At 45.7% G+C, this 72,089-nt stretch overlaps 1 protein-coding gene across 1 annotated transcript; it reads right to left on the bottom strand.

Moving 5' to 3' along the window:
• Nucleotides 1–17,895: 17,895 nt before the first annotated feature.
• Nucleotides 17,896–65,532, bottom strand: LOC122921800 (vomeronasal type-2 receptor 26-like). The gene is made up of 4 exons (XM_044272085.1): nucleotides 65,496–65,532; nucleotides 65,399–65,438; nucleotides 64,975–65,098; nucleotides 17,896–18,621 (listed from the first exon to the last, which is right to left on the bottom strand). The coding sequence occupies exons 1-4, from the start codon at nucleotides 65,530–65,532 to the stop codon at nucleotides 17,896–17,898; spliced, it is 927 nt and encodes a 308-aa protein (XP_044128020.1).
• Between the last annotated feature and the right edge of the window lie 6,557 nt (nucleotides 65,533–72,089).

Genomic DNA, 72,089 nt, shown 5'->3' with positions numbered 1-72,089 from the left:
TGTCTGATGTCTGAGGTCTGATGGAGTTTTGCCTGACGGAGGACGGAGTTTTGTCTGATGTCTGAGGTCTGATGGAGTTTTGGGTGATGGAGGATGGAGTTTTGTCTGATGTCTGAGGTCTGATGGAGTTTTGTGTGACGGAGGACGGAGTTTTGTCTGATGTCTGAGGTCTGATGGAGTTTTGGGTGACGGAGGACGGAGTTTTGTCTGATGTCTGAGGTCTGATGGAGTTTTGGGTGACGGAGGACGGAGTTTTGTCTGATGTCTGAGGTCTGATGGAGTTTTGCCTGACGGAGGACGGAGTTTTGTCTGATGTCTGAGGTCTGATGGAGTTTTGCCTGATGGAGGACGGAGTTTTGTGTGATGTCTGAGGTCTGATGGAGTTTTGCCTGACGGAGGACGGAGTTTTGTCTGATGTCTGATGGAGTTTTGCCTGACGGAGGACGGAGTTTTGTCTGATGTCTGAGGTCTGATGGAGTTTTGGGTGACGGAGGACGTAGTTTTGTCTGATGTCTGAGGTCTGATGGAGTTTTGGGTGACGGAGGACGGAGTTTTGTGTGATGTCTGAGGTCTGATGGAGTTTTGGGTGACGGAGGACGGAGTTTTGTCTGATGTCTGATGGAGTTTTGCCTGACGGAGGACGGAGTTTTGTCTGATGTCTGAGGGCTGATTGAGTTTTGCCTGACGGAGGATGGAGTTGTGGATGATGTCTGACGATGTCCTAATATGTATGCCGTAAATATAAGACATAATAATCTTGAGCCAAGAGGCGGAGGTCTGAGCGGAGGAGGAGGCATATGTGATGGTGTAAGCGAAAGAGTTGGAGGAGGCAGATGAGGTAGTCAACATTTTTCTATTTTCATTTTGCTTTTTATTACTTTTATTTGTCTTTTGTTTTGTGGAGGCCACTTGGGAAATGGCAAAGAGAATGCACAAACTGCACTGGAGTATGGCTGGGTCTGGGCGGTATACCTCTCTACTCTGCCCACAATTAACAGACTGATTACCAATTGAATTTCCATGTCAGACATGCAGATGAAGTGTATCTCCCTGCCAAAAAATGGCTTTATGTCACCGTGTCATAACATCTAATTGACTGTCTTATAACAGTAAGGCCTCTTTCACACGGGCGAGAATTTCACGCGGGTGCAATGCGTGAGATGAACGCATTGCACCCGCACTGATCCGGACCCATTTCTTTCTATGGTGCTATGCATATGAGCGGTGATTTTCACGCATCACTTGTGCATTGCGTGAAAATCGCAGCATGCTCTATTTTGTGCGTTTTTCACGCAACGCAGGCCCCATAGAAGTGAATGGGGCTGCGTGAAAATCGCAAGCATCCGCAAGCAAGTGCGGATGCGGTGCGATTTTCATGCACGGTTGCTAGGAGACGATCGGGATGGGGACCCGATCATTATTATTTTCCCTTATAACATGGTTATAAGGGAAAATAATTGCATTCTTAACACAGAATGCTTAATAAAATAGGGCTGGAGGGGTTAAAAAAATTATAATAATAATTTAACTCATCTTAATCCACTTGTTCGTGCAGCCCGCCTTCTCTTCTTTCTTCTTCTTTGAGAAAAAGGACCTGTGGTGACGTCACTGTGCTCATCACATGGTCCGTCACATGATCCATCACCTTGGTGATGGACCATGTGATGGACCATGTGATGAGTGCAGTGATGTCATCAAAGGTCTTTTACCCGGGTCCTGAAGAAAGAAGAAAGAACAGATGCGGGAACAAGTGGATTAAGGTGAGTTAAATTTTATTTATTTTTTTATAACCCCTCCAGCCTTATTTTACTAAGCTTTCTGTATTAATAATGCTATTATTTTCCCTTATAACCATGTTATAAGGGAAAATAATTACATCTACACAAAACCTAACCCAAACCCGAACTTCAGTAAAGAAGTTCGGGATTGGGTACCACATTCAGTTTTTTTTCACGCTCGTGCAAAACACATTGCACCCGCGCGATAAAAACTGAACAACGTAACGCAATCGCAGTCAAAACTATCTGAAATTGCGTACCTACTCGAGCGGGTTTGCCGCAAGGCACCCGGAACGACTGTGACGACTGTGTGAAAGAGGCCTAAGACAGATGACAATGCTGTGTTCTGAACCTCCAAAATGGCTTTATGTTAGGCCTCTTTCACACTTGCGTTGTCCGGATCCGGCGTGTACTCCACTTGCCGGAATTACACGCCGGATCCGGAAAAACGCAAGTGTACTGAAAGCATTTGAAGACGGATCCGACTTCAAAATGCTTTCAGTGTTACTATGGCACCCAGGACGCTATTAAAGTCCCGGTTGCCATAGTAGTAGTGGGGAGCGGGGGAGCGGTATACTTACCATCCGTGCGGCTCCCGGGGCGCTCCAGAGTGACGTCAGAGCGCCCCAGGTGCATGGATGACGTGCCATGCGATCACGTCATCCATGCGCCTGGGGTGCCCTGACGTCACTCTGGAGCGCCCCGGGAGCCGCACGGATGGTAATTTGAGGAAGGATCGTGTTCTCCCAGCCTTACTGTAGAGAAGAAAACTATTATACAGAATTGAATCAAATATACAGACACCTTCTTATACCAGCGTCTGGTGCGTCGGGAAACTAAATACGGAGACAACATCTGGTCATTGAAGTCCACCCGTCCCATGAGCAAATTATAGTCGTGGACACAGAGGGGCTTTTCAATGACACGGGTTGCTCGCTTTATTTGTATTGTCGTGTCTGCGTGAATGGAGGAGAGCATGTAAACGTCACGCTTGTCTCTCCATTTCACCACGAGCAGTTCTTCGTTACACAAGGCAGCCCTCTCCCCCCTTGCAAGACGGGTGGCAACGAGCCGTTGGGGGAAGCCCGCGCGACTAGTTCGCGCGGTGCCACAGGCGCCAATCTGTTTTAGAAACAAATGCCTGAAGAGGGCCACACTTGTGTAGAAATTGTCCACATAAAGATGGTACCCCTTGCCGAATAAGGGTGACACCAAGTCCCAGACTGTCTTCCCACTGCTCCCCAGGTAGTCAGGGCAACCGACCAGCTCCAGGGTCTGATCTTTTCCCTCATAGACACAAAATTTGTGGGTATAGCCTGTGGCCCTTTCACAGAGCTTATACAATTTGACCCCATACCGGGAGCGCTTGCTCTGGGACGAGAGGTGCTATTGTCACTAAAGTGCAGGAAACGCAGGATGGTCTCAAATCGTGTCCTGGACATAGCAGCAGAAAACATGGGCATGTGATGAATTGGGTTCGTGGACCAATATGACCGCAATTCATGCTTTTTGGTTAGACTCATGTTGAGGAGAAGGCCCAGAAAAATTTTAATTTCGGAAACTTGGACTGGTTTCCACCGGAAAGGCTGGGCATAATAGCTTCCCGGGTTGGCGGATATAAATTGAGTGGCATACCGGTTTGTTTCTGCCACAACTAAGTCCAAGAGCTCCGCAGTCAAGAACAACTAAAATAATCCCAGGGCCGAACAGATCTGAGCTGTCTCAACCCGAACTTTAGACTGAGAGGTGAAAGGGGGAACTACAGGTGTGGCTGAAGTTGGGGACTGCCAATCAGGGTTTGCCAGCACCTCTGGGATTCTAGGGGCTCTACGGGCCCGTCTGTGTGCTGGCTGCGACGGGGTAACTAATGCACGTTCCACCGTACCAGCTTCAACTGCCCTTCTGGTGCTCGCCACTTCACCATGTTGTACGGCAGTGCTGGTACTAGGTCCAGGGAGGGCTGCGCTGCTGGTGTATGCCTCACCACGTAATCCGACAGCGCCAGCCCCACTCTGCTGCCCTTGAAGCGGATCCTGCACAACCTGTGGTCTAGCGACACGGGGCCGGGTACGCCTGGTGCTATCAGGGACCTCAACCTCCTCGTCCGAACTTTGGGTCAGAGTGCCACTGCTTTCTACAGGTTCATATTCCGACCCGCTAGATTTGTCAGATGAGGGTTCCCATTCCTCATCCGACTGGGTCAGAAGCCTATAGGCCTCTTCAGAAGAATACCCCCTGTTTGACATTTGGACAACTAAATTTAGGGGTATTCCCTGAGACTACCAAGAAAGAAAGCAAGCCTGTCTTACAAATGGGAGGCTAGCGAAGTACCGGAGGCCGCTGCGGTTAATAAAAAAATATCAAAACAGATTTTTTTATCGCCGCAGCGCGTGTAAAGTGATTGTGCAGTGATCAAAAAAAAAAAATTTTGTCAGGCCTGATCGGGCAAACACTGCGTTTTGGGTGGAGGGGCGAACTAAAGTGACACTAGTACTATTATAGATCTGACTGTGATCAGTTTTGATCACTTACAGATACTATAAAAGTACAAATGCTGATTAGCGATACGCTTTTTTCACTTTCACTAGTGATTGACAGGGGCAAGAAGGGGTGATCAAGGGGTTAATTGGGGTGCAGGGGGTGATCTGGGGCTAAAGTGTGGTGTTTGGTGTTACTCACTGTGAAGCTTGCTTCTCTGCTGGATCCAACCGACCAAAAGGACCAGCAGAGGAGCAGGCAGCCATATAACAGATCATATTTACAAATATGATGTGTTATCTGGCTTCTCATTGGATTTTTAAAAAATCAGCAACCTGCCAGCGACGATCATTGGCTGGCAGGTTGCTAACGTGACCCCCCCTCTAACTTTTGCCCGCCCGCGATGCGCATGCGCGGGCCGGCATAGCGCGTCATCTCGCGCCTCGCAAGATTACGCGTATATGCGTGACTCTGCGCAGCGCTGCCACCTCCGGAAAGTGAATCTGCGTTAGGCGGACCGCAAGTGGTTAATGGTCAATTTCACAGTGACAACCCTTTTAACAGTGACTTTCAAAGTGATTGCCCCTTTAGTAGTGACTTCTTCTTTAACAGTGACTTTCACAGTGGCCACCCCTATAACAGTGACAGCCCCTTTAACATTGACTTTCACAGTGACCGCCCCTTTAACAGCAACTTTAACAATGACCGCCCCTTTAACTGTGACTTTGACAGTGACCGCCCCTTTAACAGTGACTTCCACAGTGCTCTCCCCTTTAACAGTGACTTTTACAGTGCCCGCCCCTTTAAAAGTGACTTTCACAGTGAGCTCCCCTTTAACAGTGACTTTTACAGTGACCGCCCCTTTAACATTGACTTTCACAGTGACTACCCCTTTAACAGTGACTGCCCCTTTAACAGTGACTTTCACAGTGATCGCCTTTTTAACAGTGAATTTCACACTGACCGTCCCTTTAACAGTCAATTTCACAGTGACCGCCCCTTTAACAGAGACTTTCAAAGTGACCGCCTCTTTAACAGTGACTTTCACAGTGTCCTCCTCTTTAACAGTGACTTTCACAGTGACTACCCCTTTTACAGTGACTTTTTTAGTGACCGACTTTTTAACAGTGACTTTCACAGTGACCGCCTCTTTAACATTGACTTTCACAGTGACTATCCCTTTAACAGTGACTGCCCCTTTTACAGTGACTTTTTTAGTGACCGGCTTTTAAAGAGTGACTTTCACAGTAACCGCCTCTTTAACAGTAACTTTCACAGTGAACATCCCGTTAACAGTGACTTTCACAGTGTCCTCCTCTTTAACAGTGACATTCACAGTGACCGCCTCTTTAACAGTGACATTCACAGTGCCCGGCTCTTTAACAGTGACTTTCACAGTGACCGCCCCTTTAGTAGTGACTTTCACATTGACCTCCCCTTTAACAGTGACTTTCACAGTGACCACCCCTTTAACAGTGACTTTCAAAGTGGCTGCCTCATTTAACATTGACTTTCACAGTGACCGCCCTTTTAACAGCAACTTTAACAATGACCGCCCCTTTAACTGTGACTTTGACAGAGACCGCCCCTTTAACAGTGACTTCCACAGTGCTCTCTCCTTTAACAGTGACTTTTACAGTGCCCGCCCCTTTAAAAGTGACTTTCACAGTGAGCTCCCCTTTAACAGTGACTTTTACAGTGACCGCCCCTTTTACATTGACTTTTACAGTGACTACCCCTTTAACAGTGACCGCCCCTTTAACAGTGACTTTCACAGTGATCGCCTTTTTAACAGTGACTTTCCACTGACCGCCCCTTTAACAGTCAATTTCACAGTGACCACACCTTTAACAGAGACTTTCAAAGTGACAGCCTCTTTAACAGTGACTTTCACAGTGTCCTCCTCTTTAACAGTGACTTTCACAGTGCCCGCCCCTTTAACAGTGACCACCCCTTTTACAGTGACTTTTTTAGTAACCGACTTTTTAAGAGTGACTTTCACAGTAACCGCCTCTTTAACAGTCACTTTCACAGTGACCGGCTCTTTAACAGTGACTTTCACAATGACCGCCCCTTTAGTAGTGACTTTTACAGTGACCGCCCTTTAACAGTGACTTTCAGTGACCACCCCTTTAACAGTGACTTTCACAGTGACCGCCCCTTTAACAGTGACTTTCACAGTGACCGTCCCTTCAACAGAAACTTTCACAATGACCGCCGCTTGAAATAAATCAGTTGAAATATACCCGTGCAAAGCCGGGTCCTTCTACTAGTCTCATGTATATATATAAAATGAGTTTCTGTCTGTCTGTCTAGACGTCTGTCTGTATGGACGTTCCTTATGCGTGACCAAACAACTGGACCGATCTTCACCAAATTTGGCAAGTACATCAGGTGTCCGGGTCTCCGCTCTCTAAGACGTATAGTTTCTGAGATATTCCCCCAAAATGACACACATTAGCCAATATAAGCCTTCAAGTCTTTCTCTTCAAATTCCAACTGCCATAAACACAGTTTTACTCCAGGTTTCCATAACAACTTAGCCATTTTTCTTTACTGATTAAAGGGGCCTAATAACAGTGACCTCCTCAGTTCCCGCCCTTTTAATAACAGTGACCTCCACTGTGCCCACATCTTTAAAAACAGTGACCTCCACAGTGCCCGCCTCTTTAAGCAGTAAAGAAAAATGGCTAAGTAGTTATGGAAACCTGGAGTAAAACTGTGTTTATGGCAGTTGGAATTTGAAGAGAAAGACTTGAAGGCTAATATTGGCTAATGTGGGTCATTTTGGGGGAATATCTCAGAAACGGTGCGTCCTAGAGAACTGAGGCCCGGTCTAAAACCTTTCCTGACACCTGATGTACCTGTGTGCCAAATTTGGTGAAGATTGGTCCAGTCGTTTGGTCGCGCATAAAGAACGTCCAGAAAATGACTGCCCCTTTAATAGTGACTTTCACAGTAACTGCCCCTTTAACAGTAACCACCACTTTAACAGTGACTTTTACACAGACCGCCCCTTTAACAGTGACTTTCACAGTAATCGCCCCTTTAACAGTGACTTCCACAGTGCCCGCCCCTTTAACAGGGACCTTCATAGCGCCCGTCCCTTTAATAACAGTGACCTCCACAGTGCCCGCCCATTTAATAACAATTACCTTTTCAGTGCTTGCCCCTTTAATAACAGTGACCTCCACTGTGCCCGCCCTTTTAAAAACAGTGACCGCCCCTTTAAGCAGTAAAGAGAAATGGCAAAGTTGTTATGGAAACATGGAGTAAAACTGTGTGTATGGCAGTTGGAGTTTGAAGATAAATACTTGAAGGCTTATATTTTCTAATATGGGTAATTTTGGGGGAATATCTCAGAAACAATACATCCTAGAGAGCTGAGACCAGGTATAAAACCTTTCTGGACACCTGATGTACCTGTGTGCCAAATTTGGTCAAGCATAGTCCAGTCGTTTGGTCGCGCATAAAGAACGTCCAGAAAATGACTGCCCCTTTAATAGTGACTTTCACAGTAACTGCCCCTTTAACAGTAACCACCACTTTAACAGTGACTTTCACAGAGACCGCCCCTTTAACAGTGAATTCCACAGTGCCCGCCCCTTTAACAGGTACCTTCATAGCGCCCGTCCCTTTAATAACAGTGACCTCCACAGTGCCCGCCCACTTAATAACAGTTACCTTTTCAGTGCTTGCCCCTTTAATAACAGTGACCTCCACTGTGCCCGCCCTTTTAAAAACAGTGACCGCCCCTTTAAGCAGTAAAGAAAAATGGCTAAGTTGTTATGGAAACATGGAGTAAAACAGTTGGAGTTTGAAGAGAAATACTTGAAGGCTTATATTTTCTAATATGGGTAATTTTGGGGGAATATCTCAGAAACAATACATCCTAGAGAGCTGAGACCCGGTATAAAACCTGTGTGCCAAATTTGGTGAAGCATAGTCCAGTCGTTTGGTCGCGCATAAAGAACGTCTAGACAGACAGACAAAAACGAGTTTTTATATATATGAGATTAGTATATTTCATATATTTCATTTTATGTTTCCGTGTCGTAAAAAGACATCAACAGTTTCCCCCATAACAGTGACCTCAACTGCACCTCGCCCCACTGACTGCTGAGCTGTGTATCTAATCCTATCCTGTGTGATACTGTTTGCTGAGCTGTGTATCTAATCCTATCCTGTGTGATACTGTCTGCTGAGCTGTGTATCTAATCCTATCCTGTGTGATACTGTCTGCTGAGCTGTGTATCTAATCCTATCCTGTGTGATACTGTTTGCTGAGCTGTAAATCTAATCCTATCCCATGTGATACTGTCTGCTAAGCTGTGTATCTAATCCTATCCTGTGTGATACAGTCTGCTGAGCTGTGTATCTAATTCTATCCTGTGTGATACTGTCTGCTGAGCTGTGTATCTAATCCTATCCTGTGTGATACTGTCTGCTGATCTGTGTATCTAATCAAATCCTTTGTTATATTGCCTGCTGAGCTGTGTATCGAATCCTATGTGATACTGTCTGCTGAGCTGTGTATCTAATCCTATGTGATACTGTCTGCTGAGCTGTGTATCTAATCCTATGTGATACTGTCTGCTGAGCTGTGTATCTAATCCTATGTGATACTGTCTGCTGAGCTGTGTATCTAATCCAGTCCTGTGTGATACTGTCTGCTGAGCTGTGTATCTAATCCTATCCTGTGTGATACTGTCTGCTGAGCCGTGTATCTAATCCTATCCTGTATGATACTGTCTGCTGAGCTGTGTATCTAATTCTATCCTGTGTGATACTGTCTGCTGAGATGTGTATCTAATCTTATCCTGTGTGATACTGCCTGCTGAGCTGTGTATCTAATCCTATCCTGTGTGATACTGTCTGCTGAGCTGTGTATCTAATCCAGTCCTGTGTGATACTGTCTGCTGAGCTGTGTATCTAATCCTATCCTGTGTGATACTGTCTGCTGAGCCGTGTATCTAATCCTATCCTGTGTGATACTGTCTGCTGAGCTGTGTATCTAATCCTATCCTGTGTGATACTGTCTGCTGAGCTGTGTATCTAATCCTATCCTGTGTGATACTGTCTGCTGAGCTGTGTATCTAATCCTATCCTGTGTGATACTGTCTGCTGAGCTGTGTATCTAATCCTATCCTGTGTGATACTGTCTGCTGAGCTGTGTATCTAATCCATCCTGTGTGATACTGTCTGCTGAGCTGTGTATCTAATCCTATCCTGTGTGATACTGTCTGCTGAGCTGTGTATCTAATCCTATCCTGTATGATACTGTCTGCTGAGCTGTGTATCTAATCCTATCCTGTGTGATACTGTCTGCTGAGCTGTGTATCTAATCCTATCCTGTGTGATACTGTCTGCTGAGCTGTGTATCTAATCCTATCCTGTGTGATACTGTCTGCTGAGCTGTGTATCTAATCCTATCCTGTGTGATACTGTCTGCTGAGCTGTGTATCTAATCCTATCCTGTGTGATACTGTCTGCTGAGCTGTGTATCTAATCCTATCCTGTATGATACTGTCTGCTGAGCTGTGTATCTAATCCTATCCTGTGTGATACTGTCTGCTGAGCTGTGTATCTAATCCTATCCTGTGTGATACTGTCTGCTGAGCTGTGTATCTAATCCTATCCTGTGTGATACTGTCTGCTGAGCTGTGTATCTAATCCTATCCTGTGTGATACTGTCTGCTGAGCTGTGTATCTAATCCTATCCTGTGTGATACTGTCTGCTGAGCTGTGTATCTAATCCTATCCTGTGTGATACTGTCTGCTGAGCTGTGTATCTAATCTATCCTGTGTGATACTGTCTGCTGAGCTGTGTATCTAATCCTATCCTGTGTGATACTGTCTGCTGAGCTGTGTATCTAATCCTATCCTGTGTGATACTGTCTGCTGAGCTGTGTATCTAATCCTATCCTGTGTGATACTGTCTGCTGAGCTGTGTATCTAATCCTATCCTGTGTGATACTGTCTGCTGAGCTGTGTATCTAATCCTATCCTGTGTGATACTGTCTGCTGAGCTGTGTATCTAATCCTATCCTGTGTGATACTGTCTGCTGAGCTGTGTATCTAATCCTATCCTGTGTGATACTGTCTGCTGAGCTGTGTATCTAATCCTATCCTGTGTGATACTGTCTGCTGAGCTGTGTATCTAATCCTATCCTGTGTGATACTGTCTGCTGAGCTGTGTATCTAATCCTATCCTGTGTGATACTGTCTGCTGAGCTGTGTATCTAATCCTATCCTGTGTGATACTGTCTGCTGAGCTGTGTATCTAATCCTATCCTGTGTGATACTGTCTGCTGAGCTGTGTATCTAATCCTATCCTGTGTGATACTGTCTGCTGAGCTGTGTATCTAATCCTATCCTGTGTGATACTGTCTGCTGAGCTGTGTATCTAATCCTATCCTGTGTGATACTGTCTGCTGAGCTGTGTATCTAATCCTATCCTGTGTGATACTGTCTGCTGAGCTGTGTATCTAATCCTATCCTGTGTGATACTGTCTGCTGAGCTGTGTATCTAATCCTATCCTGTGTGATACTGTCTGCTGAGCTGTGTATCTAATCCTATCCTGTGTGATACTGTCTGCTGAGCTGTGTATCTAATCCTATCCTGTGTGATACTGTCTGCTGAGCTGTGTATCTAATCCTATCCTGTGTGATACTGTCTGCTGAGCTGTGTATCTAATCCTATCCTGTGGTGATACTGTCTGCTGAGCTGTGTATCTAATCCTATCCTGTGTGATACTGTCTGCTGAGCTGTGTATCTAATCCTATCCTGTGTGATACTGTCTGCTGAGCTGTGTATCTAATCCTATCCTGTGTGATACTGTCTGCTGAGCTGTGTATCTAATCCTATCCTGTGTGATACTGTCTGCTGAGCTGTGTATCTAATCCTATCCTGTGTGATACTGTCTGCTGAGCTGTGTATCTAATCCTATCCTGTGTATACTGTCTGCTGAGATGTGTATCTAATCCTATCCTGTGTGATACTGTCTGCTGAGCTGTGTATCTAATCCTATCCTGTGTGATACTGTCTGCTGAGCTGTGTATCTAATCCTATCCTGTGTGATACTGTCCTGCTGAGCTGTGTATCTAATCCTATCCTGTGTGATACTGTCTGCTGAGCTGTGTATCTAATCCTATCCTGTGTGATACTGTCTGCTGAGCTGTGTATCTAATCCTAGCCTGTGTGATACTGTCTGCTGAGCTGTGTATCTAATCTATCCTGTGTGATACTGTCTGCTGAGCTGTGTATCTAATCCTATCCTGTGTGATACTGTCTGCTGAGCTGTGTATCTAATCCTATCCTGTGTGATACTGTCTGCTGAGCTGTGTATCTAATCCTATCCTGTGTGATACTGTCTGCTGAGCTGTGTATCTAATCCTATCCTGTGTGATACTGTCTGCTGAGCTGTGTATCTAATCCTATCCTGTGTGATACTGTCTGCTGAGCTGTGTATCTAATCCTATCCTGTGTGATACTGTCTGCTGAGCTGTGTATCTAATCCTATCCTGTGTGATACTGTCTGCTGAGCTGTGTATCTAATCTATCCTGTGTGATACTGTCTGCTGAGCTGTGTATCTAATCTTATCCTGTGTGATACTGTCTGCTGAGCTGTGTATCTAATCCTATCCTGTGTGATACTGTCTGCTGAGCTGTGTATCTAATCCTATCCTGTGTGATACTGTCTGCTGAGCTGTGTATCTAATCCTATCCTGTGTGATACTGTCTGCTGAGCTGTGTATCTAATCCTATCCTGTGTGATACTGTCTGCTGAGCTGTGTATCTAATCCTATCCTGTGTGATACTGTCTGCTGAGCTGTGTATCTAATCCTATCCTGTGTGATACTGTCTGCTGAGCTGTGTATCTAATCCTATCTGTGTGATACTCTCTGCTGAGCTGTGTATCTAATCTATCCTGTGTGATAATGTCTGCTGAGTGTGTATCTAATCCTATCCTGTGTGATACTGTCTGCTGAGCTGTGTATCTAATCTATCCTGTGTGATACTGTCTGCTGAGCTGTGTATCTAATCCTATCCTGTGTGATACTGTCTGCTGAGCTGTGTATCTAATCCTATCCTGTGTGATACTGTCTGCTGAGCTGTGTATCTAATCCTATCCTGTGTGATACTGTCTGCTGAGCTGTGTATCTAATCCTATCCTGTGTGATACTGTCTGCTGAGCTGTGTATCTAATCCTATCCTGTGTGATACTGTCTGCTGAGCTGTGTATCTAATCCTAGCCTGTGTGATACTGTCTGCTGAGCTGTGTATCTAATCCTATCCTGTGTGATACTGTCTGCTGAGCTGTGTATCTAATCCTATCCTGTGTGATACTGTCTGCTGAGCTGTGTATCTAATCCTATCCTGTGTGATACTGTCTGCTGAGCTGTGTATCTAATCCTCTCCTGTATGATACTGTCTGCTGAGCTGTGTATCTAATCCTATCCTGTGTGATACTGTCTGCTGAGCTGTGTATCTAATCCTATCCTGTGTGATACTGTCTGCTGAGCTGTGTATCTAATCCTATCCTGTGTGATACTGCCTGCTGAGCTGTGTATCTAATCCTATCCTACGTGACACTGTCTGCTGAGCTGTGTATCTAATCCTATGTTGTGTTATTGTTCAATTTTTGGTTTCCCTTGCGTTTCTGTTCTTGTTCCGTTTTTTCCATATGGCATATACAGTAAACAGTAATTACATAGAAAAAATTGGTCTGGGCATAAAATATTCAATAGATGGTTCCACAAAAATTGAACGGATCTGGAAGACATACGGATGCATTTCCGTATGTGTTCAGTTTTTTTTGCGGACCCATTGACTTGAAAGGCAATAATAGGACATGTTCTATCTTTCAACAGAACGGAAAAACGGAAATACGGAAACGGAATGCACACGGAGACACTTCAGTTTTTTTGCTGACCCATTGAAATGAATGGTTCAGTATAAGTAACTCATACAGAACTAAAAAACGGCCAGTATACTGAACGCAGAAAACGTTTGTGTGCATGAGCCCTAAGTGCTATAGAGCTGTGTATGTGTAGTCTGTTTGCTGTAGAGTTGGGTGTATATGTACCATTCATGCAGCGCAGCTTTGTGTGTGTGGTTGTGTTCTGTGTGCCTTGTAGGGGTTAATACGTCTTTCTGTTCATGTGCACCTGTCTGACGAATGTGCTACTCTCAGTCTGCTATATTAGTCCCTGAGGTCAGCGTTAGGGCTCAGGCACACGACCACTGGCTGTTATGTGGTCCGCAAAATGCAGATCCGCAAAACACAGATACCGGCTGCGTGCAATCTGTATTTTGCGGAACGCCTGGCACCTAATAGGACCGTCCTATAATTATCCGTTAAATGGACAAGAATAGGATATGTTCTATATTTTTGCTGAGCCACGGAACGGACATGCGGATGTGGACAGCATCTTTTTCAGCCCCATTGAAGTGAATGGGTCTGTATCCGACCCGCAAAAATTGTGGATCAGATGGCTACCAAAAATATGTTTGTGTGCATGAGCCCTTAATATGTCTCTTGAGTTCTATGACCTGCTTAGGTTTGGTGTTCATGTCATGGTTTTCTTGTCTGTTGTACCATGTTCTGCCTTGATCTGTTTGGAATCTGTCTGTCATGGTAATCGCCCTGGTCTGTATGAAGCTTCAGTCTGTCTGAGTGTCCGAATGTTCTGTCATGTTTGCTGTGTCTGTACAGTGTCCAGGTCCTGAAGTCTGTCTTGCCTAGTCTGTTACATCTGAACTGTGCTCCAGTTCCTGACATCCATGTTGCCAAATCTGCTATGTCTGTATTGAGTCCTAGTTCCAGTGGTGCGTTCCTGTAGTCCGTGTTTCCAAGTCCAATAAGTCCATGTGTCTGGGATTCGGATCTGTTTGTCTGCCATGGCTCTATGTCTTGTCTGTTGTTTGCCTTACATTTCCCTGAGCTCTGGTTCTGTATCATGCCATCCCTGTGTTCCTGGTGCTTTGCAGGGTCAGCTGTCAAGTACACTGGGACCATCCCGGAAAGTAGCGGTCTGGTAGCTAACCAGTAGTGAAATCCACATCCCTTTGTAAGGGTTAAAGGGTTAATATTAGGAACGTGCCAGAATAACGTCCTTAGGGTTTGGCCCAACGTCAGACTGGTTACTTGGTACAATGGTTCCACATTACCGCTGATCCATCTTGATCCGTATCACTGGTTCCATAATAACATTTATTTTTATCCAATACAATACAATGTGTTACAACCCCAGGGTGGATCCCGACTTCAGACCACGTGCTGCACCTTTACACAGGTTGCTGTACTCACAATATGCGTTTCTGGAAATGCCCTCTGTGGGATGTGGGTATTTTTCCTTAGGGTACTTTCACACTGGCGTTATTATTTTCCGGTATTGAAATCCGGTAAAGGGTCTCAATACCGGAAAAAACGCATCCTTTTTGTCCCAATGCATTCTGAATGGAAAGGAATCCGTTCAGTTTGCATCAGGATGTCTTCCGTTCTGTCCCTTGTATGGTATCTGACCGGACAAAATACTGCATCGTGCTGCAGTTTTTTTTGCGCCCAAAATCCCGGAACACTACCGCACTTGCTGGATTAATTTCCAATGAAATGTATTAATGCCGGATCCGGTACCAAGTGTTCCAGAAATTACGTCATCGCCGGATCCGGTTTTCTGGTCTGCGCATGCGCAGTGCTTTCTAGCTGTGAAAAAAATAAATACTGGATCCGTTTTTCCGGATGATACGGAAATACAGATCAGGAAAAAAAATATATTTGTTTGCATACGGATTTCCGAATCCAGCAGGCAGTTCCGGCAATAGAACTGGGTGCCGGATTCTTCTAACGCTAGTGTGAAAGTGCCCTTACCCAGATGGCCAATCTGCTCTTCAGGTGTGTCCAGGTGTGTAAGCTCTCGAACAATACAGATTGTGTCAGGATCTGTTCAGGAAAAAACGGATTTTGCACACAAATTCGCTCAGTCTTGTCTGGGATTGTATTCAGTGTTTCCGTTTTTTCTGGGTAGGTGCAATCAGTTTTGGATACGTTTTACGAATTACAAGCTACATCTCCTAGCAACCATCGGTGAATACACATTACCTGCTGAATGCATCCGGGTGCAATCCTTTTTTCATGCGAGTCCCATTCTCTTCTATGGAACCAGCGCTGCTTGAAAATCACAGAATATAGAACAATCTGCGAATTTTCCTGAGCGCAGAAATGATGTGTGAAAACTGTGTACAGAGACTCATTAAAAGGAATCGTTTTGTGATGGGACTTCTCCGCCCTCCTCTTCCTCCTTGCCTCTAGCCTGCTCTTAGATATATCTTTGGATCTTTTCATCCACTTTTTTAATCAGTTTTAGCCTTTTTTCTGTAGCATTCATCCAGAAATGTATTTCAAAAACCCCCTTTGCCGGTGAACCACTGCTGCTACTGTAATCTAGTAAATCTCTCCACCCTAGATTCCTAATGTCAGAGGCATTGACCCCTCACCTTCATTAAAGGGATTCTGTCACCAGGTTTCACCCCTTTAAGATAAAAATATGCTTATGTTCAGGGTGCCTTCACGATTCCTAATGTGGTCTTATAAATGTAATCTGTAGACTCATTTTGCTAAAAAAAATGCTATTACTAACCTGTCAGTCAAAAAAATAAGGTGCCCAAGGGGATGTAAATGGATCCAAGCTGCCGTCCGCACCCGCCGCCGTTCGTGCCCAGCGTTGCCTTTCCCGACCTCAGCGCTGCCTCATAATCTCCTGTGACGCCTCACGCTCTCCCTCCCTCCCCCCTCCTCCTGCTGTAACATCGCTGTGACGCCTCCCCTCTCCTCCTGCTGTAACATCGCTGTGATGCCTCCCCCCTCCTCCTCCTGCTGTAACATCGCTGTGACGCCTCCCCTCTCCTCCTAGTGTAACATCGATGTGACGCCTCCCCCTCCTCCTCCTGCTGTAACGTCGCTGTGACGCCTCCCCTCTCCTCCTGCTGTAACATCGATGTGACGCCTCCCCCCTCCTCCTCCTGCTGTAACATCGCTGTGACGCCTCCCCCCCCCTCCTCCTGCTGTAACATCGCTGTGATGCCTCCCCCCTCCTCCTCCTGCTGTAACATCGCTGTGACGCCTCCCCCTCTCCTCCTGCTGTAACATCGATGTGACGCCTCCCCCCTCCTCCTCCTGCTGTAACATCGCTGTGACGCTTCCCCTCCTCCTGCTGTAACATCGCTGTGATGCCTCCCCTCTCCTCCTGTTGTAACATTGCTGTGACGCCTCCCCCCTCCTCCTCCTGCTGTAACATCGCTGTGACGCCTCCCCCCTCCTCCTCCTGCTGTAACATTGCTGTGACGCCTCCCCTCTCCTCCTGCTGTAACATCGCTGTGACGCCTCCCCCCTCCTCCTGCTGTAACATCGCTGTGACGCCTCCCCCCTCCTCCTCCTGCTGTAACATCGCTGTGATGCCTCCCCCCTCCTCCTCCTGCTGTAACATCGCTGTGACGCCTCCCCCCTCCTCCTCCTGCTGTAACATCGCTGTGTTGCCTCCCCCCTCCTCCTCCTGCTGTAACATCGCTGTGATGCCTCCCCCCTCCTCCTCCTGCTGTAACATTGCTGTGACGCCTCCCCCCTCCTCCTGCTGTAACATCGCTGTGATGCCTCCAACTCTCCCTCCCTCCCCCTCCTCTTGCTGTAGCATTACGATGTTACAGCAGGAGGAGGGGGGGAGGGAGAGAGAGCGGGAGGCGTCACAGCGATGTTACAGCAGGAGGAGGGGGGAGGGAGAGCGGGAGGCGTCACAGCGATGTTACAGCAGGAGGAGGGGGGAGGCGTCACAGCGATGTTACAGCAGGAGGAGGGGGGAGGGAGGGAGAGGGGGAGGTGTCACAGCGATGTTACAGCAGGAGGAGAGGGGAGGGAGGGAGAGCGGGAGGCGTCACAGCGATTTTACAGCAGGAGGAGGAGGGGGGAGGCATCACAGCGATGTTACAGCAGGAGGAGGGGGGAGGGAGGGAGAGGGGGAGGCGTCACAGCGATGTTACAGCAGGAGGAGAGGGGAGGGAGGGAGAGCGGGAGGCGTCACAGCGATGTTACAGCAGGAGGAGGAGGGGGGAGGCGTCACAGCAATGTTACAGCAGGAGGAGGGGAGGGCGAGAGAGCGAGAGACGTCACAGAAGATTATGAGGTGGTGCTGAGGTCGGGAAAGGCGGCGCTGGGCACGAACGGCGGCGGGTGCGGCTGGCAGCTTGGATCCATTTACATCCCCTTGGGCATCTTATTTTTTTGACTGACAGGTTAGTAATAGCATTTTTTTAGCAAACTGAGCCTACAGATTGCATTTATAAGACCACATTAGGAATCGTGAAGGCACCCTGAACATAAGCATATTTCTATCTTAAAGGGGTGAAACCTGGTGACAGAATCCCTTTAAACTATCAGAGGAGTTTGTAATACAGTAAGTAGAAAATATTTAATTTCTATTTCTTTTTGTCTAAACCCGAGGTGTTTTATAGTCTGAAAAATATGGTACATTTATCAAAAGAATGAATAAGATACAATGCATTCTTGTGTTTAATGGTCATGCAATTCTGTATTTTAATTAACCATTCATCTAATATAAACTGTTATTTTATTTATTTATTCATTTATTTGTATTGAGGACATTTCTCAAAAAATTGTCCTTTATTGCTTACTTTGGGCTTTACCAGAATATTATAACATTTAGGTAAAAACATGCAGCTCAATATTCCACCTCCTGAGGACAATATGGCAAAGATCTCTACGATAACCATGTTCTTCCCTGTACTGCTCAGATAGGCTGGGATGGCGCAGATCCAGACACTGCAGAACACCAGCATGCTGAAGGTGATGAACTTGGCTTCATTATAGATGTCAGGTAATGTCCTCACCATAAAAGCCAGAACAAAACTCAAAGCCGCCAGAAACCCCATATAACCCAACATGAGGTACAAAGCCAAGATGGAACCTTCATTACACTGGAGGATGATCTTCCCAGGATAATTCAAGTTTAGTTCTTGATATGGAGGAGAAAGTGACAACCAGATAACTGCATTCAGAACCTGAATAGATGAACAGACCAACACTACAGAATAAGGAAGCTTAACTCCCATACACTTTCTCCAGGAGCTGTCAGGTCTGGTGGCCTTGAATGCTATGCAGACTATGATGGTCTTGGCCAGGACAGAAGACACAGCTACTGTGAAGAAGATCCCAAAGCAGATTTGTCGTAGCATGCAGGTTATATCCACTGGACGACCGATGAATAGAAACACACAGAGTAAGCTGAACATGAGAGAGGTCAGTAGAATGAAGCTGAGGTTCTGGTTATTGGCTCTGACAATGGGAGATTTCTGGAATAAAGTGAATAATCCAATTATAAATGAAGTTATAAGAGCAAGTAATATGGAGATGATGGAAAAGACAATAGCAAGAACATCAGTCTCATAGGAGAAAAACTCATCATCTCTGACGACACATTTGTTTTTAGACCCATTTGGCCATTCGTGATCAGGACATCTCTGGCAATTTTCAGTGTCTATGAAAAAGTAAAGCACAAATGAAAAAGAAGCATCTCTTCATCCATCCATAATTGGAGATTTTTTCAAAATTTTTATATAAATTTGTTTTACTGCAAAACTTTGTCAAGGTGTTCTCTCACTGATTATATACTATCTATTAAACATGAGCGAACCAGTCTGTAATGAACCGGGTTCATTTTGAACTTTCCAAAATTTTGTTTGGCAGCCAAAACCAAAGCTTTTCTGGCTCATTTTGGAGCATCACCATTTTACTGCACATATCAGCGGGAAAATGCATTAGGGAGGAAGAAGAATGATTTTCACATAACCCTAAGAGAAAGTGTGCAGGGGGGGTTCCCCTAATTGGCTCACAGATTGACAGACAATCAGTACTGCAGCAGACAAGGGGGTGCCCTTGCAGAACGAGCAGAACGTCATTCTGTGTTGGGCTGAGAATGAGGTTGGATCGGTATGTGCATTGTCTGCAAGAAAACCATCTTAGGGGCAGTGGACAGTGGACAGTCACAATCAAGCTTATATTCTAGTGTCAGGGACTGTGAAGGTAAAGTCTAGAAAAAGCAATTGTGTACAATAGGAAAAGACTAGTGTGTAATGCGAATATTCGAATAGCCAATTTTTAATGGCAAATATTGCAACTTTGAGAATTTGCGAATATTTAGAATATAGTGCTATATATTCGTTATATCGAATATTATTTATTTTTATTTATTTTTTCATTCCTCCCTGCTTCTTGCTTCTGGCCCAATGAGTCATTGACCCAGAAGCAACTTAAGCAGGGACTCAGGGGTAGGGTTGAGCGAACCCGAACTGTAAAGTTCGGGTTCTTACCGAACTTTAGGTTTTTCATACCCGGACCCGAACCTGAACATTTTCGCAAAAGTTTGGGTTTGAGTTCGGTTTTCAGTGATTTAATGGCACTTGTTGAAAGGCTACAACCATTTAACTTGTGTGCCCTTAAAAGCCATCACAGCTATGTCTATGTAGTGTCCCACTAGGTAAATGTGGGCACTACACAAGGGTCAATATGGCCACGTTATTGTCCACCTCCTGTGGAACATGATCATTGTGTTTTATATAATGTTTTTATGTGTGGTTTTTTTACCTGTTATCTGTGTATAAGGCCTGTTAGGGTGTAGTTCCTCCTCCTAGACAGTAGAGGGAGCTAGGGAACCCCTAGTATATATAGTTAGGGCCAGACAGGAAGGGGGGAGTGCAGTATAGTCCAGGAGGCTAGTCAGTGCAGTCTAGCCTGCCTGAGGTTCCTGAGCAAGAGAAGCTCAGAAGATGCATCCAGGAGAAGAGTTGCCTCCTGAGTACAGTTGAGCGAACACCTGGATGTTCGGGTTCGAGAAGTTCGGCCGAACTTCCCGGAAATGTTCGGGTTCGGGATCCGAACCCGATCCGAACTTCGTCCCGAACCCGAACCCCATTGAAGTCAATGGGGACCCGAACTTTTCGGCACTAAAACGGCTGTAAAACAGCCCAGGAAAGGGCTAGAGGGCTGCAAAAGGCAGCAACATGTAGGTAAATCCCCTGCAAACAAATGTGGATAGGGAAATGAATTAAAATAAAAATTAAATAAATAAAAATTAACCAAAATCAATTGGAGAGAGGTCCCATAGCAGAGAATCTGGCTTCCCGTCACCCACCACTGGAACAGTCCATTCTCAGATATTTAGGCCCCGGCACCCAGGCAGAGGAGAGAGGTCCCGTAACAGAGAATCTGGCTTCATGTCAGCAGAGAATCAGTCTTCATATCATAGCAGAGAATCAGGCTTCACGTCAGCCACCAGTGCAACAGTCCATTGGCATATATTTAGGCCCAGCACACAGGCAGAGGAGAGAGGTCCCGTAACAGAGGATCTGGCTTCATGTCAGCAGAGAATTAGTCTGCATGTCATAGCAGAGAATGAGGCTTCACGTCAGCCACCACTGCAACAGTCCATTGGCATATATTTAGGCCCAGCACCCAGGCAGAGGAGAGAGGTCCCGTAACAGAGGATCTGGCTTCATGTCAGCAGAGAATCAGTCTGCATGTCATAGCAGAGAATCAGGCTTCACGTCACCCACCACTGCAACAGTCCATTGTCATAAATTTAGGCCCAGCACTCAGGCAGAGGAGAGAGGTCCCGTAACAGACAATCTGGCTTCATGTCAGCAGAGAATTAGTCTGGATGTCATAGCAGAGAATGAGGCTTCACGTCAGCCACTACTGAAACAGTCCATTGGCATATATTTAGGCCCAGCACCCAGGCAGAGGAGAGAGGTCCCGTAACAGAGGATCTGGCTTCATGTCAGCAGAGAATCAGTCTGCATGTCATAGCAGAGAATCAGGCTTCACGTCACCCACCACTGCAACAGTCCATTGTCATAAATTTAGGCCCAGCACCCAGGCAGAGGAGAGAGGTCCCGTAACAGACAATCTGGCTTCATGTCAGCAGAGAATTAGTCTGGATGTCATAGCAGAGAATGAGGCTTCACGTCAGCCACCACTGTAACAGTCCATTGGCATATATTTAGGCCCAGCACCCAGGCAGAGGAGAGGGGTCCCGTAACAGAGGATCTGGCTTCATGTCAGCAGAGAATCAGTCTTAATGTCATAGCAAAGAATCAGGCTTCACGTCACCCACCACTGCAACAGTCCATTGTCATAAATTTGGGCCCAGCACCCAGGCAGAGGAGAGAGGTCCCGTAACAGAGGATCTGGCTTCATGTCAGCAGAGAATCAGTCTGCATGTCATAGCAGAGAATCAGGCTTCACGTCACCCAACATTGGAACAGTCCATTGGCATATATTTAGGCCCCGGCACCCAGACAGAGGAGAGGTTCATTCAACTTTGGGTAGCCTCGCAATATAATGGTAAAATGAAAATAAAAATAGGATTGAATGAGGAAGTGCCCTGGAGTCCAATAATATATGGTTAAGGGGAGGTAGTTAATGTCTAATCTGGACAAGGGACGGACAGATCCTGTGGGATCCATGCCTGGTTCATTTTTATGAACGTCAGCTTGTCCACATTGGCTGTAGACAGGCGGCTGCGTTTGTCTGTAATGACGCCCCCTGCCGTGCTGAATACACGTTCAGACAAAACGCTGGCCGCCGGGCAGGCCAGCACCTCCAAGGCATAAAAGGCTAGCTCTGGCCACGTGGACAATTTAGAGACCCAGAAGTTGAATGGGGCCGAACCATCAGTCAGTACGTGGAGGGGTGTGCACATGTACTGTTCCACCATGTTAGTGAAATGTTGCCTCCTGCTAACACGTTGCGTATCAGGTGGTGGTGCAGTTAGCTGTGGCGTGTTGACAAAAGTTTTCCACATCTCTGCCATGCTAACCCTGCCCTCAGAGGAGATGGCCGTGACACAGCTGCCTTGGCGACCTCTTGCTCCTCCTCTGCCTTGGCCTTGGGCTTCCACTTGTTCCCCTGTGACATTTGGGAATGCTCTCAGTAGCGCGTCTACCAACGTGCGCTTGTACTCGCGCATCTTCCTATCACGCTCCAGTGCAGGAAGTAAGGTGGGCACATTGTCTTTGTAGCGTGGATCCAGCAGGGTGGCAACCCAGTAGTCCGCACAGGTTAAAATGTGGGTAACTCTGCTGTCGTTGCGCAGGCACTGCAGCATGTAGTCGCTCATGTGTGCCAGGCTGCCCAGGGGTAAGGACAAGCTGTCCTCTGTGGGAGGCGTATCGTCATTGTCCTGCCTTTCTCCCCAGCCACGCACCAGTGATGGACCCGAGCTGCGTTGGGTGCCACCCCGCTGTGACCATGCTTCATCCTCATCCTCCTCCACCTCCTCCTCATCCTCGTCCTCCTCGTCCTCCAGTAGTAGGCCCTGGCTGGCCACATTTGTACCTGGCCTCTGCTGTTGCCAAAAACCTCCCTCTGAGTCACTTCCAAGAGACTGGCCTGAAAGTGCTAAAAATGACCCCTCTTCCTCCTCCTCCTCCTCCTCCTGGGCCACCTCCTCTTCCATCATCGCCCTAAGTGTTTTCTCAAGGAGACATAGAAGTGGTATTGTAACGCTGATAACGGCGTCATCGCCACTAGCCATGTTGGTGGAGTACTCGAAACAGCGCAACAGGGCACACAGGTCTCGCATGGAGGCCCGGTCATTGGTGGTGAAGTGGTGCTGTTCTGTAGTGCGACTGACCCGTGCGTGCTGCAGCTGAAACTCCACTATGGCCTGCTGCTGCTCGCACAGTCTGTCCAGCATGTGCAAGGTGGAGTTCCACCTGGTGGGCACGTCGCATATGAGGCGGTGAGCGGGAAGGCCGAAGTTACGCTGTAGCGCAGACAGGCGAGCAGCAGCAGGATGTGAACGCCGGAAGCGCGAACAGACGGCCCGCACTTTATGCAGCAGCTCTGACATGTCGGGGTAGTTGTGAATGAACTTCTGCACCACCAAATTCAGCACATGCGCCAAGCAAGGGATGTGCGTCAAATTGGCTAGTCCCAGAGCTGCAACGAGATTTCGCCCATTATCGCACACCACCAGGCCGGGCTTGAGGCTCACCGGCAGCAACCACTCGTCGGTCTGTTGTTCTATACCCCGCCACAACTCCTGTGCGGTGTGGGGCCTGTCCCCCAAACATATGAGTTTCAGAATGGCCTGCTGACGTTTACCCCGGGCTGTGCTGAAGTTGGTGGTGAAGGTGTGTGGCTGACTGGATGAGCAGGTGGAAGAAGAGGAGGAGGAAGCCGAGAAGGAGGAGGTGGCAACAGGAGGCAAAGAATGTTGCCCTGCGATCCTTGGCGGCGGAAGGACGTGCGCCAAACAGCTCTCCGCCTGGGGCCCAGCTGCCACTACATTTACCCAGTGTGCAGTTAGGGAGATATAGCGTCCCTGGCCTTGCTTACTGATCCACGTATCTGTGGTTAGGTGGACCTTGCTACAGATGGCGTTGCGCAGTGCACACTTGATTTTATCGGATACTTGGTTGTGCAGGGAAGGCACGGCTCTCTTGGAGAAGTTGTGGCGGCTGGGAACAACATACTGTGGGACAGCAAGCGACATGAGCTGTTTGAAGCTGTCTGTGTCCACCAGCCTAAATGACAGCATTTCATAGGCCAGTAGTTTAGAAATGCTGGCATTCAGGGCCAGGGATCGAGGGTGGCTAGGTGGGAATTTACGCTTTCTCTCAAATGTTTGTGAGATGGAGAGCTGAACGCTGCCGTGTGACATGGTTGAGACGCTTGGTGACGGAGGTGGTGGTGGTGTTGGTGGTACATCCCCTGTTTGCTGGGCGGCAGGTGCCAACGTTCCTCCAGAGGCGGAGGAAGAGGCCGAGGCGGCAGCAGCAGAAGAGGCCGAGGCGGCAGCAGCAGAAGAGGTAGCAGGGGGAGTCTGAGTGACTTCCTTGGTTTTAAGGTGTTTACTCCACTGCAGTTCATGCTTTGCATGCAGGTGCCTGGTCATGCAGGTTGTGCTCAGGTTCAGAACGTTAATGCCTCGCTTCAGGCTCTGATGGCACAGCGTGCAAACCACTCGGGTCTTGTAGTCAGCACATTGTTTGAAGAAGTGCCATGCCAGGGAACTCCTTGAAGCTGCCTTTGGGGTGCTCGGTCCCAGATGGCGGCGGTCAGTAGCAGACGGAGTCTCTTGGCGGCGGGTGTTCTGCTTTTGCCCACTGCTCCCTCTTTTGCTACGCTGTTGGCTCGGTCTCACCACTGCCTCTTCCTCCGAACTGTGAAAGTCAGTGGCACGACCTTCATTCCATGTGGGGTCTAGGACCTCATCGTCCCCTGCATCGTCTTCCACCCAGTCTTGATCCCTGACCTCCTGTTCAGTCTGCACACTGCAGAAAGACGCAGCAGTTGGCACCTGTGTTTCGTCATCATCAGAGACATGCTGAGGTGGTATTCCCATGTCCTCATCATCAGGAAACATAAGTGGTTGTGCGTCAGTGCATTCTATGTCTTTCACCGCTGGGGAAGGGCTAGGTGGATGCCCTTGGGAAACCCTGCCAGCGGAGTCTTCAAACAGCATAAGAGACTGCTGCATAACTTGAGGCTCAGACAGTTTCCCTGGTATGCATGGGGGTGATGTGACAGACTGATGGGGTTGGTTTTCAGGCGCCATCTGTGCGCTTTCTGCAGAAGACTGGGTGGGAGATAATGTGAACGTGCTGGATCCACTGTCGGCCACCCAATTGACTAATGCCTGTACCTGCTCAGGCCTTACCATCCTTAGAACGGCATTGGGCCCCACCAAATATCGCTGTAAATTCTGGCGGCTACTGGGACCTGAGGTAGTTGGTACACTAGGACGTGTGGATGTGGCAGAACGGCCACGTCCTCTCCCAGCACCAGAGGGTCCACTAACACCACCACGACCATGTCCACGTCCGCGTCCCTTACTAGATGTTTTCCTCATTGTTATGGTTCACCACAACAACAAAAATATTATTTGGCCCAATGTATTGTATTCAAATTCAGCGGGATATAAATTTGAGGCCTAGTATTTAGGCGCTGGGTGACCGGTATGGATTTACTGACAGAATTAGACTTGGAAATGCACAGTAGCGTGTGTGTGAAGTTATTCTGAATGACCCTATGTGCACCTTGAATATTATATACCCTTTTAGGGATAGATTTCAAATAGCTCTGATATAGCAGAAACCACTAAATTATAAAATTGCTAAATTGGGAATTGTATTTCAACCCAGAACAAAAAATGTACTTTGACGGACACTAAATAACTTGCCCATCCACAACAGGACAGCGGTAACGAGAGATTTAGCGGGATATAAATTTGAGGCCTAGTATTTTGGCGCTGGGTGACCGGTATGGATTTAGTGACAGAATTAGACTGGAATATGGCCAAAAAATAACCACACTATTGCTGGTTAAATGCACTTGGTGTGACAGCTTGACCAACCACACTACTGAGGGTTAAATGCACTTGGTGACGGGCGCAGCTTGCCCCTGATGTAGTATATATAAGGCCAAAAAATGAACAGACAATTGCTGGTTAAATGCACTTGGTGTGACAGCTTCACCCTGATGTAGGCTTTAGCCAAAAAACAACCACACCATTGAGGGTTAAATGCACTTGGTGACAGGCGCAGCTTGCCCCTGATGTAGTATATGGCCAAAAAATGAACAGACTATTGCTGGTTAAATGCACTTGGTGTGACAGCTTGACCAACCACACTACTGAGGGTTAAATGCACTTGGTGACGGGCGCAGCTTGCCCCTGATGTAGTATATGGCCAAAAAATGAACAGACTATTGCTGGTTAAATGCACTTGGTGTGACAGCTTGACCAACCACACTACTGAGGGTTAAATGCACTTGGTGACGGGCGCAGCTTGCCCCTGATGTAGTATATGGCCAAAAAATGAACAGACTATTGCTGGTTAAATGCACTTGGTGTGATAGCTTGACCAACCAGACTACTAAGGGTCAAATGCACTTGGTGACGGGCGCAGCTTGCCCCTGATGTAGTATATGGCCAAAAAATGAACAGACTATTGCTGGTTAAATGCACTTGGTGTGACAGCTTGACCAACCACACTACTGAGGGTTAAATGCACTTGGTGACGGGCGCAGCTTGCCCCTGATGTAGTATATGGCCAAAAAATGAACAGACTATTGCTGGTTAAATGCACTTGGTGTGACAGCTTGACCAACCACACTACTGAGGGTTAAATGCACTTGGTGACGGGCGCAGCTTGCCCCTGATGTAGTATATGGCCAAAAAATGAACAGACTATTGCTGGTTAAATGCACTTGGTGTGATAGCTTGACCAACCAGACTACTAAGGGTCAAATGCACTTGGTGACGGGCGCAGCTTGCCCCTGATGTAGTATATGGCCAAAAAATGAACAGACTATTGCTGGTTAAATGCACTTGGTGTCACAGCTTGACCAACCACACTACTGAGGGTTAAATGCACTTGGTGACGGGCGCAGCTTGCCCCTGATGTAGTATATGGCCAAAAAATGAACAGACTATTGCTTGTTAAATGCACTTGGTGTGACAGCTTCACCCTGATGTAGGCATTAGCCAAAAAACAACCACACCATTGAGGGTTAAATGCACTTGGTCGCAGCTTGGATGCACTTGGACGCAGCACCGCACAAGACACAAAATGGCGGCCGATCACCCCAGAAAAAAGTGACTAACAAACGGTCTGGGCAGCCTAAAAACAGTGAGCAATTGAGTATCAGCAGCTCAATGATCCACAGCTGCAGATCAATCAATTAATCAAGTCCTTTGGAGGAGTTAATCTGCCTAATCTCGCCCTACTGTCGCAGCCGCAACCTCTCCCTACGCTAATCAGAGCAGAGTGACGGGCAGCGCTATGTGACTCCAGCTTAAATAGAGGCTGGGTCACATGGTGCTCTGGCCAATCACAGCCATACCAATAGTAGGCATGGCTGTGACGGCCTCTTGGGGCAAGTAGTATGACGCTTGTTGATTGGCTGCTTTGCAGCCTTTCAAAAAGCGCCAAGAAAGCGTCACAAAAGCGCCAAGAAAGCGACGAACACCGAACCCGAACCCGGACTTTTACGAAAATGTCCGGGTTCGGGTCCGTGTCACGGACACCCCAAAATTCGGTACGAACCCGAACTATACAGTTCGAGTTCGCTCATCCCTACTCCTGAGAAAAACTAAGTTCCTACAAAGTACAGTGCAGAGCCAAATTGATTTCAGCCAAACTGAAAGCTGAAGGGCAGAAGGATCTATTTAAAGCAAGAGAAGTTTTCTCTAACCAAGGATAAAGCTAGCAATAGGGCATACAGGCCTTGGGATAAAGACAGACAGACATTCTGAGGAAAGTGCAGCCTGATCTGTAAGTGTTTAACCCTCTGAGTATCTTGCAAGAACATTGTGCCTGCCAATTGATGTAAAGCCTGCATGTTACTACCTCTTAAATATGGAACTTTGACCAAAGACTGTATATAGTTAACTGTTTCAGTAAACAGAAGTTTTGGTTCACTGCAACGTGTGTTCCTCCATTATTACTCCAATAAATCAGTGTGCCACCGTTACCTGCACTGGCGTCACAAATTTAAAGGGATCTTGCCACCGGCACATTAAAAAAACCTGCAACATTTAGGACACCTCACCTACCATCAGGCCTGGTTCCTATACACAGAGAGTGCCCCAGTGGAACCCTGTGCCAGCCTCTCCATCACTGCTGTACGTCTGTCCAGTACTACAACCACCCTCGGTTAGTAACTACCCCTGTGACCTCACCATTCGCCTCACCCTGCAGGGCTGCATACTGCACTTACTAATGGCATAGCTGTGATTGGCCAAGTGTAGCATGTGACCCAGCCTCTATATAAGCTGGAGTCACGTAGCGCCGCACGTCACTCTGCTCTTACCTGTGTAGGGATAGGATAATGCTGCTGTGAGGGAGAGATTAGGAAAGAATCTGAATCTGATATCTGTACTTGGTTTGAAGTCTGCGATCTACTACAATTTTGTTGTCTTGGTACAATGCAACATTTATGTACCCTGCCCTGAGCCCGGTGGCACTGAAAAAAAAATTGTAATCGTCTGTTAGCTATGTGGGCGTTGGCGGCCATTTTGTGCAAGTGCAGTGCACCAGCACTTCATATTTGCCAGGGACAATCATTTAATCCTAGTTCCGTGGGCGAAATATACCCATTTTTCAAGTGCACCTGCACTGCATATGTGCCAGTGGGAGGGAAATAAATACTGTCTGTGAGTTCAGGGCCCAAGGGGGTGACATATCTTCATTTTGTTCTGTAAAGTACCCCTGTGCTGCATTTGTGAGAGTGAAATATAATCAGTGAAATCCATCTGTTCCATTGTGGGGTGACATATCCACATTTTTTTCTGTAAAGTACAACTGAGACCTGCACTGCATATGTGACAGCCAAGCAAATAAATTCAGCAAATCCATCTGTTCCATTGTGGGGTGACATATCCACATTTTTTTCTGTAAAGTACAACTGAGACCTGCACTGCATATGTGACAGCCAAGCAAATAAATTCAGCAAATCCATCTGTTCCATTGTGGGGTGACATATCCACATTTTTGGGTGTAAAGTACCACTGAGGCCTGCACTGCATAAGTGACAGCCAGGCACATAAATTCAGCAAATCCATCTGTTCCATTGTGGGGTGACATATCCAATTTTTTATCTGTAAAGTACCCCTGTGCTTCATTTGTGAGAGTGAAATATAATAAGAGTTATATCCATCTGTTTCATTGTGTGTGAAAAAAAAATACTTAAAAAAAAAAGAAAGTACCTTTGCTGCCTGCACTGCATAGCAGACAGGGCAATCATTTAAAAAAAATTCTGTTCCATTGTTGGGTGACATTAGCCCATTTTTGCCATCAAAAAACCCTACTTTGCCTAGGTGACAGGGACCTAAATTTCTAAAAATCGTCTGTTCCATTGGTGGGTGATATTAACCCATTTTTGCCGTCAAAAAAACCCTGCTCTGCATTGTTCACAAGGAACTAAATTTAGTAAAAACATCTATTATTTATTCTATGCCCTCCTTTATTCTATGAGGAGGGCATAGAATAAAGGACGTGGCCCTGGTTGTGGTGCTGCTGGTGTTGGTGGAGCTTCTGTTGCAGGGAGAGGATGTGGTCGCTCTGTGCCAGCTACACGCCCAAGTAAAACACCTTCCACAGGTCTGAGTAGGCAACAAAACCTTTAGCATAATTTGGTAGGCCCGAATGCCACTCTACGAATGGTGAGGCCAGAACAAGTACAGGCGATAGTAGATTGGATGGCTGACAGTGCCTCCAGTTCCTTCACATTGTCTCCCACCCGGTCTCCTGCTGAAAGATCAGAGTTTGCAGCCCATGTCCATCAGTCTTTCACCTCACCCCCTTGCAAATCAGCTAAGCAGTCTGAGCCCCAAGTCATGCAGCAGTCTCTTCTGCTTTTTGATGACTCTGCTGGCAAGGTTTCCCAGGGCCATCCACCTAGCCCTGCCCCAGAAGTGGAAGAGATTGAGTGCACCGATGCCCAACCACTTATGTTGTAGGATGAGGACATAGGAGGACCACCGCAGCACGTCTCTGATGATGATGAAACACAGGTGCCAACTGCTGCGGCTTTCTGCAGTGTGCACACAGACAAGGAGGGCAGGGGTGAAGAGTGGGTGGAAGATGATGTGGAGGATGATGAGGTCCTAGACCCCACATGGAAACACAGATCATGTGAGTGACCTGTGCATTTTGGAGGAAGAGGCGGTGGTCGCACAGACCCACTTGCACAGCAAAATATGGAGCAGGGTGCAAAAGCAGAGCGGCCGTCCCTTAGACTGTACGCCTCCTACTGCCCACCGCACCCAGGGACGGAGGACAACAAAGCCAGCTCCAAGGAGTTCCCTGGCGTGGCAGTTCTTCAGACAATGTGCTGACGACAAGACACAAGTGGTTTGCACGCTGTGCAATCAGAGCCTGAAGCTAGGCATAAACGTTCTAAACCTGGGCACAACCTGCATGACCAGGCATCTGGTAAAAGCACGAGCTGCAGAGGAGTAGACACCTCAAAAACCAAGAAAGGTCTCAGGCTCCTCCTGCTCCCTCTTCTGCTGCAGTCTCGGCCTCCTCCTCCCCCTCTGGAGTGACAGTGGCACCTGCCACCCCGCAAACAGAGAATGTGGCAGCAACACCACCACCTCGGTCACCAAGCATCTCCACAATGTCCAATGGAAGGGTTCTGCTGTCCATCTCCCAAACACTGGAGCGAAAGAAGAAGTACCGCCCTACCCACCCGCGATCCCTGGCCCTGAAAGCAAGCTTTTCCAAATTCCTGGCCTGTGAAAAGCTGTCATTCCGTCTGGTGTACACTGACAGTTTTAAGAAACTTATAGCGGTGGCTGTCCCACAATACGTGGTGCCCAGGCGCCACTCATTTTCGAGGCAAGTGGGGGACAAAATCAGGTGTGCACTGCGCAACGCCATCTGTGGCAAGGACCACATAACTACGGATACGTGGACCAGTAAGCACGGTCAGGGACGTTATATCACACTAACAGCACACTGGGTAAATGCAGTGGCAGCTGGGCCTGAGACGGATAGCAGTTTGGAGCATGTCCTTCCACCACCAAGGATTGCAGGGCGTTTCTTTTTGCCTCCAGTTTCTTCCTCCTCCTCTACCGCCTCCTCATCCGAACAGCGTAACACCTTCACCATGAACTTCAGCACAGCAAGGGAGAAACAACAGCAGGTAGTTTGGAAATGTATCTGTTTGGGGGACAAACCCCACACCGTGCAGGAGCTGTGGACGGGCATGGGACAACAGACCAATGAGTGGTTGGTGCCAGTGAGCCTCAAGCCCAGCCTGGTCGTGTGCGAAATCTCGTAGCAGCTCTGGGCGTAGCCGGTTTGACGCACATCCCTTGCCTGGCACATGTGCTGAATTTGGTGGTGCAGAAATTCCTGAAAAATTACCCTGATATGTCTGAGCTGCTGCAGAAAGTGCGGGCCGTATGTGCGCACTTTCGGCGTTCTCACCCTGCTGCTGCTCACCTGTCTGCGCTGCAGCATTACTTCGGCCTTCCCGCTCACTGCCTCATTTGCGACGTGCCCATAAGGTGGAACTCCACCTTGCACATGCTGGAGAGACTGTGCGAGCAGCAGCAGGCGATAGTGGAGTTTCAGCTGCAACCCGCACGGGTGAGTCACTCTGCGGAACAGCACCACTACACCACCAATGACTGGGCCTCCATGTGAGACCTGTGTGCCTTGTTGGGCTGTTTCGAGCACTCCACCAACATGGCCAGTGCCGATGACGCCGTTCTAAGCGTTACTATCCGACTTCTATGTCTACTTGAAAAAAACGCTTTGGGCGATGATGGAAGAGGATGTGGCACAGGAGGAGGAGGAGGAGGAAGAGGGATCATTTACAAGGGTTTCAGGCCAGTCATTGACAAGTAGCTCCGAGGGTGGGTTCCTGCACCAACATAGGCCAGGTACACAATTGTCCAGCCAGGGCACAGTTCTGGAGGATGAGGAGGAGAAGATTGAGGAACCGTGATCACAGCAGGGTGGCACCCAAACCAGCTCATTGGAATCACTGGTGCGTGGCTGGGTGGATACAGAGGACACAGACGATATAATTCACTGATTGAGATATGTTTAGATTACGTTCACCTCTAAATACTGATCACTGAAATTAGGGTCTAAGTGTGACAGTTATCCTTTAAGGAGTTAAGTCATTTCCCTATCCACATTTGTTTGCAGAGCACTTGCCATGCGTTCAACCACATTTTGCTGCCATTTGCAGTGAAATATAATCAGTAAATGCAACTGGGACATTGTGATAGAAACAATTTTTTTGGGGCCAGAAAGTACCTTTGTGGCCTGCTTTGTATTTGTGTTGGTGAAAGAAAATCTGTTAAATCCATCTGTTTCATTGTGGGTGAAAAAAATACACTTTTCTTTGGCCAGAAAGAACCTTTGCGGCCTGTGCTGCATACGTGACAGCCAGGCAAATAAATTCTGCAAATCCAGAATGTGGGGTGACATTTCCACGTTTATCAGGCCAGTCATTCACAAGTGGCTCGGATGGTGGGTTCCTGCACCAACATAGGCCAGGTACACAATTGTCCAGCCAGGGCACATGTGCAATACGCCATTTTTACTCCCCTGACACAGAAAGATAATATATCTGTATGTTCAATCTGTGGCTGACCTTCCTACAGCAATTTATTTGTAGGCGCAATGCAACATGTAAAATAAATATTAATAATTTAATACTTAATCCGTATGTTAGTTCGGTGGGTGACAAAACAATTTTTGTGTGACGTACCCCTGCACCTGCATATGTGCCAGGGACAATACTATAGTTAATCCGTCTGTGAGTTCAGGGGTTGACATATTCCAGTATTTTGCTGTCAAGTAACCTGCACTTCATAGATGACAGGGAAATAAAGTTGTTAAATTCTTCTATTAAATTGGTGGGAGACATTAACCCATGTTTGCCGTATCCAAACCCCTGCTTTGCATAGGTGACAGGGACTTAAATGTCTAAAAATCGTCTGTTACATTCTTGGGTGACATTGAACCATTTTTGCCATATATAAACCCTTGCTCTGCATAGGTGGCAGGGACCAAAAACCAGTGCTGGCTACCTCCTCCTACTCCACCGCTGCTTCCACCTACACCGCCACGTCCACCGCCTCCTCAACCTCCTACTCCATATGGACCTCCTCCTCCTAGATCAAGATTATAATTTTTTTTTAAAGTATTTTATGTTATTTAAAGTCATTTCCCTATCCACATTTGTTTGCAGAACACTTGTCATGCTCTTAACCACATTTTGCTTCCTTTTGCAGCTGTCAAGCCCTTTCCAAGACTTTTTAGAGCAATTTTAGTGCCCCACAGTTCGGATACCCATTGACTTCAATGGGGTTCGGGTTCGGGGTCAAGTTCGGGTCCCAAACCCAAACTTTTTTGCAAAGTTTGGCCGAACCCGTCGAACTCGAACTTTCAGGTGTCCACTCAACTCTACTCAGAAGGAATCATGACTTCAGATAGAAAAAAATGATGAATATTCTAAAAAAACTAATATATAGCACTATATTCAATATAGTGCTATATATTTCTTTGTTTTTTAATATTCATCATTTTTTCCCATCTGAAGTGAACACTGTTAGTAATGTTAGTAATGGCCCATTACCTGCCTGAGAAGGCAGTACTTTAGTCAGTAGGGAATTAGAATATTCATTATTTAATTTATTTTATGCGAAAAATCGGCAATGAAATATTCGCGTTAATCGAGTAAGGGCAGGTTATACTTATAGGCAACTTTTCTATTGCAATGGCTTGCTAGAATTCACAAATATGTAGACAATAGTGTGATATATTCTTAAAAACAAATATTCATTATTATTTTTTTAATCTGAACCCATTAGTATTACTATTTACTAATGGGTTCAGAAATTAAATAAAAAACAAATATTAGTTTTTAAGAATATATATCACACTATATTCTACATATTCACGAATTCTAGCAAGCCAGCCCAATAGGAAAGTTGCCTATAAGTATAACTCGCCCTTAATCGATTGACGCGAATATTACATTGCCGATTTTTCGCAATCACGAAAATAATCTCGAATATAAATATTCGCGAATATATGGCGCATATTCTACCACATATTCGTGAATTATCGCGAATTAGAATATTGCCCCTGCTGCTCATCACTAGAATAGACAGGGAAAGCTGTCAGCCAGGGAGTGAGAAGTCATATACACAATTAGCACGTAGTTTGCACTCAGTCCCAATATCTTGAGTTATAATCTATATAACGTTAATAAATGTTGAATGCCAAATATTATAAAACTTTTTCACATATGTCAATAAAATATATAATTATATCTAACTTACAACTAGAGATGAGCAAATTTCCTTAAAATTCAATTCGGACGGTTCGACAAATTTCCCAAAAAGATTTGATTCAATCTAAATTTATTTGTGATAATTCATGTTAAAAACTGCTATTTCTGAGCTGCTGAGAGCCTGTATAGTGGTGTAGAACACGGTGTCTTGCAGAAACATGCATAGGGAGTCTGCTGTGGTAGTGAAACAGTACTGTGAGTCAGTATGACACGTAGATGACAGGCATCACTTATAGAATCACTTCACGCTTCAATAATTTGGTCAGTTACGGGGCCACAATTGACCAAGTAACTCAAGTGTGAACTCAGCCTTACAGATCAATGTTAGCGTCAGGCATAAAGAACCGTGCAGTGGCCCAAAATATTTATTACTTAACATTCCCCATACTGTATGTCTACTTTATGTTGGCATCATTTTGGAAATGTTATTTTTTTGTTTTAGGACATTAAAAGGCTTAGAACTTTAGAAGCAGTTCTTAAAATTCTTAAGAAAATTGCCAAAACCCACTTTTTAAGGACCAGTTCTAGTCTGAAGTGACTTTGTGGGGCTTACATAGTGGATACCACTATCAATGACCCCATTGTAGAAACTACACCCCTCAAGTTACTTAAAACTGATTTTACAAACTTTGTTAACCCTTTAGGCATTCCTCAAGAATTAAAGGAAAATGGAGATCAAATTTTTAAATTTCACTTTTTGGGCAGATTTTCCATATTAATCCATTTTTTCTTTAACACATCGAGGGTTAACAGCCAAACAAAACTCAATTTTTATTACCCTGATTCTGGTTTACAGAAACACCCCACATGTGGTCAGAAACTGCTGTATGGGCACATGGCAGGGCCCAGAAGAAAAGGAGCACCACATGGTTTTTGGAAGGCAGATTTTGCCTAACTGGTTTTTAGATGCCATGTTCCATTTGAAGCTCCCCTGATGCACCCTTACAGTAGAAACTCCCCAAAAATGACCCCATTTTGGAAACTAGGGGATAAGGTGCCAGTTTTATTGGTACTATTTTGGGGTACATATGATTTTTTTGATCATTCATTATAACACTTTATGTGGCAAGGTGACAAAAAAATTGGTTATTTTAGCACAGTTTTTATTTATTTATTTTTACGGCGGTCATCTGAGGTCATGTGACATTTTTATAGAGCAGATTGTTACGGACGTGGTGATACCTAATATGTATACTTTTTTTTTTTTTTTTTTATAAATTTTTATTTGAATGTAAGTAAAACATAACAAGGTACATATGTAGGCATCTTGTAGGTCAAGCATGACGAGGATTGGCACATTGGAAGAAACTGCAATGTTATAAGAAGCATATCACACAGTTCAGATTCAATCATCCATGAGACAAAGTACACATTTAAATTGTGCAAGAGCTATAGTGAAAGTACAATTTGCACTGGTGTTGTGCGGTTAACATGAGAAAGAAGCAGTCTCTCATTTGGGGTGTCTATACTCTGACCACATTTTCCAGCGTTTACAGAAATTGTAGTGGGTGCGTGTTTCCCAGGATGAAATCTCCTCGAACCGATATAGTTGGTCAACTTTTAACTTCCACTGTTCAAGTGTAGGGATAGAGGTCGATAGCCATAGGATAGGGACCAAAAGCCTGGCTGCAATCAGAAGTTGTCTAAAGAGCACTGGAGGATAGGGAGGGGTTGTTTGGGTATTCAGGTTTAGCAATGCCAAAGAAGGGGATGGCTGTATATTGGTGTGGCAAATCTGGTTACAAAGGTTGAAGATATCTTTCCACCATTTATTGATCATAGGACAGGCCCACCATATGTGGAAGAATGTCCCCCTGTCTCCCAGGCATCTCCAGCATTCATCTGACGCTGTGCTCGAATAAAGGGATGTCACATCAGGAGTCTTGTACCACCTTGTTAAGAGTTTGTACCCATTCTCTTGTATACGGACACAGCGGGAGGACTTGTGTGGGGCCAGTAGTAGTTTGGGCCAGTCAGCTATTGAAAGGTTTACGGCTAGATCTTTTTCCCATCTGCAGATGAAAGCTGGCTTGACAAGTAACGGGAGGGTATTAAGTTTATGATATAACTGTGAGATTAGCTTTTTAGGGGGGATGGGGTGAGCGATGAGGGATTCTACCCAAACCAAAGGACGATGCTAGTCACTGCTCGTGATATGCTGCGAGATGAATGAATGTAGGTGCTTTATGAACGGCGAAAACTGGTGTGGGAGATTCAGATTTGTTTGAATCGCATTTATAGTGGGAGGGTGATTATCATGTTGAAGAAGTGTAAAGATAGAGGTGGTTGATTCCCTGATGGCACGCGGAGTACACTCTCTTATCACTGGGAGGGAGGTGCCTATCACATCTCCTATTGAGAGAAGTGGTGACGGAAAGGGTATCCCACAATGTGTGGATTGAAAGTATTTCCACGCCTGAAGGGTAGCTTGAATTAGTGGATAAGGGGAGGAAGGGATGCTTGTTATTCCGGGAGTTCCTAGCAGGAGTGAGCGGAAGGGTTGTTTCACCAGGTCCTGTTCCATAGCTACCCAGGGTTTAAGGTTAGAGGTTCTAAGCCACTCTACTGCTCTAGACAGCAGAATAGCTTTGCCATAAAGCTCAGGATCTGGAAAAGCTATGCCTCCTGTATGCTTGGGGTGGGATAAAAGGGAGTAGGAGATTCTTGGTTTCTTCTGATTCCAGACGAATGAACTGAAGAGTTTCCTAAGGGAGACATAGTATGATTTAGGGACCGGAATAGGCAGGACCTGCTGGAGGTAGGTAAGGCGAGGAAGTATCAATGAAACCAAGAGGTTTTTACGGCCAAACCAGGAAATAGTAGGGATGTTTAGCCTATTTATTTCCGCAGTTATAGATTGCAGTAGGGGAAGATAGTTGAGAGCAAAAAGTTCAGAGGGATTAGAGCTAACTTTAATTCCTAAAAAAGTGAGGTGGGGAGATGACCAATCGAATGGAGAGTGCTTTTTAAGACTTAGCTGGTTATGTTGTGATATCTTTATACATTTAACTAGGGACTTTTGCTTATTTATCTTAAAATTAGATAAAAGGCTGTAGGTATCTAGATGTTTTTGGATTATGGGAAGTGAGGTGTTTGGGTTAGAGGTCATGATCATAATGTCGTCAGCAAAGGCCGCAAGTTTATGATCACGACCTCCCAGTGTCACTCCATGGATATCCTGATCTGCTCTTAGTCTGATAAGGAGAGGCTCTAATGCTAATACAAACAGCAGGGGCGATAAAGGACATCCCTGGCGGGTACCATTTTTTATCCTAAAAGATTCAGTTAAGTCTCCATTGATCAGAACCGAAGCTGACGCTTGGGCGTACATTGCACACGTGGCTTGTGCAAAGGGACCAGGCAGGTCAAAACCAGACAGTACTTTCTTCAGGTATTCCCAACTAATTCGGTCGAATGCTTTTTCCGCGTCTGTGCTCAGGAGAAGTAGTGGCTTGGAGTGGTGGGCAGAATAAAAGATCGCATTCAAGACCCTAGTCGTATTGTCCCTACCCTCTCTACCTCTGACAAAGCCCACCTGGTCCCCATGCACAAGCGTGGGAAGAAGGGTGGCAAGGCGATTTGCCAACATTTTCGCAAGCAGTTTAAGATCTATATTAAGGAGTGATATGGGTCTATAGCTTGCACAGTGTTTAGGGTTTTTCCCTTCTTTGGGGATCAGGGTTATGTGGGCCATCGTCATATCTCTAGAAAGCTGTTTCCCCTTTAGAGCTGAATTACAGACCGAGAGCAGATGAGGGAGGACTATGTGTTGATACGTTTTATAGTAGTAAACTGGGAACCCGTCTGGGCCTGGGCTTTTGCCATGGGGAGATTGCTTTAGAGCTAAGGTTAATTCTTCTAATGTAAATTGGGAAGCTAAATTGAGTTTTTGTTCTGGGGAGAGCCTGGGTAGAGAGATTGATTCCAAAAAGGATTTAAGAAGGTCTGAGTGAGAGTCTGGGTTCAGAGTTGGGGGAAGATTATATAGAGACTCATAAAAAGCACGGAATTGGGCACCAATCAGTTTTGAGGAGCATAGGGGTTCGCCCTGGGAGGACTCCATCTGGTGTATATAGTTTGTAGAACGCCTATCTCTTATTCTACGCATCATAAATTTAGACGCCTTGTCTCCATGTGCGAAAAATTTATGCTGCGAGTTCAAGAAATACTTAGCAGTAGATTGGTGCATAAGAGATTTCAGTTCTGCTTTTAGCGACGAAAGTTCAGCAAATTGTGTCTCTGAAAGAGATTTTTTATGCATTTTTTCTAGTGAGAATATCTTGCTGATTAGGGAGTCTATTTTTTTATTTCTTTCTTTTTTTAAGAAGGCCCCCAGACTAATGAAATGTCCTCTGATAAAAGGTTTGTGGGCATCCCACAGTGACTGTTCTGAAACTTCAGGGAGGTTGTTAAGGGAGAAGTATTCTTTAAGGAGCCCAGAGATCTTTTCCCTAGTATCCTGATTATCGAGAAGGGATTCATTAAGACGCCATCTAAATTTACTGGGAATCGGTATGGGGGCTGAGATTGATAGAAAGATAGGGGCGTGATCTGAAATAAGGATGGATCCTATTTTGGGACCACGACATAGTTGTAGATGTTCCTTGGATACATAAAGGTAGTCCAGTCTATGATAGGAATTGTGGGGGTGAGAGTAAAACGTATAATCTTTCATGTCTGGGTTGAAAACCCTCCATGCATCTAAAAGGTGAAGATTTCGAAAGCCATCTTGTATGAAGCGGAGGGATCTGAGAGACAGGGCTGATCTGCTGGAAGAGGAGTCCAGAAGAGGGTTTAGAGTGGCGTTTAGATCTCCCCCAACTACAATCAGACCCTCAGCGTAGGATTCTATGAGCGGGAAAACCTTCGCAAACCAGGTATGTTGCCCTGTGTTAGGAGCATAAATATTAATGACAGTGTAGGTTTGGGGGCCAATAGAGCCCTTGACTAAAATGTACCTCCCTTCTGGATCTTGGATATGGGAAATATATTTAAAAGGAATTTTCCTCTGGAATCCAATACTCACCCCCCCAGAAGCCACAGAGTTACCCCCACAATGGTACCACATTGGGTAATTAGAGAAGGAGAGGTTGGGATAGTGATCAAATTTGAAATGAGTTTCCTGGAGAAGAAGGACACTGGCCCCAGATTTGCGTAGCAATGTGAAGATCTGACTCCTCTTAGAAGGGGAGTTAAAGCCCTTGACATTGAAGGACGCAAATGTGAGATCAGCCATACTGTCTGTTGTAAAGGTGAGTACCTTGAGGAAGCCAGGTCCCCTGTCCAGGTAAGCATAGATGGGTGTAGTTGATTATGCTGATCTGGGGGAGTGAGTCAGGAGCCAGAGGAATCTTCTGAGTCGCCATGCAGGAGAAGATGTAGTGAATAAGTACCTTTAAACAAAAGTGAATAACAAAACAAAAAAACATTAATTTAACTTTCAAGCAACAAAGCCCATCTACATGGGTCATTTGAAAACGTGAGGTAAGGATCGCAAGGGGGGAAATGGTGTGTCAACCCAGTTGTGACCCTCACAGCACTTAGTAGTTGCCCCAATCGTGAGGCGTAATGACAGAGTGACAATACACATTATGTGGAGACAAAATGGAGGAGGAAAGGAAAGAAGAGAAAGAAAGGGGAAAGGTAAAGGAAAAGGGAGCAGGAGCAAGAGGTGTTCAGCGTGAGTGAGGTCAGCTGAATGCTAATCATAATAGAACTCAAGGGTGGAGAAGGTTAGAAATAGGTCTGGGAAGGAGACACAGGCATTGAGAAAAGATCTAACTTTCAGATTAATGTAAGGTAACCAGAAATTATGGTGTCAGCTGGGTGGTCTTGCGCTTATTCTTCTGGGATCTTGGGGTGCGCGGAGGTTCAAAGGGAGCGATCTTCTGGATCTCAGGCAAATCTGTAAGATCTTGATAAAGTTCCCAATTTTCAATCGGAAGTGGAGATATCTGGAGGTGATCGTATACGCCAGCCAAATCGGTGTAAGCTGTAACAGTAAGGCGACGTCCCTCATAGAAGAAAGATATTCCGAAAGGAAAAGTCCATCTGTATGGCGTTTTCTTGGCCCTGAGCCAATCCGTCAGGGGCTTCAAGCTTCTCCTTTTCATCAGCGTGGAGGGAGCTAGGTCTTGATTGACTGCTATCGGAGCTCCTTCATAGGTCAGGTCGGTTATATTTCTTGCAGCTTCTAGGATCGCTGTTTTAGTTTGAAAGTTGAGGAACCTGCAAATAATGTCCCTGGGTGGTTCCGAGGGTTTGGGCTTGGGGCGCAATGCCCTATGCGCCCTTTCTATTATGATGTCAGCAGGCTGGTCCGGGCCCAAAATGGAGGTGCAGATCTCCGTTACTGCTGCAGGGATGTCTGCTGCTTCAATCATTTCAGGAACTCCTCTGAAGCGCAAGTTGTTCCTGCGCCCCCTATTTTCCTGGTCTTCCACCGCGCTATGAAGATCGTTCAGGTAAGAACGGCATTTTTGCAGGGAGATGGCCGTGGCAGATTGATGTTCCAGGACTGCCGTTTGCCGCGATTCCAGGGCCCCGACTCTGTCCCCTATGTGGTGGACATCTTGGCGGAGGGCCGATAATTCAGTCAGCACCGGTTCCATAGCTTTGCTAAGGGATTGTTTTAGAAAGCGACGAGTGATCGGGAGTGCGGTCTTACAGTGTGAGTCCTCTGTATCACTTTCTCCCTCAGACAAGTCAGCGGAGCGCTCGCGCGCTCTATGTGAGGAGGCCGGCGCCATCTTGGGTTCCCTGGCCGCTACTGTGGCGGCTGCTTTTTTTATAAATTTGTCCATGTCTCCGCTGTTATTCGTAGGTTTAGGGGTACTGGGATAATCTCCAGCTCTTGGGTGTCCGATCTTGACCATCGTCACTTCTGTTTGCTGGAGGTAGCTTGTGCTGTGCAGGGTTTATAACGGAGAGCTCCTGACTATGCGGCCATCACAGTGTGGCGCTAGCTCCGCCCCCATGTATACTTTTTTTAATTGATTTAAGTTTTACACAATGATAGCACTTTTGAAACAAAAAAATAATAATGTTTTAATGTGTCCATGTTCTGAGAGCTATAGTTTTTCATTTTTTGAGCGATTTTCTTATGATGGGGCTCATTTATTGCGGAATGAGGTGACGATTTCATTGGTACCATTTTGTGGGACATACGCCTTTTTGATCACTTGGTGTTGCACTTTTTGTGATGTATGGTGACAAAAAAGGCTTTTTTTTTTACATTTTTATTTTACAGTGTTCACCCGAGGGCTTAGGTCATGTGATATTTTTATAGAGCTGGTTGTTATGGATGCGGCAATACCTAATATGTATACTTTTTAAAATTTATTTCACTATAACACAATAATAGCATTTTTGAAACAAAAAAAAATCTGTTTTAATGTGTCCATGTTCTGAGAACTATAGGTTTTTATTAGTTTTTGAGCGATTTTCTTATGCAGGGGCTCATTTTTTGTGGAATGTGGTGACCAGGTTTACCATTTTGAGGGACATACGCATTTTCGATCGCTTGGTGTTGCACTTTTTGTGATGTAAGGTGACAAAAATGGCTTTTTTGACACATTTTATTTTTTATGGTGTTTATTGGACTGGGTGGATAGTGTGATATATTTATAGAGCCAACCGTCACAGATGTGGCAATACCAAATATGTCTATTTTATTTTTTCTATTATTATTATTTTTTTTTATTCCTTACTTGCCGGGCCACTTTTAGTCTATGGGCGGACGGGAGGTGGTTAATAGAATATTTGCATGTCTTCTATGTTTTGTACCCACGCCTGCTTTTGGCTTCCAAATTATGATCCAATCCTGATGCATAATAGGGACTGTGTGATACAGGCCTTACAGCTGCTCCAAAGCCAGCATCTGTTGTGTTTCTCACTTTGCCATCCTTCAGACATATCAGAAGGGTAAATAAATGGTGATGTCAACAAGGCCAAACAGGGATGATAGTGTCCCAATAACAGAGTGGTGAGGTGGCAATAGCATGAGGATAAACACAGTGGCCGAGTGACAGAGTGGTGAGGTGGCAACAGCATTAGGAGTCAACATAGTGGCCCAGTGACAGAGTGGTGAGGTGGGAACAGCATGAGGAGTCAACACAGTGGCAACCGCTTAAGGAATCAACACAGTGGCCCAGTAACAGAGTAGTGAGGTGGTAACAGCATGAGGAGTCAACAAAGTGTTCCAGTAACAGAGTGATGAGGGTGGCAGACCTTTAGGTGAAGTTCAAACTTGTCTTTACTAATTGTAACTATCATCCAAGCAAGATAGAGCTTTTGTCTTAGGTCCCAGCAGGTATTGGCAATGGTTGGCAGGGATTTATCTTCTGCTCTATCAACCTGGAGCTTGCAGGAAAAGACGTCTGCTTGTTAGCTCTATACTATAGCAGGAATTTAGCTTCTGCACTCTGTATCTTCTGCTGTCTAGGGACTGACTAGTTGAGGAGGAATATGGCTTTTTCTGGGTCTCTGGACTTTACTCACAGTTATCTTCTCAGGGGATGATTTCTTCTTGGAACTGGAGTGGTCTGCAGCTTCCTACTTCTTTTCATCCAGTTGAGCTGCAGGGCTCAGACAGGGGATCAGAACGAGACTTGGTTCTTGCTGTTTTCCCTATGCAGGGGACAAACTAGATCTAACTGATTTTTCCTCCCTTGCTGTAGGATTGGAAACCTCCACGTCTCTTCAGCAGGGGGGCAGAACAGGATTGTAACACTCTGAACGGCCGAAACATTAAAACTATCCCTACCAATGATGCTGCCACCTGCTGGTCAAACTGGAACATTACAATTACCTTTAACATGGTTTCATACACATTAGTAAATGACATAATGTAAAATTACATCAGATGACAATATTAATGCTCTTAGGAGATTGTAGCGGGGTAAAAGAGTTTAGTCACACAACTCTGGGGTGTTACATCCCCCCTTACTTTGAATCAAGAAGTCCTCGGCTTGTGCTTGAGATAAGAAGAATAAGCTCTGGGATATCCAAATTAATACAAAGGCTGCCTGAAATACACATAATACATACAAAGACAAACATGAAACGGCTACTTTGAGGCTCCTGCCTGCATGAGTAGGGTGTCCTAGCTAACAGTTCCCTCTTGGTATAACCAGTAAACCAAAGGTCTGCACTAAGCAATCACTACTGACTGACTTTGAAGTATTTTGGATCCTAATACCAAAGAAAGCATGTAATGAAATACTTGCAAATGGAAGGGTGATGTTATCCTGTATTCCCTTACCTGCACCAAAGTAAAAATATAAGGCTTAGAGCACAATCACTATAGTGACTATGGGTAGCTAAAAGTGGCTCTAAGGTTTGAGGCGCCATACCTTAGGCAGAGGCACAGAAGGGAAGGTATTAGCGTCTCCATGCACTTCTGGCAGTCACAGGAGGAGGTTATAGTAATCCCATGGAACTCCTGGAAGACACACCAGGATTGGGGTTTAGTAATCCCATTACCAATTCTGGCACATATAACAAACAGGAAGGAGGGGTATATTATTCCCCTAGCCATTCCCGAAGCAGCGGTGTTACCCTTGCTGGACCTGCCTGAGACTTACCACTTGGTCCTACCTGGTACTTGAACGTTGCTCAACCTGTAAACATTTAAGCAAAACAATAAAAATAAGAAAAAACACAAAAATCTAAAATCATTTGTAATCCAACATAAGGTAGGACTTGGCTGATAGATGGAGTCCATTAAGTCCAGGCACAAAAAGGGTAGATGTAAAAAGGCCAGAATGTCAACAGTAAGCAGAAGTCAATGTTTCTTGTGCAGGAGGATCAGCAACTGGCATCAGGACTTGAATTTGAGGTTGGCGTAACCACTGAAGGGGGTCAAGCATGGAAGGCAACTAATTTGAAGTTTTACTTTCTGAAGACATTGGCAGCTCAGGTAATGTATCCTCTTATCTTGGCTGCTATTGAACAGGTTTCTGTAGGCATTTCTTGAGCCAGCTACGATAGACTCGCTGAGTACCTTTATCCTCTCTCTCTGGATTTCATAGACCTCTGATGAGGGAATGGCCACTCTTGTATATGGCTCACGCTACCAGGGAATATCCAGTTTGCTTACAGGGTTATTGTTTTTTAGCCAGACCTGGTCTCCAGGCTGTAAGGACTCAGCATGTGCATGCGTATCAAAGTCCTGTTTTTGTTTTTGTTGGGCCTTCTCTATTTTAGAGTCCACTATTTCTTTGGCGTCCTCCAGGCACTTCTGATGCTCTTTGACCCACTCAGATTGGGGAAGGAGTCGTTCAGAGTCTGGTACAGGGACATCAAGGGCAAGATCTGCAGGTAGATGGCCATGTCTTCCGAACATGAGGTAGTATGGAGTGTACCCAGTGGAGCAATGAGTTGTATTGTTGTACAGGTACACTAGTTCAGGTAGTAGTAACGGCCATTCGGCCCTCTTGTGAGCATGTTGATCAGTGTCTGGTTTATTTTTTCGCACAGCCCGTTCCCCTGAGGGTGGTATGCGGTAGTCCTCAGTTTTTTGCAGTGGTAAAAGGCACAAAGTTCATAGAATAACTGAGTCACAAATGCAGATCCCTGATCAGTGAGTGTCTTGTCAGAACACCCATACGGCAGAATGAAGCTCTTCCATATGGCTATATCACTGTCGTAAGGAACGCTATGAAAATTAGAAAAAACTAATACTTTATTGTTTCACAAAAAGAAAAGGGGAAAGGGGAGGGGAAAACGACCATTTATATTAAAATTCTAGAACACCACCTAACCACAAGTATGAGTCGGATCAAGATGGCGCATGAAACCGCATGGCACGATACCGCTCAAATGTGGATAGGGTAGCTAGAAAGTCCACTACTAGTGCGTTACTAGAGGCTGAACCACTAGGCCAGCCGGCCGTGATGGATTAACTCAGCCAGAAGTGTGCACCGTGGTACGGACAGGGTGCTCTGCTCAAAAACCAGCTTGGTGTGCCCTGGACTAAATTTAATAAGCTAATCCATTGATAAACATCTGCCCGTATAAGCCGACCTCATGGAGAACCATCTGTTCAGTGGTGAACCAGATATCTGAGTGCCGGCCCTACAAGCACGAATCAAGGGACACAAGACTTAGCTGGATTGAGCAAAAAAAGGCTTGATCGCAACTGGTTATCAACTGCAGAGGGCTGGGATGCCACAGACCTCAGCTGCAGTGTGGGCACAATATAAGTCACATGCATGAAGCATGAGTTTGTCCCCACGCATCGCTCGACGTGTCAGGAGCATAAAGATGTGGGTATGAGACAAACAGCAAAGTAAGCTGCTAACCTCCGTAACAGAGGCTGCAGCTGTCAGCACAGAGTGGCTGTACGTGGCCGCTCGGACGCGCGCTATATAAAGAGAGAACTCCTCCCCTCCTCTGAGTCACGCCTCTAGGGCGGCCAATGGGAAAACAGCAGGGGCGCGGCACCGCCGCATCAGCCATCCCGCCCCATCAACCCGACCCCTCTGTAAGACGAACTCAGACGAATGTCAAGACATTCGTATGCTGGATATAGGAGGGACACAAACGCTGACTGTACATTAAACGGCAGTGTGGTATTGCAGGAACCAAGGTGAAGATTATATGATGGTATATGGTCCAGTGTATTAATAACAGTATTGATTGCAAATAAGATGACGCGGTAGGGACGGGGGAGAGCCCTGTCACATCTCCTATTACGGGTGGTGCTTGTGGCGACTTGGCGAATATTCACAGTAACCCCTTAATGCCTACCAAGGATCGGATGTCCATTGTAAATTGGCAGCCAGGTGAAAAAGTACCATGCCACAATTTATGGGTTCACCCCTTCTAATCTATAACAAAAGCTAAAGGGAGCCACAAATCTAGTGGTCAAATGACAACAGACAAGAGAGCTGCGTTCATTTAGTCCATATTATTGGAGTACAGGGATCAAAAGGAATCATGAACGGTCATGCCCTAATATTCCACCCGTTGCACTCTATATGGTAATTTGAAAAAAAAACTTATGTGCAGAGATTCAGAGAAAGCAAACAAAAGAGTTGTACTCATTCAGTCCCTGGGGTTGGAGTGCATGCAAGCAGTAGATCCACCGTGTCTCTTTTTGTAATAGTCGCCTATCAAAGTCGCCTCCTCTTGGGGATCTTCTCACCACCTCAACAGCCTGAAATTTGATCATATCCGCATTACCACCATGTAAAGTGGATATGTGTCTCGCAATAGGAGTATCGGCACCTTTGCGGATGTCATTAAGGTGTTCTGCGATTCTTCTGCGGAATTCCCTAGTGGTTTTGCCCACATACTGTTTTCCACAAGTCCAAGTGGCCAAATATACCAATCCTCTCGTCTTACAATTGACAAAGGATCTGATGGTAAATGTCCGCTCAGTGACACTGCAATTAAATGCAGCGCCTAACTGAATGGCGGGACACGCCACGCACCCTCCACATCGGAAGGTCCCTTTGAGGTTGGTACTCAACCAAGTGGTTGTGGTAGGGGCCTGAAAGAAGCTGTGGACCAGACGATCTCTCAGATTGCGTCCATGTCTATACGTTATAGGAGGTGTATCGCCTACCATATGTCCAATATCGGGGTCCGATTTTAAAATCCCCCAGTAGGTCGTCAGTGACTCTCTTACTGTATTGTGTGCTTCATCATAAGTGGCCACAATGCGCAATTGTTCTGATTCAGATGGTCCTGATTTAGGTGTGAGCAAGGTATCCCAATTCAAGGCCAGCGAGTGTTGGTAAGCCTTAGCTAACACATGCTGCTGGTACCCCCTGCTTCTAAATCTGGTCTGTAAATCATTAGACGCAGTTCTAAAATCAGACATACTGGAACAATTGTGCCTTACCCAAAGGTATTGACCTTTAGGAATTCCCCTCTTCAGGGGCAATGGATGGCAACTGTCCCACCTGAGGAGACTATTCGTGGCAGTCTCCTTGCGAAATAGCCATGTACCAATGTTGCCATTCGTGTCCCTGAAGATAGTCAGATCAAGTAACGTGATTTGTGATTCCTGGATCTCAGATGTAAAGAAAAGTCCCATCGTGTTGTTATTCAGGTCTGTAACAAAGCTATTAAAATCATCTACACTTCCTGACCACAAAATCAGCACATCATCGATGTAACATAACCACAAATTAATGTGGTCAGCCCATCTCTGGTTGTTGTCAGCAAATACAACTTCCCGTTCCCACCAGCCCAGGTAGATATTAGCGAAGGTGGGGGCACATGGGCTCCCCATCCCCACTCCCCTGAGCTGGTGGTACATACGGTGATCAAAATAAAAAAGTTGTGTTCAAGAAAGAATTTTATCAGTTCAAGAACAAATTTGTTATGCTGCCAACAATGGATGCCACGTTGGTTTAAGAATGAGGCCATAACTCCACACCCCTTTTTGTGAGGTATGGAGCTGTAAAGGGCCTCCACATCCAGACTGGCCAGCATGACGTTCTCACCAATATGGATCCCCTCCAATTTCTTGATCACATCCATAGAATCACGTACATACGAGGATAGGGCCACCGCAAACGGTCGTAGAATCCTATCCACGTATGTACTGATCTGATGTATCAGGCTCCCAGTCCCAGAGACGATAGGGAGTCCCTTTAATGGTGAAAGCCCCTTGTGTACCTTGGGCAGTCCGTAAAAACAAGGGATCTGGGGATGTTTGGGGAACAAAAAAATCAAACTCCGTCCGACTGATCAGGTCATAATCCTGTGCTACATCCAGAAGACTCTTCAATTTTTTCCTGAATATTTCAATTGGATTTGTCTCTAGCACACAATAACATGAATCGTCACTAAGAATGCTGAGGCACATGGCCTTATACTGTTCACAATTCATTACAACAATATTACCTCCCTTGTCAGATGGTTTAATGACAAGGGAGTTATCACGCTCCAGAGAGAGTAATGCGTCAATTTATCTCTTGTGGAGGTTTGATTCAGTCCCTCTGAATATGTCAAGCATTCTTAGTTGGTCAATCACGACATTTAGGAAAATGTCAGGGAGTGTGCCTTCACTCAAGGGTGGATTTTTGGTGGAGGACAATTTAAGGTCCGTAAATGGACCGTCTCCAGGATCCCTTTCCCCTTCTTCCATAAGGGCTACCAACAGTTGTTGGCAGGTCATGGATTTCAATTCCCAGTTCATTGCATTGTTGTTGGTTGTGTGTTGCAAAGAATTTTTTTCCATTTTAGTCTCCTTACGAATGCGAATAGGGTCAAATCCTTTACCCACTCGAAGGAGCTAAAAGAACCATATGGCAGCAGCTGTAGTTTTTGCAGTTAAGTCTTTACAGGTACAGCCACAACGAACTCGGTATAGTTGGTCTATGATTGTCATAGCATAGACATACCCGGATCTACTGGGTTCCAGTCTCTCGTGGTCGATTGCCACGATTTCAAGAGGACCTCTACTCACTATTGGATTAAGAGGGGCTCGCTGATCATGTCTTTCCCCTTTAGCCACAGCACAGGTGGGACACTGCCGACGCCAGGTTTCAATATCACTTCTCATGCCAATCCAGTAGAAACATAGTCTGATGGTGGCTTCCGTTTTTTGAGTTCCAAAGTGACCAGACCTGTTATGGTACATGTCCATCATCATCTTGGCATCTCTTAGAGGCACCACTATCTGATGGAGGTGCTCACAGGTGACTGGATCAAGCGATCTCCTGAGGAGTAGGTCTCTTTGAAGGAAGAGTAGTTTCCGTTGTCACCAGAGGCGAACTAGCTCTGAGTCAGCTCTCCGCCGTCGGATTCTCTCCGGTATGCGCCCACTGTAAAAATAATCCAACAGTTCTCCAATGGCTCTGCTGTCTGATAGTAGTTTAATCCAGAACTCTTTCTCAACTGGAGGTGAGGGGACACAGGTCTGTGGAAAACAAGTGACTTTAGAGGTCGGGTGCCTAGTGTGTAAGGCCTCCTGCCGGGCAAATTGGGAGTAGAATATTGGCATCTCCACATCTTCCCACTGCTCAACTGTATAAATTGGTTCTTTCTGGGCAGGTAGTCTAGACAAAGCCTTGGCATTGTCATTATATTTCCCAGTCCGGTACTTAATGGTGAAGTTAAAGTTCGCCAGTCTAAAGGGCCATCTTTGTTCTAGAGCTCCCAGACATGCAGTGTTCAAGTGAGCTAGCGGATTATTGTTGGTGTACACTGTGAAAGGTGTAGCAGCTAGGTAGTCCTTGAATTTGTCAGTTACAGCCCAGACCAAGGCTAGAAACTCCAGATTGAACGAACTGTAGTTATGGTCATTCCGCTCTGGCTCTTGTAAAGATCTGCTGGCATAAGCGATAACTCTTTCAGTTCCAGCTTGTGTCTGAGATAGTACAGCTCTCAAAACTTTCTTACTTGCGTCAGTAAAGAGGCAAAATGGTAGGCTGTAGTCAGGGTAACCCAGGACTGGAGGTTCTGTAAGTTTTTCTTTCAACAGTTGGAAAGTAGAGATGTCGCTAGGTGAATGCGAATTTAAAACCCACAGGGACTCTTTCTGGCCACAATAGTGAATGAAAAGTTGTTTCTAGGGGACTAACACCTGGACTGTGGCATGCCGGAGGGAGATCCATGGCAAAACTCCCATGGAAAATTACGTAGTTGACGCAGAGTCTGGTTTTAATCCGTAAAGGGCATAAATCATCTAACATTCCTAGATTGTTTGGAATAACGTGCTTTAAAACATCAGGTATGATGTTGTATCGATCAGGTAGTGAAAGGGTTACGCCCGCTTCACAGTGACAGACCAAACTATGACAGACCAAACTCCCCGTTTAACGCACCGCAAACAACCCCAAACAGTCCATTTGCACAACCACAAACTCCCTATTTGCACAAGGTTGGATACCAAGCTAGCCATGTCCCGTTCCTTGTCCTCACCGACGTCATTGAAGGTCTCTTCCTCCACCCAGTCACGTACAACACCAAGGGTCCCCGAAAATTGACAACAAGCCCCCTGGGACGCCTGCTGTGGTTGGTCTTCCACCTCCTCAAAGCCACCTTCCTCCTCTGACTCCTCTTCTTCAGATTCCTCTCTCTGCGTTGCCGCAGGTCGAGCAATCGATGACGACAAGGCTGCTTCTGGTGGTGATGGTGACCACAACTCTTCCTCTTCATACTCATCTACGGCCTGATCCAGCACTCTTCGCACGGCACGCTCCAGCAAAAAACGCATATGGTATGAGGTTGATGATGTTGCCTTGGGTTTGACTGACCAGGTTTGTCACCTCCGCAAAAGGACGCATGAGCCTACAGCCATTGTGCATGAGCGTTCAGTAGCGCATCCAAAAAATACCCAGCTCCGTAGAGGCTGTCCTCTTTTTTTAAATTAAAAAAAATCTGTTCTTACCAGTTTAATCTAGAATAGATTTTAGGAACCGGCAGATGGAAAAAGATGCTTGGTCGTTCCTCTTATTTCCAATTTGGGGCACTGCGCGTACTCCTTGCAATGTACTGTGCTACCAGATATGAGTGGTATGTTAAGTAGTACTATTCCTATCAGATTAATCCCTGTTATGTCCCCTATCAGGGGCCGGTGTATGGAATAGATTTTAGGAACCGGGAGATAGAAAATGATGCTTGGTTGGTCCTGCTACTTCCAATTTGGGGCACTGAGCGTGTGCCGTGCATTGTACTGTGCTACCCTACATGAGTGGTATGTTAAGTAGTACTATTCCTATCAGTTTAATCCCTGTTACGTCCCCTATCAGGGGACGTGTATGGAATGGATTTTAGGAACCGGGAGATGGAAAAAGATGCTTGGTTGGTCCTGCTACTTCCAATTTGGGGCACGGCGCATGTGCCGTGCAATGTACTGTGCCACCTGATATGAGTGGTATGTTAAGTAGTACTATTTCTATCAGTTTAATTCCTGCTACGTCCCCTATCGGGGACGTGTATTGAATAGATTTTAGACAACCACAAAGAGTTGTCAATAGTTGACACACTCATGAAATAAACTTTATTCCTCTATGTGTCAATCTTGGTGTAGTGATGACTGTGCTCGTGCACACGTTTGGGAGATTGCAGGCGATGGCGGTTTTTCAAAGCCTATGGTCGTGCTGAGGTAGTTCAGTGACAGTTAAGTAACCCAGAAAACAATGATTCTGAAGTGTGGGCCCACTGTTGGCCTAGTAGGCTTTAATGATCACCCTAGATGATCACAAAGAAAATTAATGTTTTTTCTATGCCAAATTATCCAGCCGATCGCTTTTGGTAAGTTCACAATGAAGCAACAACCTTATCATCTGGGGTGTGCCAACATTGCTATTGCCAACACACTCATAGAGGTGATCACGTCATTGTGATATGCAAGCCCCTTCAAAACAACAAGGTAACGATCATGAAGGTGAATTGACACATGTATGTGCCTTTTTCTTTGTTTTGTTTTTGCAGCCACAGTGCAGCACCAGAGGCCAGAATAATTAGGCATGTACACATGCCTGAAAAATTAGGTATTGTTGCAGCCGCTGCAGAAAGTGCACTAAAACATTGCGGCTTGAACCCTAGTTGGTAGCGGAGAAGTTACGCAAGTCATCCGGCATGCAGATATAAAATACAGCAGCGTGTGGACCATTTTTAGCCCAAGGCATCTCATCTCATCAGGCCTTTTTTAGTCAAATGTATCGCCCACTGTCAGTCCCTTTGGGATCCATGCCTCATTCATCTTAATAAAGGCGAGGTAATCTAGACTTTTTTGACCTAGGCGACTTCTCTTCTCAGTGACAATACCTCCTGCTGCACTGAAGGTCCTTTCTGACAGGACACTTGAAGCCGGGCAGGCCAGAAGTTCTATCGCAAACTGGGATAGCTCAGGCCACAGGTCAAGCCTGCACACCCAGTAGTCAATGGGTTCATCGCTCCTCAGAGTGTCGATATCTGCAGTTAAGGGGAGGTAGTCTGCCACCTGTCGGTCGAATCATTCTCTGAGGGTGGACCACGAAGGGCTGTGACGATGCGTAGGACTTAAAAACGTCTGTAAAGCGTCCTGTCTTTGCCGGCGTGGTCGTGGTAGGAGGAGGATTATTTTCACCTCTTCCCCTGTTAGATTCCCGTTGTGCTGTGACATCCCCCTTATACGCTGTGTAAAGTATACTTTTTAACTTGTTTTGGAACTGCTGCATCCTTTCCAAATTCCGGTAATTCTGTAACATTTCAGCCACTTTCTGCTTAAACTGTGGGTCTAGATGGCCACCCAGTACAGGTTGTTCTCCTTCAGCCTTTTTATATGAGGGTCCCTCAACAGGCACGACAGTATGAAAGACCCCATTTGCACAAGGTTGGATACCGAGCTACTCATGTCCCGTTCCTCGTCCTCACTAATCTTACTAAAGGTCTGTTCTTCCCCCCAGCCATGTACAACACCACGGGTACCAGATAGGTGACAACGAGCACCCTGGGATGCCTGCTGTGGTTGGTCTTCCTCCTCCTCAAAGCAACATTCCTCCTCTGACTCATCTTCCTCAGACTCCTCTTGCAGCGTTGCTGCAGGTCCAGCAAGCGATGCTGATAAGGCTGTTTCTGGTGGTGATGGTGACCACAACTCTTCCTCTTCACGCTCATCTACGGCCTGATCCAGCACTCTTGGCACGGCACGCTCCAGCAAAAAACGCATATGGGATGATGTCGCTAATGGTGCCTTCGGTGCGACTGACTTGGTTTGTCACCTTCTCAAAAGGACGCATGAGCCTACAGGAATTGCACATGAGCGTCCAGTAACGTGGCAAAAAAATACCCAGCTCTGCAGAGGCTGTCCTAGCACCACGGTCATACAAATACTCGTTGACGGCTTTTTCTTGTTGGAGCAGGCGGTCAAACATTAGGAGTGTTGAATTCCAACGTGTCGGGCTGTCACAAATCAAGCGCCTCACTGGCATGTTGTTTCGCCGCTAAATATCGGAAAAGTGTGCCATGGCCGTGTAGGAACGCCTGAAATAGCCACACACCTTTCTGGCCTGCTTGAGGACGTCCTGTAAGCCTGGGTACTTATGCACAAAGCATTGTACGATCAGATTCAACACATGTGCCATGCACAGCACATGTGTCAACTTGCCCAAATTCAATGCTGCCAACAAATTGCTTCTGTTGTCACACACCACTTTGCCGATCTCCAGTTGGTGCGGAGTCAGCCACTGATCCACCTGTGTGTTCAGGGCGGACAGGAGTGCTGGTCTGGTGTGACTCTCTGCTTTCAGGCAAGTCAACCCCAAGACGGCGTGACACTGTCGTATCCGGGATGTGGAATAGCCCCTGTGGAGCTGGGGGGGTGCAGTTGATGTGGAGCAAGACGCAGCAGCAGAAGATGACTCAGCCGAGGAAGTTAGCGAAGAGGATGGAGTAGGAGGAGTAGAGGAGGTGGCAGCAGGCCTGCCTGCAAGTCATGCGGTGTCGCCAACTCCTCTGCAGAGCCACGCATTCCATGCTTGGCACCCGTCAGCAGGTTTACCCAATGTGCAGTGTACGTGATATACCTGCCCTGACCATGCTTTGCAGACCAGGTATCAGTGGTCAGATGGACCCTTGCCCCAACACTGTGTGCCAGACATGCAATGACTTCCTTTTCCACAATAGAGTACAGGTTGGGGATTGCCTTTTGTGAAAATAAATTTCGTCCGGGTACCTTCCACTGCGGTGTCCCAATAGCTACAATTTTTTTGAAGGCCTCAGCCTCCACCAGCTTGTATGGTAAAAGCTGGCGAGCTAAGAGTTCCGACATGCCAGCTGTCAGAAGCCGGACAAGGGGGTGACTCTGTGACATTGGCTTCTTACGCTCAAACATTTCCTTGACAGACACCTGACTGGGGGCAGATGAGCAGGAACTGCTAAAGGCGAGAGGCGAAGTGGCGGATGGTTGAGAGGGGGCATGGAGGACAGCAGTGGTTGACGTGGCTGAAGATGCTGGACCAGGAGGAGGATGGTGGCTTTGAGTTTGTGTGCTGCTTGCACTCGTCATCATGTGTTGATCCCATAGGCGTCTGTAATGTGAGATCATGTGCCTTCGCAAAGCAGTTGTACCTAGGTGGGTGGACTTCCCACAACTCACTTTCTTTTGGCACAGGTTACAAATGGCATCGCTGTTATCAGAGGCAGAAACACAAAAAAAAAAGCCACACTGCTGAGCTCTGCAATGACGGCATTCTGGTGGTGGCAACAGCATGCGTTGATTGGCGTGCTGTCTGGCTGACCCCACGTGACATCCACGGACACATCGTCATCATCAACTGCTTCACTTGTATCTGACAACTCAGCAAACATAGCAGCAGCGGGTACAACATCATCATCATCACACCGTACGTCCATGTGTGTAATGCTGTCTGACTGAGACATATCCCTGTTATCTACATCCTTTGGCAATAATGTGGTAACTTGAGAGGTGCCCGAAGCTGAGCTGGAGGAGGATGGTGCATCAAGGTTCCGAGCTGTAGAAGATTGGGTGTCCTGTGTTAGCCAGTCAACTATGTCCTCAGAACTTTTCGAGTTCAGGGTACGTGGCCTCTGAACACTGGGCATTATTCTAGGGCCAAAGGAAATCACAGTACCACGACCACTACGGCCTCTGCGGGGTGGCCTGCCTCTGCCTGTCATTTTTTTGTACTATGCGTGCAAGCTACTGTGACACCAGATATGAGTGATGTCACTGTGCACTGGCAGTAGTTGGCACAGTACACGCTGTAGGCCTGACACACACACTTGCAGGCAACTAACTGCAATTATATTACATTGAATTTTTTTTTTTTTTTTTTGTAAAATATTTATTGTAAATAATATTGAGAATGTCATCATCTCAAACACATGAGTTACATCATAGTGTGCTCATGCACAAGGCGACATAGAATCAGACATTTACATAGACACATTTCAGTGAATTTGTAAAGCAATAAAAAACATCAACATCAACAAGCGACAGATAATGATTTCTTATCATTTGCATTGCACACCTTCTTTGTTATACCGCTTAGGCATTGTTACAATGTGGTGAGCTGAGTATAGCATATAGGGAATGGCATTCACATACAAACAGCATGGCCATCAACTTTTAAGTAAAATTACAGAGTTTCTTCCAGGCCCCCCAGACCTTATCAAACAAAGGGGTATTGTTAATCTCCCAGTGCGCTATTTGTTCCAGCCGGTACACCTGGTCGCAGCGAGCCATCCATTGATGAGCATTAGGCACTGTTCTCTACTTCCACTTTCATGCTATGAGGAGTCTAGCTACTGCCAAAAGGTGTTGTTGTAGGCGATTGGCATGGGGAGAGCGGCAACTTGGTGGTTTCAAACCTATCAGGCAATATTGAGGCGGGAAAGCACTATGCAATATGAAAATAATATCACATACTCCTTTCCAAAAGGGTTTTACTAGATGACAATCTTACCATATGTGTATGAACGAGCCCTCAGTGTCTAAGCATCTCCAGCACTGTGATGAGGAGGAAGATGCACTTCACCCAATTTGCAGAACGGCACGGACAGCCTTCAATATGAATGCCTATTCTTGTCCGCAAAGCGCGGTCAAGAATAGGACATGTTATATTTTTTAGCAGGGCTACGGAACGGAGCAATGAATGCAGACAGTACACAGAGTTCTGTCCGCATCTTTTGCGGCCACCTTGAAGTGAATGGGTCCGCACCCGAGCCACAAAAACTGTGTCTCGGATGCGGACCCAAAAAACGGTTATGTGCATGAGGCCTAACAGTGACATCTACAGTACCCCTCCCCTTTAACAGTGACCTTCCCAGCAGCCCGCCCCTTAACAGTAACATCCACAGCGCCCTCCCCCTTAACAGTGACCTCCACAACGGCCACCCCTTTATTAGTGACCTCCACAGTACCCTGTCTCGTTAACAGTGATTTCCACCATAACCCGCCCCCTTAACAGTGACCTCTATAGAGCTATGTTCCCTTAAAAGGAGGGAAAAATCTTATGCAGCTTTGTCGGAGTATAGTACCATCTAGTAACCAACTTGTAGTAATTCTCTTGCAGGCGTACGCATCTAGATATTTTGTTAGTTTGTGATAGCATTATTTTTATTTCGTCAGGGGAGAACGTGATATCTAGATCTTGCTCCCAACTCCTAATGAAATGGGGCGTAACTGCTTGGGGCGCTTCAAGGAGGGAGGCATAGATTTTGGATATTTTCTTGCTTGGTTCACTCTTCCCCAAGGTCATTTGTTCGAATTGAATGGGGGTAGTCTGGCTCTGTAACAGTCTCCCTGCAGTGGCCTTTAAGATGTGGGCATACTGAAAGTGGGTTAGATTCCCTATTTGAGGGTGCTCGAGCGCTACATCGTCCCCCTCGTGAGGATTATAAAATATATAGCGATTTGTGGACCGCAAAACACACCACGGCCATGTGCATGAGGCCTTATAGTGGATACGGTATATATCTTTTATTCACACATATAAACATTAAATGAATTAACCCCTTAGGGACACAGCCTTTTTACACCTTAGGACCAGGCCATTTTTTGCAAATCTGACCAGTGTCACTTTAAGTGCTGATAACTTTAAAACGCTTTGACTTATCCAGGCCGTTCTGAGATTGTTTTTTCGTCACATATTGTACTTCATGACACTGGTAAAATGAAGTCAAAAAAAATATTTTTTTTGCACCAAAAAATACCTAATTTAACAAAAATTTGGAAAAATTTGCAAATTTCAAAGTTTCAGTTTCTCTACTTCTGTAATACATAGTAATACCCCTAAAAATTGTGATGACTTTACATTCCCCATATGTCTACTTCATGTTTGAATTATTTTGGGAATGATATTTTATTTTTTGGGGATGTTACAAGGCTTAGAAGTTTAGAAGCAAATCTTGAAATTTTTCAGAAATTTACAAAAACCCAATTTTTAGGGACCACTACAGCTCTGAAGTCACTTTGCGAGGCTTACATAATAGAAACCGCCCAAAAATGACCCCATTCTATAAACTACACCCCTCAAGGTATTCAAAACTGATTTTACAAACTTTGTTAACCCTTTAGGTGTTGCACAAGAGTTATTGGCAAATGGGGATGAAATTTGAGAATTTAATTTTTTTGCCTAATTGTCCATTTTAACCAATTTTTTCCACTAACAAAGCAAGGGTTAACAGCCAAACAAGACTGTATCTTTATTGCCGTGACTCTGCCGTTTACAGAAACACCCCATATGTGGCCGTAAACTACAGCGGGGTGTAGAGTGAAAGGTGCGCCGTATGGTTTTTGGAAGCCTGGACAGTTTTTTTTACACCATGTCCCATTTGAAGCCCCCTGATGCACCCCTGGAGTAGAAACTCCATAAAAGTGACCCCATTTAAGAAACTACACCCCTCAAGGTATTCAAAACAGATTTTACATACGTTTTTAACCCTTTAGGTGTTGCACAAGATTTAATGGAAAATAGAGATACAATTTCCAAATTTCACTTTTTGGGCAGATTTTCCATTTTCATATTTTTTTTCCAGTTACAAAGCAAGGGTTAACAGCCAAACAAAACTCATTATTTATGGCCCTAATTCTGTAGTTTACAGAAACACCCCATATGTGGTCGTAAACTTCTGTACGGGCACACGGCAGGGCGCAGAAGGAAAGGAATGCCATATGGTTTTTGGAAGGCAGATTTTGCTGGACTGTTTGTTTTTTACACCATGTCCCATTTGAAGCCCCCCTGAGGCACCCCTAGAGTAGAAACTCTAAAAAAGTGACCCCATTTTAGAAACTACGGGATAGGGTGGCAGTTTTGTTGGTACTAGTTTAGGGTACATATGATTTTTGGTTGCTCTATATTACACTTTTTGTGCAGCAAGGTAACAAGAAATACCTTTTTGGCACAGTTTTTTTTTGTTATTTAACAACATTCATCTGACAGGTTAGATCATGTGGTAATTTTATAGAGCAGGTTGTCACAGATGCGGCGATACCTAATATGTATACAATTTTTTTTATTTATGTAAGTTTTACACAATGATTTCATTTTTAAAACAAAAAAAGTTTTAGTTTCTCCATAGTCTAAGAGCCATAGTTTTTTTCAGTTTTTGGGCGTTTATCTTAAGTAGAGTCTTATTTTTTGCGGGATGAGATGTCGGTTTGATTAACACTATTTTGGGGTGCATATGATTTTTTGATCGCTTGCTATTACACTTTTTGTGACGTAAGATGACAAAAAATTGCTTTTTTTTACACAGTTTTTATTTTTATTTTTTACGGTGGTCACCTGAGGGGTTAGGTCATGTGATATTTTTATAGAGCCGGTCGATACGGACGCGTCAATACCTAATATGTATACTTTTTTTAATTTATGTAAGTTTTACATAATGATTTCATTTTTGAAACAAAAAAAATGATGTTTTAGTGTTTCCATAGTCTAAGAGCCATAGTGTTTTCAGTTTTTGGGCGATTATCTTAAGTAGGGTCTCATTTTTTGCGGGATGAGATGACGGTTTAATTTTTACAATTTTGGCGTACATGCAACTTTTTTAAATCACTTTTATTACCTTTTTTTGGGACGTAAGGTGGGCAAAATTTCAATTTCATCATAGTTTTTAATTTTTTATTTTTATGGCATTCACCGTTCGGGTAAAGTAACATGACCATTTTATAGATCAGGTCGTTACGGACGCGGCAATACCAAACATGTGTAGGGAATTTTATTTTTTTCATTTTTAATCAGTGATAAATGTGTTTTTTGATTTTTACTTTTTTTTCACTTTTTTTTACTTTTTTTTACCCAGACCCACTTGGTTCTTGAAGATCCAGTGGGTCTGATGTCTGTATAATACAGTACAGTACAATATATAGTACTGTACTGTATTTTACTTACACTAAACAGATCTACAGGGAGTGCAGAATTATTAGGCAAGTTGTATTTTTGAGGATTAATTTTATTATTGAACAACAACCATGTTCTCAATGAACCCAAAAAACTCATTAATATCAAAGCTGAATATTTTTGGAAGTAGTTTTTAGTTTGTTTTTAGTTTTAGCTATTTTAGGGGGATATCTGTGTGTGCAGGTGACTATTACTGTGCATAATTATTAGGCAACTTAACAAAAAAACAAATATATACCCATTTCAATTATTTATTTTTACCAGTGAAACCAATATAACATCTCTAATGATAGGGTTAAGTGAAATATAGAGACCCCCCTGCGCTCCTATTGAACAGATACGTGTCAGTCTACCTTGGTGGGGAGACCCCGCTGCTTGATGTCTTAAAGGAGCTATTGTTCTCCCTAATAAAGTGTATATAAAGTAGATATATCACCCGTATGGGATATATGACATAAGCGCTGGTACACAATCAAATTCAGCTAGTCCTAGTAAGTTGGCACTATGCTAGGTGCCAATCTGAATAATCATACGATTTTGCTGTATAGGTTAATTGTGTCAGAGTATGAATAATTGTCGTAGTGGATCGAGGTGTGTAGTCAATGGCTGGGAGTGTGCGGACAGTGAAGTTATTAACACTGGGAATAAAGCGGCAAGTCAAAAGTGAATGCTGGTATAATCACTATCCTGGGTACCTTGTTGGTTCTTTTCTCTAAGGCGTTCCTTATGTCGGTGTTCTATAATATAACATCTCAACATTCACAAATATACATTTCTGACATTCAAAAACAAAACAAAAACAAATCAGTGACCAATATAGCCACCGTTCTTTGCAAGGACACTCAAAAGCCTGCCATCCATGGATTCTGTCAGTGTTTTGATCTGTTCACCATCAACATTGCATGCAGCAGCAACCACAGCCTCCCAGACACTGTTCAGAGAGGTGTACTGTTTTCCCTCCTTGTAAATCTCACATTTGATGACCACTGGACCACAGGTTCTCAATGGGGTTCAGATCAGGTGAACAAGGAGGCCATGTCATTAGATTTTCTTCTTTTATACCCTTTCTTGCCAGCCACGCTGTGGAGTACTTGGACGTGTGTGATGGAGCATTGTCCTGCATGAAAATCATGTTTTTCTTGAAGGATGCAGACTTCTTCCTGTACCACTGCTTGAAGAAGGTGTCTTCCAGAAACTGGCAGTAGGACTGGGAGTTGAGCTTGACTCCATCCTTAACCCGAAAAGGCCCCACAAGCTCATCTTTGATGATACCAGCCCAAACCAGTACTCCACCTCCACCTTGCTGGCGTCTGAGTCGGACTGGAGCTCTCTGCCCTTTACCAATCCATCCACGGGCCCATCCATCTGGCCCATGAAGACTCACTCTCATTTCATCAGTCCATAAAACCTTAGAAAAATCAGTCTTGAGATATTTCTTGGCCCAGTCTTGACGTTTCAGCTTGTGTGTCTTGTTCAGTGGTGGTCGTCTTTCAGCCTTTCTTACCTTGGCCATGTCTCTGAGTATTGCACACCTTGTGCTTTTGGGCACTCCAGTGATGTTGCAGTTCTAAAATATGGCCAAACTGGTGGCAAGTGGCATCTTGGCAGCTGCACGCTTGACTTTTCTCAGTTCATGGGCAGTTATTTTGCGCCTTGGTTTTTCCATGCTTCTTGTGACCCTGTTGACTATTTTGAATGAAACGCTTGATTTTTCGATGATCACGCTTCAGAAGCTTTGCAATTTTAAGAGTGCTGCATCCCTCTGCAAGATATCTCACTATTTTTGACTTTTCTGAGCCTGTCAAGTCCTGCTTTTGACCCATTTTGCCAAAGGAAAGGAAGTTGCCTAATAATTATGCACACCTGATATAGGGTGTTGATGTCATTAGACCACACCCCTTCTCATTACAGAAATGCACATCACCTAATATGCTTAATTGGTAGTAGGCTTTCGAGCCTATACAGCTTGGAGTAAGACAACATGCATAAAGAGGATGATGTGGTCAAAATACTCATTTGCCTAATAATTCTGCACTCCCTGTATGTCTTTAGCATAGATCTGTTCAGCACCATGGACAGGCGTCCTGTTGCCATGGGAACCTTCCCCGTCTGCCACAACTTCGCAGACGGGGAAGGGTGAGGACGGGGCTTCGGGGGGCTGCCTGGGGGCTCTCTCCCTTTCCATCGGGGGGCTGCAAAGGCACAGCAGCCCCCCGATCGGAGAGGGGGGGAGCTCCCTGCTCTGTTAACCTTTTCCATACAGCGGTCCGTACGGACCGCTGTATGGAAAGGGTTAAACGGCTGACATCGGATCAACGATGTCAGCCGTTTATACCAGGGTGCCAGCAATGTGCTGGCACCCTGGTATACCCACTAGACGCCAACGATTATTCAAGGGGAGGCAGATCGCGATCCCGCCTGCCGCACCGCCCGCCTCCCTCACCGCCCGCACCGCCCGCAACCCTCCCCCTGCACCACCCGCCCACATAATAACATTCAGGGGGAGGAAAAACATATATATTTTGGGCATTATAAAGTTTCTGATCCCCAATCAGAAACGGCAAAAAGCGCATCAAACCGCAGGTCTGAATTGACCTGCGGTTTGTTGCGATCGCCGACATGGGGGGGTCACGGGACCCAACCGCACATTTAGCCTAGGTGCCTGCTCAATGATTTGAGCAGGCACCTTGTTCCGATCACTGCCAGCCGGGCGTCAGTGATCGGAACAACACATGACGTACCGGTACGTCATGTGTCCTGAAGAGGTTAAATGAAATATACCCATGTGAAGCCGGGTCCTTCTGCTAGTTTTGAATAAAGGCCAATTGAAAATATTATTTTGGGCCAAAAATGAGTAAAACTCAATAATGAACAAAAATTTTATCCAAAGGTGTATATAGTCTTTAATGGTAGGGTTGGGGAAGGGGTCAGATTGAGAATTTGGCACAGGGGGCGCAATTTAAATTTTTTCCTCGGGCAGCAGAAAGGCTATGTGCACCCCTGGTGTAGGGTAATGAAATAATTTAGAAGTCTGGTCTTGGGACTGGATTAATATACATAATATGGTACATGTACGGCTATAGAGGGTAGGGGATGTATATACAGTCATGTGAAAAAATTAGGACACCCTTTGAAAGCATGTGGTTTTTTGTAACATTTTTAATAAAAGGTTATTTCATCTCCGTTTCAACAATACAGAGAGATTAAAGTAATCCGACTAAACAAAGAAAACTGAAGAAAAGTCTTTTCAAGATCTTCTGTAAATGTCATTCTACAAAAATGCCTATTCTAACTGAGGAAAAAGATAGGACACCCTTGCCCCTAATAGCGAGTGTTACCTCCTTTGGCTGAAATAACTGCAGTGAGACGGTTCTTGTAGCCATCTACCAGTCTTCGACATCGGTCTGAGGAAATTTTACCCCACTCCTCAATGCAGAACTTTTTCAGCTGTGAGATGTTTGAGGGGTTTCTTGCACGTACAGCCCTTTTCAAGTCACCCCACAGCATCTCAATGGGATTCAAATCTGGACTTTGACTTGGCCATTCCAGGACTCTCCATTTCTTCTTTTTCAGCCAATCTTTGGTTGATTTACTAGTATGTTTTGGGTCATTGTCATGTTGCATGGTCCAGTTCCGCTTCAGCTTTAATTTTCTAACTGATGGTCTCACATGTTCTTCAAGCACCTTCTGATACACAGTAGAATTCATCGTGGATTCTATGATGGTGAGCTGACCAGGTCCTGCTGCAGCAAAGCAGCCCCAAACCATGACACTTCCACCTCCATGCTTCACAGTTGGTATGAGGTTCTTTTCTTGGAATGCTGTGTTTGGTTTACGCCAAACATGTCCTCTGCTGTTGTGTCCAAATAATTCAATTTTGGACTCATCTGTCCAAAGAACATTATTCCAGAAGTCCTGGTCTTTGTCAACTTTATCTCTGGCAAATGTCAGTCTGGCCTCGATGTTTCTCTTGGAAAGCAAAGGTTTCCTCCTTGCACACCTCCCATGCAAGTTAAACTTGTACAGTCTCTTTCTGATTGTAGAGGCATGTACTTCTACATCAACAGTAGCCAGAGCCTGCTGTAGTTCTCGAGATGACACTTTAGGGTTTTTTAGGCCTCTTTTAGCATCTTGCGGTCTGCTCTTGGGGTGAACTTGCTGGGGCGACCAGTCCTGGGCATGTTGGCAGTTGTTTTGAAAGCCCTCCACTTGTAGACTATCTTCCGGACAGTGGAATGGCTGATTTCAAAATCTTTTGAGATCTTTTTAAATCCCTTCCCAGACTCATAGGCTGCTACAATCTTTTTTCTGAAGTCCTCTGACAGCTCTTTTGCTCTCACCATGGTGCTCACTCTCACTTCAACAGTCAGGAGCACACCAAACTAAATGTCTGAGGTTTAAATAGGGCAAGCCTCATTCAACATGCAGAGTAACGATCTACTAATTATGTGCACCTGGTGTGATATACCTGTGTGAGATCTGAGCCAATTTAAGAGGGAATACATGTGAGGGTGTCCTATCTTTTTCCTCAGTTAGAATAGGCATTTTTGTAGAATGACATTTACAGAAGATCTTGAAAAGACTTTTCTTCAGTTTTCTTTGTTTAGTTGGATTACTTTAATCTCTCTGTATTGTTGAAACGGAGATGAAATAACCTTTTATTAAAAATGTTACAAAAAACCACATGCTTTCAAAGGGTGTCCTAATTTTTTCACATGACTGTAGCAGGCTCACATGAGGAGCTTGCTCCATAGATCCCAGGTGCCACCTGTGTAATACAGCAGATACCTGATGAGGGGTTTAGAAGTGTAGGGGCACACGCGCAGTCACTGCTCCGGTAGTAACAGCGGAAACAGAGTCAGACAAGATGTGCAGCACATGTCAATCAAAAGGGAGAGAGGAGACTCTGGAGCAGTGGGAGGAGACTCTGGAGCAGTGGGAGTAGCCATTGGAGCAGTGAGAGGAGACTCTGGAGCACGGGGAGGAGACTCTGGAGCAGTGGGAGGAGACTCTGGAGCAGTGGGAGGAGACCCTCACTTTTCAGGATTTCTGGTGGATGAATCATTTCCTACAAATTAACTCTCTCCCCTCTAGTCAGGACAGAATAAACCCTGTCACATACAGATAATTGAATATAAATTGCAGCATATTTAGCATTACTTTACAGTGAATGTATTACTCATGCTGGCTGACATGTACCATACACCGACTGTCAGGAAGGTTATTGTGTCAAGAAGTTGCACATTTTAGTGGAGCAAAAGACTGCAACTTTCTACCTTTTCTCGGACACGCTCTACACTTGTTGTTAGAAGTACAGTAGTCGGGGTAGAAGATGTCTGGGCAGGAAAGGGCAGGCATCAGTGGATCTATAAAGCTGGCACAAGTAATGCCTGAAACCTATGCCTGTTCCGAGCTGGTGTATCTTTCAGATTCTGGTGTATGGACCAGCTGAGATATACCAGAAGATAGTGTCTATATTTTCTGTGTTTAGAGGGAACGGGAAATGGAGAACAATAGAGGACTCATGAAGCAGTAGAACTAGGTTCTGAACAGATCCGGTTGAATTATCTCTAAAATAGCCATGACGGATCCAGCACTAAAACCATTGTAAGTCAGTGGGTGCCGGATCCGTTTTCTTTTGTGTCCGAGAAAACGGATCCAGCACCATTGACTTACATTGTGTGTCAGGACGGATCCGTGTTGCTCCACATCCCATGATGCACTCAAAATCGCTGCTTGCAGCATTTATCTTTCTGGAATGGGAACGCAAACAAACGGAACAGAATGCATTGTGGTGCATCGGGTTCAGTTCAGGTTTGTCCGCATGGACAGTGAATAGGGACAAAACTGAAGCTTTTTCCTCTGGTCTTGAGATCCTATGACGGAACTCAATACCAGAAAGGAAAAGCGCAGATGTGAATGTAGCCTAAAAACAGCCGGGTATATGATGTGACTAGTATAAAAAACATCAGTTTCCAGTATTTTATGATTATAGTATTTTACCTGTAACATTTGTAAACTCTCCTTCTGAGCATGGGACGCAGTCATAGCAGCAGATGTGATATCCTTCCCTGAGAATCTTTCTGGTTCCTGGAGGACAAAGTTCACTACATCGACCTTTTGGGATCTAATAATGTAAGTAATTTATGCTGAAAAGTTTTAAATAAGCAATAAACATATATTTTTCATTGACTTGGATCTGCAGACTATAGACTGAGAAACTCATCATTTACTATTGAGTCATAAATATATGTTTTGCTCATTATTAGAGATGAATGAAGTTTTCGAAAATTCGATTTGGCTGCTTCGCCGAATTTTACAAAACACTTTGCTCCATGATTAAAAACTTCATCACGAAGCGCATTTATTTGTAATTAGCGGGTGCAATGACAGGGAGCTGCGATAGCACCGCTCCCCATCATTGTACCCCTCAGATGCTATGTTCATACTGTACATGATTGTGGCATCTGAGAGTAATAATACAGCGTAAAATTAACATAAAAAAAATATTAAATCGGACTTACCGCCTTCATTTTCTTGTGATGGGCCGACCGCTGCCATCATACGTCACCACACATGGGATTTTGGCTGAGATATTCTATCAAGATGGCGGCGGCCAGCCCTTCGCGAGCAACTGGAGGAGGTAAGTATGATCATTTTGTTTTTTACACTATTTCAGGTTAAATCGATTTACTACCACGAAGCACAAGGAAATTCGGCTTCGCAGTGAACTGAATTTATCCTGAAATTCGGATTGAATTCACCTTCATTGGATTTGATTCGCTCATCTCTATTCATTATACTCTACCATCATCAAAGAATCCAAAATTCACAGTATTAATATTTTAAGGTTATGCTCATATCTGTAGTGAAAATGCGCACCTAGGGGTTTGAGGTTTATGTCACTTTAATGGAAAGGATTGCTCAGCAGACATAACTAATAGTGATGTCCCGAACTATTCGCCGGCGAACAGTTCCCGGCGAACATAGCTTGCTCGTGTTCGCCGCGGCGGGCGAACATATGCGATGTTCGGTCCGTCCCCTATACATCATCATTGAGTAAACTTTGACCCTGTACCTCACAGTCAGCAGACACATTCCAGCCAATCAGCAGCAGACCCTCCCTCCCAGACCCTCCCACCTCCTGGACAGCATCCATTTTAGATTCATTCGGAAGCTGCATTCTCACTGAGAGGAGGGACAGTGCTGCTGCTGCTGCTGATTAAATAGGGAAAGCGTTAGCTCGGGCATTGTTCTGTGTCCACAGACTCATCTGCTGTAAGGACAGCGTCCAGACAGCACCCCAAAAAGCCCTTTTCAGGGCTGATACATCAGTCTGCTTTTTCTTTTTCTTTTTATATATATATATATATATATATATTGCAGTTGCCTGGCTGCCCGTGTGTGAGAGGCTGCAGGCTCAGTCACAGACAGCACTGTGTGCACACCATTCATACAGGGTGTGACAGAAAATACCTTGCAGATAAAAAAAAATTATATTAAATATTTTTCTGTGATATAATCACATTTGCAAGCCCGTGTATGTCAGGCCCACACAGACTGTATTGTGGCCACTGGCTAGGCCTCCACTCATACCGTTACAGGGTGTCATTCACTCAAATACCTTGCAGATAAAAAAAATTATATTAAACATTTTTCTGTGATATAATCACATTTGCAAATTGCAAGGCCGTGTGTGTCAGGCCCACACAGACTGTATTGTGGCCACTGGCTAGTGGCTAGGCCTCCACTCATACCGTTACAGAAAATAGTTGACTGGCTTACACAGGACACCCAATCTTCAACAGCTTCCGCTAAGAACCTTGACGCACCACCCTCCTCCAGCTCAGCTTTGGTCACTTGCTCTCAAGTTACCACTCTCCCGCCCGCCGCCACCACCACTACCACCAAAGCCACCACAGCCGCTTTACTTGATCCCTCAGAGGAGTTATTTACAAATCAGTTGGATTAAATTAGTGATGCGCAACCATTATTGCCAGAGGATGTAGATAACAGGGATATGCCTCAGTCAGGCAGCATTACACACATGGACGTACAGTGTGATGATGATGATGATGTTGTACCCGCTGCTGCTTCCTTTGCTGAGGTGTCAGATACAAGTGAAGTGGTTGATGATGACGATGTGTCCGTGGATGCCACGTGGGTGCCTGCTCGAAGAGAAGAAGAAGAGGGGGAAAGTAGACAGAGAGAAGGAAGAGACGAGTTGGAAGCAGGGGGAGGTCGTCACAAGGAGCTAGTGGCATGGTCAGACAGCATGTATCGGCACCCAGGGTCAGCTAGACAGCACGCCAATCAACGCATGCTGTTGCCACCACCAGAATGCTGTCATTGCAAAGCTCAGCAGTGTTGCATATTTATTTTTTTGTGTCTGCTGCTGACAACAGCGATGCCATTTGCAACCTGTGCCAAAAGAAACTGAGTCGGGGGAAATCCAACACCCACCTAGGTACAACTGCTTTGCGAAGGCACATGATCGCAAATCACAAACACCTATGGGATCAACACATGATGACGAGTAGAAGCAGCACACAAGCTCAAAGCCACCATCCTCCTCCTGGTCCAGCATCTTCAGCCACGTCAACCACTGCTGTCCTCCTTGCCCCTCTCAAACACCCGCCACTCCGCCTCTCACCTTCAGCAGTTCCATCTCATCTGCCACAGTCAGGTGTCTGTAAAGGAAATGTTTGAGCGTAGAAGCCAATGTCAGAGTCACCCCCTTGCCCGGTGTCTGAAGCTGGCTTGACGGAACTCTTAGCCCACCAGCTTTTTCCATACCAGCTGGTGGAGTCTGAGGCCTTCAAAAAATTTGTCGCAATTGGGACACCACAGTGGAAGGTACCCGGACGATTTTTTTTTTCAAATAAGGCAATCCCAAACCTCTACTCAGTGATTGAAAAGGAAGTCATAGCATCTCTGGCATACAGTGTTGAGGAAAGGGTCCATCTGACCACTGATACCTGGTCTGCAAAGCACGGTCAGGGCAGGTTTATCACCTACACTGCGCATTGGGTCAACCTGCTGACGGCTGCAAGCATGGAATGCGTGGCTCTGCAGCGGAGTTGGTGACACCGGCACGACTTGCAGGTAGGCCTACTTCCACCTCCTCTACTCCTCCTACTCCATCCTCTTCCATAACCTCCTCGGCTGAGTCCTCTTCTGCTGCGGCGTCTGGCTGCACATCAAATGAATCCCCCCAGCTCCCCAGGGGCTATTCCACATCCCAGATACAACAGTGTCACGCTGTCTTGGGGTTGACTTGCCTGAAAGCAGAGAACCACACCGGACCAGCACTCCTGTCTGCCCTGAACGCACTGGTTGATCAGTGGCTGACCCCGCACCAACTGGAGATCGGCAAAGTGGTGTGTGACAATGGAAGCAATTTGTTGGCGGCATTGAATTTGGGCAAGTTGCATGGCACACGTGTTGAATCTCATCGTACAACGCTTTGTGTCTAAGTACTTAGGCTTACAGGACGTCCTCAAGCAGGCCAGGAAGGTGTTTGGCCATTTCAGGCATTCCTACACGGCCATGGCGCACTTTTCAGACATTCAGCGCCGAAACAACATGCCAGTGAGGCGCTTGATTTGCGACAGCCCGACACGTTGGAATTCAACACTCCTAATGTTTGACCGCCTGCTCCAACAAGAAAAAGCCGCCAATGAGTATTTGTATGACCGGGGTGCTAGAACAGCCTCTGCGGAGTTGGGAATTTTTTTGCGACGTTACTGGACGCTCATGTGCAATGCCTGTAGGCTCATGCGTCCTTTTGAGGAGGTGACAAACCTAGTCAGTCGCACCGAAGGCACCATCAGTGACCTCATCCCATTTGTTTTCTTCCTGGAGCGTGCCCTGCGAAGAGTGCTGGATCAGGCTGTAGATGAGCGTGAAGAGGAAGAGTTGTGGTCACCATCACCACCAGAAACAGCCTTGTCATCATCGCTTGCCGGACCTGCGGCAACGCTGGAAGAGGAGTATGAGGAAGAGGAGTCAGAGGAGGAATGTGGCTTTGAGGAGGAGGAAGACCAACCACAGCAGGCATCCCAGGGTGCTCGTTGTTGTCACCTATCTGGGACCCGTGGTCGTTGTACGTGGCTGGGGGGAAGAACAGACCGTCAATGACATCAGTGAGGACGAGGAACAGGAAATCAGTAGCTCGGCATCCAACCTTGTGCAAATGGGGTCTTTCATGCTGTCATGTCGTATAAAAAGGATGAAGGAGAACGACCTGTACTGGGTGGCCACGCTACTAGACCCCCGGTATAAGCAGAAAGTGGCTGGAAATGTTACCAAATTACCAGAAGTCAGAAAGGATGCAGCAGTTCAAAACCAAACAAAAAAAATATGCTTTACACAGCTTATAAGTGGGATGTCACAGCACAACGGGAATCTAACAGGGGAAGAGATGAAAGTAATCCTCCTCCTACCACGACCACGGCGGCAAGGGCAGGACGCTTTACAGATGTGTTGTTAATGGAGGACATGCGGAGCTTTTTCAGTCCTACACATCGCCACAGCCCTTCGGGAATCCAGCCTTAGAGAACGACTCGACCGACAGGTAGCATACTACCTCGCCTTAACTGCAGATATCGACACTCTGAGGAGCGATGAACCCCTTGACTACTCTGGTATCCCTCTGCGCCTCAGAGGGATACCAGAGACTGTCTCACCAGGTGGCATCCCGGCGGCAGTCATCTCCCTCTGCTCCATGCTGTTAGGCCCCGAGTTCCCACTGGAAATCGTCATTGAAAGAGCTCACAGAGCCCTGCGTCCGAGGCCCAAGCCAGAAGATCCCCCTAGGGATATAATATGCAAGTTCCTGAACTTCCAAGTAAAGTCGGCCGTTCAAGATGCTGCAAGGAACAGATCCGACATCATTTTTGAAGGGGCACAAGTGTCCGTCTACCAGGCCTCAGCTCCCTCCACCTTGAGAAAGCGTAAATCGCTTAAGCCTCTTACGGAGTGGCTGCGCTCCAATAAAATCCTATATAAATGGAACTTTCCCTTCGGCCTGTCGTTCTCTCATGGAGGCCGCCGTTTCAACATTGCCACTTATGCGGACTTAGAAGCTGTCTATGAACACCTACAGATCCCCCCCCCCCCATGCAGATTGATAACTGGGACCTATTCCAGGACCTTGCTTCGCTGCCAGAAGTCCCTAACGTGGCTGCCTTCACTATGCTGCATACTCCCAAAGTGCACAAAGTGGGAAAGAGGAGCAGGCACCTGACACCCAAGAGACTCTCTCAAGATTGAGGATCCCTCAGGATCAGGTCTTCCATGTGCTAGCCTCTCTCCTGAGGTTTTATAATGTCTCACAGACTCTTCCTATCATATGTTTGTATTTGTTTCAAGTGATATACTCCTTATGGTGATAGGCTCTGAAATCTGTGTATAACCCAATTGCCTGTTAGCTTTAGATCTCTACTGCTCCCTTTTCTTGTTCTCCTCCTGTTCATCATCTCTGCCTCATCTACTACCCTCCTCCTTTGTCGTTACTTACACGTTTTGCTCCCTTTTGTCTTCTTGCCTCCCCCTCCTGGGCCTCGGATGTGTTTCCTTGCTATTCTGTCTTCCCTGGCTCCAAATTAAGCTTTAATGCGAGTTTACATGTCCTACTCAGCCCTCACGGGTTATTATCTACAATGCTGTTTGGCTTACTCTCTGGTCTATTGGCCACACTACCCCCATGTCTTATGGTATTGTGCCGAGATTCTCACAATACTATTTTTTGGTTATATATTTCATTCCCGGTTCCTCCCCTATCCCTTTGTTTTTGTTCAGGTACCAGATACGACCGCCCGTACTAGCTGATACAGGTTTCCGGGACCCAGTGACCTTTGATCTCCCCCCAGACATGACCAGTTCATCTCAAACTGTAAGTGCCCTCTCCTGGGGGACCAGCACACCACACCCTTTTGCTCTACATAACCTTTAGCCATGGTAGATATTAAGGTAGTGTCCTATAATGTAAAAGGCTTCAATTCACCCTCCAAAAGAAGCCAAATATTCTCTATTTTACGTAAAGAGGGTTCGGATGTGCTGCTCCTCCAGGAGACACACTTTAGGTTTAACCACTATCCTAACTTGGAATTCTCGCATTACCCGCTCTGGTTTCACTGTGGTGGCAATTCTGCTTCGTCTGGGGGCGTGAGCATCGGTTTTAAAAGAAAGGTTCCTTTCAAATATGTCACGCACCTACAAGATCCAGAGGGGCGATATATTATGGTTAAGGGATTTATTGGTTCCCAAACATATACCATCATAAATCTCTACGCGCCTAACTCCAGAGAGGTTCCTTGGCTATCGTCCATTGCTCAGACAATCTCCTCATTTAAGGAGGGTATAGTTATTATGGGAGGGGATCTCAATGTAGCCCTGAATCCTCGTGTTGATTCATCCTCACATAAAACTCCTCACTCCAACCGTTCTTTAAAGCATGCCAGAAGCATTCTGTGGGATCTGCACCTAATCGATGTCTGGCGAACACTCTGCCCTGATACTTTGGACTATACTTTTTACTCCCATGTCCATAACACATATCATCGCATAGATTACCTTTTTGTTTCCAAAGAACACCTCCAGCTATGTTCCGAAGCAACAATAGGTTCCATCCACATTTCAGATCATGCCCCAATCTATCTTAAAATATCTTCTCCTGCACAGAAATCTAAAGGTTTTAATTGGAGGTTAAATGAATCTATCCTGGGAAACACGGATTCTATAAAGAAAATAACCCTATCTCTGGAGGAATACTTCAAAATGAACACACTCCCTGATCTTTCCCCTCAAACTATATGGGACGCTCACAAACCCTTCATTAGGGGTGAATTTATAAGTATTGGCTCACACTTAAAAAAGACTAGAGAGAAAAACATAAATGAGCTCCTACTAAAAATAAACAAACTAGAGTCAGATCACAAACGCGCCCAATCTACATCCCTATTACAAGACCTTTCTAATACTAGAGCAGAGCTAAAAACCTTACTGCAGGCTAAATCAGCCAAATACTACCTCAACTCACAATTTAAATATTATGCCCATGGCGACAAGGCCACAAAATTTGTTACAAACAGAATTAAAAATAGAAGAGCGGATAA

The sequence above is a fragment of the Bufo gargarizans genome, chromosome 1 (assembly GCF_014858855.1).
Source record: "Bufo gargarizans isolate SCDJY-AF-19 chromosome 1, ASM1485885v1, whole genome shotgun sequence".
NCBI classification, from domain to species: Eukaryota; Metazoa; Chordata; class Amphibia; order Anura; family Bufonidae; genus Bufo; species Bufo gargarizans.
The sequence above is the reverse complement of the archived record's forward strand: the minus strand, read 5'-3'. Positions and strand labels throughout refer to the sequence as shown.

What these genes read in the sequence shown, in the direction of transcription:
- LOC122921800 (XM_044272085.1), bottom strand. Translation starts at nt 65,532, where the DNA reads ATGGCAGCGGTCGGCCCATCACAAGAAAATGAAGGCG. An exon ending in ATCACAAGAAAATGAAGGCG is followed by an intron (nt 65,439 to 65,495) that starts GTAAGTCCGATT and finishes TATTACTCTCAG; the next exon opens with ATGCCACAATCATGTACAGT. An exon ending in ATGAACATAGCATCTGAGGG is followed by an intron (nt 65,099 to 65,398) that starts GTACAATGATGG and finishes TTACATTATTAG; the next exon opens with ATCCCAAAAGGTCGATGTAG.